Source organism: Ambystoma mexicanum, chromosome 8 (assembly GCF_040938575.1).
Source record: "Ambystoma mexicanum isolate Mex_15411 chromosome 8, UKY_AmexF1_1, whole genome shotgun sequence".
In the NCBI taxonomy this organism is placed as follows: domain Eukaryota; kingdom Metazoa; phylum Chordata; class Amphibia; order Caudata; family Ambystomatidae; genus Ambystoma; species Ambystoma mexicanum.
The window spans coordinates 948,636,760-948,708,848 of record NC_090929.1 but is presented as its reverse complement, the minus strand read 5'-3'; positions in this window follow the sequence as shown (position 1 = coordinate 948,708,848).

The window sequence follows — 72,089 nt, the reverse complement described above, 5'->3', positions numbered from 1 at the left end:
GCTCTTGACAGGCACGCTGTCACCAGTGTCAATCTCGTGCTTACACCATGGTGTAAGGCCTGGCGTTAGTGAAAACAGAGAGGCATACTGCTGGAGCAAAGTCCTGCAGGCCCTCTGCTGCTCGGTTGTCAAATCTGGAGAGAGCCGCACCCCCTCCACTCAGCCATCCTGATGGTTGCTATGCAGCAAATCAGGAAGGGGCTCACTCTCATCCTCTTCTTGCTCTGAAGCCAGCAAGAGACATGAGACTTCTGCTCGCCTTTGGAACGGCTTGAGCCTATTAACATGGAATACCTGAGGGGCTACCCCTGGGATTCCCATGTCGACCAGATAATAAACCTCGCCCATCTTGGAGACTATCCGGAAGGGTCCAGTCCCTTTATCTGCCAATGCCCGAGGCTTGGTAGGCTCCATCACAAGGACCTCCTGTCCCGGAGTCCACTCCACTTGCGATGCTTTAAGGTCATGCCAGTATTTGGTCAATTCCTGGCTGGCCTTGAGATCCGCCGTTGCTTGCCTCATCACCTGTGTCATCCTCCGTCTAAGGCCTAACACATAGTCCCCCACTTGCTTGGTGGGACCGGGAGGGGCGGCTTCCAAGCCTTCTCTGATCAAGGCGAGGGGCCCACTCACGGGATGTCCAAAGAGCAACTCAAAGGGGCTGAAACCAACACCCTCTTGAGGTACCTCTCTGTAAGCAAACAGCAGGCATGGCAGGAGGAGATCCCATTTCCTCCTTAGGGGCTCTTCCAAAGCACCTAGCATGCCCTTGAGAGTTTTATTAAACCTTTCAACCAGACCATTGGTCTGGGGGTGGTAAGAAGTGGAGAACTTGTAGGTTACCCCGCGCTCTTTCCACATGGTTTTCATGTAACTAGACATGAAGTTGGATCCTCGGTCAGAGACAACCTCCTTGGGGAATCCAACTCGGGTGAAAATGCCCAGGAGGGCCCGGGCAACCACCTTGGCAGTAACAGTCCGAAGGAGTATAGCCTCAGGGTACCTGGTGGCATGATCTACCAAAACCAGGATGAACCGATGTCCACCTGACGTGGGAGGGTCAAGGGGACCAACAATGTCGATGCCCACACTCTAAAACGGTGTGCCAACCACTGGCAATGGCTGCAGTGGGGCAATGACACTGCCTCCAGTCTTGCCAGACAACTGACAAGTTGGGCAGGTCCTGCAGTGGGACTCCACTTCTACTCCCATCCGAGGCCAGTAGAAATGGGCAAAGAGCCTCTGCTTAGTCTTCTTGGTACCAAGATGACCAGCCAAGGGCACCTCATGCGCCAACTGCAGTAGGAAGGGCCTGTAAACCTGGGGTACCACCAACCTCTTGAGGGCACCAGGTTCAGGCTTAGTGGGCTCACTAACAAGGAGCTCACCCTGCCAATAAATCCAGAAAGTCCTAGGCACTTCACCTTGTGCCTGGGACAGGGCCTGTTTCCTCAGACCCTCGAGAGAGGGACACTCTCTCTGTCCTTTACAGAAGTCGGCCCGGGAGGGTCCCCCTTCAGCTAACAAGCATTGAAGATCGGGATGATCCCCCGGGTTGAGAACCTCTCCCACAGGAGAGTCTTCTGGCTCTTCTCCCACAGGAGTTGAGACGGGGTTTACCACTGGACTCAGCCCGTCCGGAGGATGGATCCCAATGGGTGCTGTGGGAACAGCAGGAAGAGAAGGGGCTCCCTCTTCAGAGGCGGCCTTCTTGCTCTTCCTTCGTCGTGTCTTAGGCCGCGCCTTCGGCTCGGGTACCTGACTCACAGCCAGACCTGTGTCACCTGTGACCTAGTGACCGCAGCAGCAGTACCATCCGTGATCAATACCAACTCGACTAGATCGTTACCTAACAGAATGTTAGCGGGGACGTTGTCCTGAACCACGACAGGAATCTTTGCTGTCTTGTCTCCAATTACGAGTGTGACTCGGGCTACAGCCGATAATTTGGGAGGCCCACCAGCTAACCTGGTGGTTCTCAGAGGAGCATCTACATAGTCCTCTGGCTTGAGCAGGGTCCTGTCCACCACTGTCATGCTTGCCCCTGTGTCTCTCAAACCAGTAGAAGGCTGGCAATTCAGGAGGACACGTCTCAAAAATCTACGGGTGTTCTGTGGGATAGTCGCCAGTACTTCCGCGTACTGGTCCCAGGCCCCAAGGGACATTAAGGAAATCTCTACGGGAGCACCAAAAGTGATCCCGGTAGAGGAGGGGACGGCTGTGGCCTCCACCTCAGACATGGGGTAAGGGTAGGTCAGGCTGAAAGCCTGTACTCCGAGTGCCTTACCTTTACACTTGGAGTCACCCCTTTTGTGATCCAGAGCCCCACAGTCCCAACAAGTTGCGGGAGTGCGGGGTACGGTACTGGAACCACCGGGAGCCTGCTTTGCAGCAGGTGGACCACTACTCTTATTCCCACCCACAGATGACTTATCCCCACTACATTTTTGGGTTTTAGGAGAGGAGGGTTTAGGTTTATTCGGCTGGGACTACTTTTGGGACTCCTCAGCTTTCTGAGAGGCCCCCTTTTCTTTGTCCTTGTCCTTCCCACTGGAGTCCTTAGGGGACACCCGGTGGGAGACCCACTTGTCAGCCAACCTAGCCAGCTTAAAGGGATCCAAAATGTTCTGGTCAGCAACATACTGACGCAGCTCCGGTGAACAGGCTTCAGAAAAATGCTCAAAAAACAACAGGTGGGATAATTCAACAAAAGTTTTCACCTTGTAACCGTCAATCCACCCCATCATATTCATGTGTGCAGCACTCGCCCAGTCGACCCAAGACACATTCTCTCTTTTCTTAAAATCCCTGAACCTTTTAAGGTAGTGGGTAGGTGTCTTGCCAAACTTGGCAATCAAAGCAGATTTCATACACTCATACTGACCCCGTTCTTCCACACTCAGCTTCAGAATACAGTCATATCCAGTTTGAGGCACTCTGCTTAGCAAACACTTAGCCCAATCTCTTTTGTCAACATCATGAATTGCACAAGCCATTTCAAACGCTTCAATCCATTGGAGGATATCAGAACCCTCCGAAAACACACCAACCAAATCTTTCATAAATTTAGTGGCTGGGGACCTGACACTCTCACTGGGTTTCGCTGAAGTCTCCACTCAAGCTTTCTCTAGCTGGATTCTCTGACATTCAGTGTCCTTGTCTTTGAGTTCAAGATCCCTATTCTTGAGTTCCACTTGTTGCGCCAGCTCCTCTTTCTTAAGCTCAGCATCTATTTCCAACTTGCGATATTCAAAGGCCAATTTCATCCTTAATAACTCAAGTTCCAAGGTATTGCTGGGGTTCGGAACAGAGGCCGCAGGAATGGCAGCATTCCCAGAAACAGATTCAGTAGAAACCCCAGGGGCAGAGTCCTCATTGGTTGCATTCCCCCCCTCATCAAGAGTTTCACCATCGGTCTGGTAGTCCACCAGGGCAGCTATCAGCTCGGCCCTAGACTTATCCACAAAGTCTAACTCCCTGGCTTCACAAGCACTCTGGAGAGCCTCTAAGCTCATCCGAGTCAATTTATCATTTGCAATAGACTCCATTGCTTGTAATGCAGTTATTTTGTACACACCCAAACCTTAATCGAATAAAGTGCAGATATTTTGTAAGTGGCACGGTTATACACTGATTCCTAAAACCATAAGCATCCCACCGCTGCCACCAGTGTAAAGACCGGTGGGGTGTGTCTGTACTCCCGCTCTCTATATGGTAGAGGAGAGGCACAGCAGACCCCAGCCAAGATTCTCTTTTACGGTAGCAATGGACGAGCAATCAAGGCCTAGCTTCTCAGGAGGTGATGCGGGCTGGTTCTTAAGTACAGTGTAGTCCCCGACCCCCCACAAAGGAATGTCCACACACTGTATTACTGAAAACACAGTCTTCATATAATTAATATTCAAAGGTATGTACACGATCACAATAACACACTTTGTACTTGGAAGTCAATAATGATAAATATATACACGTCTAGAGTGGTACCACTAATGTTATCAAATCTCATTAAAGGGCATCAACTGTATGGTTAAAATGTCACACAGATCAATAACGAGTAAACCAGCAATAGAGATAGGCAGGAACTTAAGATGGTTGAAACAAATAGGCAGAATGCTGACCCCTACCACTAGGCACAGTTCTGTGTGGAGATCCCCCCACCTGGGCAACCTGTAAATAAAGATATATAGCACAAGCCCAGTCCATATAATGTTCGATAGTCTTACTTCTTCCTGTTAAGGTTTTACCCCCCCAGTGTACCTGGTGGAGTAGAGTTCTTCGACGATGTACTGACCGATCCTTCTTGAGGGCCTCCCTTTCAGGCGGGAGCCACGGATCGTCGACGGGTGTCGGGGAACTTGGCGTTCGGTGTCGGGGAATCGACGGCCTTTCTTGAGTGCCCTCCCTTTAAGGCGGGAGTCACGGGTCGTCGAACGTCCGACAGTGAACAGGGTGAACTACGGCAGGGAAGTGACAGCTTCGTTCCTAGCGGTGCTCGTCGATGACAGAGCGTCGGCGTCCTGCAAGGAAGAGGCGTGCGGGGCACCTCGGTGACGATAGCTCTGGACCGCAAAGAGATGATGAAGAACTGTGGCCCAGCAAGGGCGTCGAGTCGTCGGCGTCTCTGCGGTCTGTAGGTGGCAGGAAACCCACCGGTGGATACTCCTCGGCGCGTCGACGGTCGGGCCTTCTCCAGCGGGAGACAAGCGGATGCCGATGCAGATGAGAGCGTCCGATGATCAGTTGAAGTTCTTAGGCAAACGGGAGCACGGCGGCTCCGGTCGGCGACGGCGGTCGTCGACAGTGGCGGACAACAGTCCGGGTGCTTCTCCTTGGAGTTCCGCAGCAGTCCCCGTATCGGGTCGGCAGCCTGTCGAAGGTCTGTCTACCAGGGAGCGTTGGCAAAGATCAGCTGTGCACGATGGTCCCTCGTAGCTCGGGAAGAGGGCGCCTTACCAGGTCCTCTCAGGGTCAGTCCTTGGAGGCACAGCAGCTTTCAGATTGTGAAGGAGAGCAGCAGCAATTCTTTTCGTCCAGCCGGGCTTCAAGGTCAAGCGTCAGTTAATCCAGTTACTCGTCGTAGTGGACTTCAGCTTCTGAACACGATTCCTAGCAGTGAGAGGTCGCCAGATATACTGTTGATCTCCCATTCATTCCGCTGGGTCACACTCAAGCATCGAATCACGACTACGGGCATTCATGCAGGCAGGCAGCCAATCAGGCACACGAGGTATTCATGCCATTCACTTCTCTCCAGACACTCACAACAAGTTATGTGTATTGGGACAAGTACCGAGCCATTCAACACTCCAAGCTGCATTCATACCGGTTTCGGGCAGGGTTGTCTCAGTCATTGTGTCAACCACCAGATACTAGACACCCACAACACAGAATGCATATTCGTCACACACTCTATTCACCCAGGTCCCACCCACAGGAGGTACCCACAACATACATCACCGGGAAGGCTCCAGCTAGTCTGACTGGGCCTTCACAACAACACCATATATGGCACTTCCATCCAACAGCCAGTCAGGGGGAAGGGACAGAGTCAGGGCTTCCCAGGACTTTGGAAAAACAAGGAAATGGGTAATAGAAAGCAAGAGGCCACCGGGGCCATCTTGTTTTCCATCAGGAATCAACTGATCCCAATGGCAGGCCCGGGGTATCCCAAAATGGAGGATACTCCGCGCACCTGTCAAATTCAGCATGGAGCTGCCACCAGCCCATACCCTGCTCTGTGGGCCACCCACAGGTGCCCAAAAACATACACTAGGGGCACAGGGTTGTACCCCCACCCATGGGTGCCGTAAGGGTATCCCACGGGTCCGTTCACCAAACCAAAAGAAAGAGAGCTGCACCGCCAGGAGTCCCACATGAACTCCTGCGCGGAAAACACGACAGAACACACGATGAAAAGCAGTAAAGGACAAGGATACGGAGGCCCTGTCCCTCCGATGCATTTCCAGCATCACACTACACACAACCATTACTCAGGCTTTCAAAAGGACAAAGGAACACTTTATTCATGCCAAAGAAAAACAAAAGAGATTCGCCGACCAACACCCGAAAAAGGCCCCTGATTATCAAGTAGGAGACAAAGTTTGGTTAGCCGCTTAATTCGTACCCATCAAGGGAACCCGGACCTTTCATCCCAGATTCTTAGGACCCTATACCATCAAAGCAATTATCAACCCAGCAGCTGTGAAACTGGATTTACCACCTAATCTACACATCCACCTGGTATTCCATGTGTCCCTCCTGAAACCAATGCAACCCGGCACACGGATTGGGACACCACATAAGCCCATACTTGTTGACAGAGAACGAGCATTCGAAGTCAAGGATATCTTGGACTCTAAATACTCTAGGACCAAGCTATATTATCTTGTCTATTGGAAAGGATTTGGACCACAAGATAGATCCTGGGAGCCTAGTGAGTATATTCACGCACCAAGTCTGGCAAACCCATTGGCCAGGTGGAGTCAGGACTCGGGCCTCTAGAGCCTGGCATCCTCTTCAAAAGCCCTCATGGGGCCAGTCCTGGCACCTGTGGCGCCAGGCTCATACACCATGAAAAACAATGTGCTTGGGAATTACTTTATTGTATTGTCAGCCAACATGGAGGCATCCACATAGCTTGGTTCCTAAGAACCAAGCTATGCGGTCTAGTGTTTTGGGTGTGGGAGCCTAGGGACTACTTTACCTAGACTATTTTGTTGGGGCTATATAAACCACACCCAAGCAAGACAACATGCTTTGCGTTTCTTTGCAGCTTGCAACGTGACGCTCACCGTGTCCAGCTATTCCCTCGAACTTCGGAGAAGCAGAACATGCAAGGAGGCAAAAGGAACATCATTAGCAGCAGCATCTTACCTGCAGTCTTCATCTTTAAACCATCGCAGCTACTGAGAACAGCTTCCTCGAATCTGCACGCCTCCCGGACAGACCGACCTGAAAGAGGAAGATAGAGGCAACATTAAAGAAAGCAGTAGAGACATTTACAAATTACGAACTGCTCAAAAGGCTTACCTGGCTGGTCGCCTCTCGGCTGGCACCACTCCGGACATTCCACTCGCGCTGAAGAACACCGCGACCTACAAGGAAGGAAAACACAGGTTAGCAAAGGCAAGACTTCGCAGCGCTGTGCATAGCGCTTACTTACCGCATCATAGCGCTCTTAATGCGCCATCATTTACCAGCGCAGCTCAACCAAGCCAGTTCGCCGTGCTGAAGCTCTGCATACCTAAGGGAGAAAAAAGAGACATTTTAAATAAAGTAAGTCATGCAGGATAGCAACAAAACTAAAGAACAGCAATAAGACCTACCTGAACAATATCAAACGGGCCGGCGTCAGTGAAGTAACTGGACCGCACTCGCCCATGAAAGACAACGCGCCCCTGCAAAGAATGCAGGACGGAGAGCACGCCTAATTCTACCACAAGGTGAGGAGAGGGCGCCAGAGGGACTGAAATCATAAGGGGGTGGAGGGAGGATACTTACCCCAGTCGGTCAGTCTTGAACACAGTCCTCCTGTATTTTCAGGCAGAACCTTCCCCGCAGACCACATCAGGGCAAAGCTGAGAAGCATGGCAGCGAGTAACCCGGCTGGGTGGCGTCCCTGTGGATACCAGGTGAGCATAACATCAAGATCATTAACTTCACTACCAGGACTCTCTTTGAATTCCCTCACTTGACACCTACTTCCTTGTACCGTTGCCAGGCTGGATGGCTGATGATGCAACACAGGGCAAGATTTAAATGTCTTCTCCTGGTTCACAAATCTATCCACAGTAAGGCACCACCGTAGCTATCCTCCTCTTTGCAACTCTATACACCTTCTCGTAATCTCTGCTCTGCCTCCTTGACTACCATTCTGGCTCCAGTCCACATGGATTTGTTCAAAACAAAACTATAAGCCTACCTCCTCGCCTCTGAGTGACCCACTTAACTTACCTCTCACCTGCCTGCTAGCTAACATTTTCCCCTCACCTCTATCTATGTCTCTCTCTTCCTCTGCCTCCATTCTAGCATTTCACCCATCAAGGTCACATCCCGAGCACAGCTGGCCGCACAGCCTACCTGCACTTAAGAATGTCCAATGTTGGTTGTCCTTAATCTATGTATGTCCACTTATGTATTGTCCCTGCTGACTGTTGCATTTACTCCCTTCCACAACCTCGTCAGAATGTAACTCAAACTCACCCCATTGTAAGAAGCTCACTGTTTCCTGTCAAATCTGATTTCTTTTCTATTGGGTGTTCTTTTGTGATCAAAAGAGCATTGTTTCACCTGTATATAAATAAATAAATAAATAAATAAATAAATAAATAAATAAATAAATAAAAATAGAATGCCTGATCAAATACCCTGTCAATGTGCCTGGCTGTGTAGCCCTTTTGCCGGAAGGCTATACGAAGTGCGGCAAACTAGTTGTCCCTTGTTTTCCTGTTGGAACATATACATTGGTATTATAGCCAGTCAGATAGCACAGTGAGCTAAGCACTCTCCTGATATCTATGCGCAGCCTGTTGTGGCAGGTTTGAATCACTGTAGGGTCAACTCAGCCTTTCATCCTTCCCAGGTCGACAATTTGAGTACCATTCTGTAGGATAATAATGGCTTCTGTCATTTCAGTGCTCTGAGACCTATGGATGTGCAGCGCTATATAAGAAATAGATATTATTATTGTTAGATTGTCTGGCTTTAGATAATGGATAACTGGTATTGTTGTAAAAACAGCTGTTCAAATTATGCCATAAAAGGTTTGCCTACTGCAGTGCTATTTCTATGCCCATGGCCATTCCAATCTTTTGTAGGGAATGTCTTGAAGCAGAAATTGTTGTGTGTAAGTATGAACCCAAAGAGATCTGTTAGGGCTCTAATTGGGATGTCTGTCTTGCTGGCTGTGTTTTTCATGAAATTCTTGCATGCAGCTATTCCATCTTCATGTGAATGTTTGGAATAAAGAGAGGTAACATCCTACATGGCCAGTAGTGCATCCACTGGTACATATTCTACTGCTTGAATCTTCCTGAGGAAATGTGTTATCCTTTACAAAGCTGTGTGTGCCCGACACCAGAGGTTTTAGAATCGATTCAATATATCCAGATATGTTATGTTACATGGCATTTATATAGCGCTCTATATATCATTGGTATGATCTCAAAGCGCTGGTAGGTTGAGCGCCCTCGGGAACCACAGTTCTGGTCAGTCGAGAGAGATAGTGTCTTAGGGTGCGTGGGTGCACCAGTTATGTGTGCATCTGATGTAATTGCCAGATGGTAGCTGCATCCTAGCGTTAGGTGTGGTGTTGTGAAGACATCAGTTGAATGTGTGCAGTCTGGAGGTTGAACACCCAGACTGGGTTCTGGTTGCGTTAGGCCTGAAAGATGCTTATTTGAGCAACTAGGCCAGAATGTTATGGGATAGCTGCGTTTTATTAGGGTGATGAGGTGTTCAACAGCTAGGCTGAATTTATTGAGGGTATAGTTGTGTTCTAGTTCTGTGATGGTGTACAGTCGAGAGTAAGCGTAGTGATATTATATGATATGATGGTTTATCTTTAAAGCCCCCGAGACCAGGCACGTGAACATGATGGCAGGCAACACAGCGACGCACGGACATTTAGTGACAGGGGGCTGGGCTTCCAGCAACATGAGGGGGCATTCAGATATATAGCAACAGCATGGGTAACAAGAAGGGTACAAAATGACACATGGGCATGGTGGGCACACACAGTGATGTGAGGGTTGAGTAATACATTGGGATACATAGCGACATCACGGGAACAGGATGGCAGGGAACACAGCGACACATGGACACACAGTGACAGGGGGACACAGCGACGCACGTACATACAGTGACAGGGGGCCGGGCTTGCAGCGATAAGAGGGGACATAGGGCTATACAACAACAGCATGGGGAACAAGAAAGCAGGGTACACAGAAACACAAGTGCACGTTGGGCACAACACAGGGACTAGAGGGTAGGGTAATTCCATCCCGTCCATTCATCCATTCCATCTATTCCATCCATCCATTCCATCCTTCCATTCCATCCATCCATTACATTCCAGCAATTTTGTTCATCCATTCCATCCATCCAATCATTCCATCCATCCATCCATCCATCCATGCCATCCGTTCCATGCATACATTCCATCCATTTAATTCCATCCATCCATTCCATCTATCCGTTCCATCCATTGCATCCATCTATTCCATCCCTCCATTGCATCCATTCCATCCTTCCATTCCATCTATTCCATCCATCCGTTCCATCCATCCGTTCCTTCCATTCCATCCATCCATCCCTTCCATCCTTTCCATTCATCCCTCCCATCTATCCATTTTATCCATTCCATCCATCCATTCCATCCATTCCTATCCATTCTATCCATTCATTCCATCCATGCCATCCATCCCATCCATCCCATCCACCCATTCTATTCCACCCATCCATTCTATCCATCCATTCCACCCATTCCATCCATTCCATCGATCCATCCATTCCATCAATCCACTCTATCATTCTATTCTACCTGTTCCATCCATTCCATCCGTCCATCCCATCCATCCCATCCATCCCATCCATCCCATCCATCATTCCATCATTCAAACAGTCCATTCCACCCATTCCATCTATCCGTTCCACCCATTCCATCCATCCATTCCATCTATCCATTCCATCCCTTCCATCTATCCGTTCCATCCATTCCATCCAACCATTCCAACCATTCCATCCTTCCCTTCCATCTCTTCCAGCCATCTATCCATTCCGTCCATTCCATTGCATCCATTCCATCTATCCATTCCATCCATTCCATCTATCAGTTCCATCCCTTCCATACATTCATCCATTTCATCCATCCATTTCATCCATCCATTCCATTCATTTCATCCATCCATCCATTCCATCATTTCCATCCATTCCATCACTTCCATCTATCCGTTCCATCCATGCCATCCATCCATTCCAACCATTCCATCCATCCCTTCCATCTCTTCCAGCCATCTATCCGTGCCGTCCATTCCATTGCATCCATTCCATCTATCCATTCCATCCATTCCATCTATCCGTTCCATCCCTTCCATCCATTCATCCATTCCATCCATCCATTTCATCCATCCATTCCATTCATTTCATCCATCCATCCATTCCATCATTTCCATCCATTCCATCACTTCCATCTATCCGTTCCATCCATGCCATCCATCCATTCCAACCATTCCATCCATCCCTTGCATCTCTTCCAGCCATCTATCCGTGCCGTCCATTCCATTGCATCCATTCCATCTATCCATTCCATCCATTCCATCTATCCGTTCCATCCATTCATCCATTCCATCCATCCATTTCATCCATCCATTCCATTCATTTCATCCATCCATCCATTCCATCATTTCCATCCATCCATCACTTCCATCCATTTAATCACTTCCATCCATTCCACATACATCCATTCTATAATTTCCATCGAATTCCATCCATCCATTCCATCCATTCTATCCACCTATTCCGTCCAATCCATCCATCCATTCCATCATTTCCATCAATCCATTCCATCCATTCCATTCCATCCATCCATTCCACATAGATCCATGCCATCCCTTCCATCCATTCCACATGCATCCATGCCATCCATTCCACATGCGCCCATTCCATCCCTTCCATCCTGTCCATTCATCCATTCCATCCATTCCCATATATCCCTTCCATCCATCCATTCTATCCATTCCTTCCATTCTATCGATTCCATCCATTCCACCATTCCACATTTCATCCATTTCATCGATTCCATCCATTCTATCGATTTCATCGATTTCATCGATTTCATCCATCCGTTCCATCTATTCCTTCCATCCATTCCATCGCTTCCCTCCAACCATTCCATCCATCCCATCCATTCCATCTATTCCTTCCATTCGATCCATCCATTGTATCCATTCTATCCATCCATTCATTCCATCCATCCATCCAGTCAATCCGTCCATTCTATCTACCCGTTCCATCCACCCATTCCATCAATTCCATCAATTCCATCCATTCCATTCATTCCATCCATTCCATCCATCTATTCTATCAATCCATCCACCCATCCGTCTACCCATTAATTCCATCCATTCCATCCATTCAACCCATTCCATCCATCCATTCCACATACATCCATTCCATCCCCTCCATCCATCCATTCCGTCCATAGATTCGATCCATCCATTCCATACATATATTCCATCCATACGTTCCATCCATTCCATTCATCCAATTCATTCATTCCATCCATGCATCCATCCCAACTAACCATTCCATCCATTCCATTCCATCTATCCATTCCATCTATCCATTCCATCCATTCCATCCGTCCATTCAAGAAAATCATGTATTGTTCATTATTCCAGTCTTTCTTGTAAGAGAGTCAGTTCATAAATGGATGACATTGCAGGGTGAAGTAAGGGCACACAGCAACGTCACGGGGAGGTGTTACGGTCTGGGGCCTGATCTGGGTAGGATCTAAAGAGATCATTGTTCAGTGTTCAGGGATACGGTTGTCTATAGCCCATTCAGTGGGCATATTCATTGAAGACAAGGATGGGAGTCACATTGTGTATTTAGTCATTGGGCAATAGGAAGTTCAGTCGGATCTTTAAGGTTGATGTTGGTGTTATGATAAGAGCCATGTTTTTTGTAGTTTGCAGAACGTCATATAGTCTTTGGTGTGTCAAATGTGTGGTGGAAACGAGTTCCACAGAGTCGGGGCCAATGCTGAGAAAGAGGATCCTCCGTTCCTGGCAGAGTTAGTGGTTGGGATCACTAAAAAGAGGGCAGTGTCTCATCTTAGGGTGTGGGGTGGGAGGTAAGGTTTTAACTTATCTTGCAGATATAGTGGGCCGGTCTTCAGCACTGCACGATGAGTTATGCACAGGGTCTTGAAAGTGTCCCTTCGCCCGACTGGGTGCCAGTGGAGGGTTCGGAGAGCTAGAGAGGTGTGGTCTATTGGACCGAGGGCGAGGAGCAGTTTAGCAGCAGCATTTTGCGCTCTTTGAAGTTTATTAAGCAGATATGCCGGGACCCCGAGGTATAGGGAGTTGGCATAGTCTAGTCTCGACATTACAGTAGACATAACAGCGGCTAGTCTATTCGGGAAGGAGAGGAAGGAAAAATGCGCCTGAGAAGTTTGAGATGGTACGGACAACATTTAGACATGTTGTTGATCTGTCGAGAGAGGGTTAGGCCGGAGCCCATAGTGCTTCCTAGGTCTTTCACTGTGATGGAGGGGATGGGGGTTTGGCCCATGGAAGGGGGCCAAGGGAGTGGACGAGGTAGAAGCTCAGTGTTGCCGCATACCATGGTTTCAGTTTGAGTGGGTTTAAGAGGAGGTGGTTTATAGTCATCCAATGGTTGATATCTAGGAGGCAGGCTGTGAGGTCGGGCTGGGGGTTGGAGTCTGAGTTGTGGATTTTAAGGATGATTTGGGTATCATCAGCATTGTTGTAGCACAAGATGGTTTATAGTCATAATGTCGAAAAAAAAATGTCGACAAACAAAAATGTCGAAAAAATAATTTCGAAAACAATAATGTCGACATCCTATACTTATAATGAAAAAAGTCATTTTTTAGAAAAAAAAATGTCGACAAAAAAATGTCACTTAGAACTATCAACACCTCACCCAACACCCCCCTGCCACCCCCCCACATCCCCCACCACCACCCTCCCACCCCTCATACTCAACACATTCTAATTATATATTTATTTATTTATTTATTTTTTCAATAAATAAATAACCAAAAAGAGTATCATTTACTATTGGGGGGGGGTCCCCCCAACCCCCCTCACCCAACACCCCCCTGCCACCCCCCCACACCCCCCCAACCACCCTCTCACCCCTCATACTCAACACATTCTAATTATATATTTATTTATTTATTTATTTTTTCAATAAATAACCAAAAAGAGTATCATTTACTATTGGGGGGGGTCCCCCCCAACCCCCTCTCACCAAAGACCCCCTGCCACCCCCCCCCACCCCTCATACCCAACACATCTTAGTTATATATATTTATTTATTTATTCATACAATAAATACAAAATTTCGAAAAAATATCGAAAAAATGTCGACATTTTTGTTTGTCGACATTATTTTTTTCGACATTTATTTTTCGAAATTTTGACTGTCGACATTTTGACTGTCGACATTATGACTGCCCACCGCACAAGATATTGTGCAGACGGATGATTCCAGGAAGGGTGGACATATAGAGGTTGAATAGGAGAGCAGATAGACATGTGCCTTGCGGTACTCCAGTATTAACCGAGCGAGCAGCTGAGACAAAAGGGCAGAGGAGAGTTATTTGTTTCCTGTTGTTGAGGAAGGAGGTGATCCATTTCAGAGCAGTGCCACAGATTCCAAGGGAGTGGAGACGGTCAAGGAGGATTGAGTGGTTAATCGTGTCAGAGACTGCAGATAGGTCGAGGAGAATTAGTGCAGAGGATCCTTCAGAGTCTGCAGTGATCTTAAGATCGTCCCAGATTGAGGCCAGAGTGGTTTTGGTTCAATGTCGCGGTCTGAAGCCTGATTGTGTGGGGTCGAGCAGTTTGTTGGATTCAACAAAGGCGTTTAGTTGGCAGTTTGCTAATCGGTCGATGAGTTTTGCAAGTAATCTGGTATTCGAGATGGGTCTGTAGTTTTTGGGGTCAAGAGGGTCAAGAGATCTTTTTGAAGAGGTTTGACATGCACATTTTTGAAGGCATCGGGGAAGATTCCAGAGCTGAGGGAGTCATTTAGAATGGTTCTCACATGTTCTCCTGTGGATGAGAATATTTCTTTAAGGACTGAGGCGGGGCAGGGATCTAAGGGGGTGCCAGATGGTTTGCTAGCAGATAGAAGGTCAAGAGATTTGTCTCTGGAGATCCATCTGAAGGAGTCAAAAATGGGTAAGGTGGGGGTTTTTGTTGGAATGGTCGGTAGTTGGGGGGGGACAGTTTATTGTTAAGGGAAGGCGTCCTGTCCAGAGAGGTGGTGTAGAAGTGGAGGGAGAGAGAGTCGCAGAGCGATTGTGATGGGGCAGATTGGGAAGAGGTGCAAGTGGGTTTGACAAATTCAGATATGATTCTGTGGAGTTCTTTGCTACGCTTTCCACAGTTGAGAATCTGATTGTTGTAGTAGGCCTTTTTGGCTTTCCGGATTTGAGCTTTGTAGTTGCGATGGTGCAAGGAGAAAGTGGGTCTGCTTCGGGTAATGTGTGGATCCAGAGCTGATTAGGTGGCCTGGATTACCTAGTTTGTGGATCTTTGGGGTCTATACAGAAATCTCAAAGATATTTGGGCTTAAAATGCAGAGCTGGCCATTTTAAGACCTGTGAGAAACTGGAGGATATCCTTACACCTACACCCCTTAGATCCTCTTCTCGGTGGCCAGGGAAAGGCCATCGCTTTTGGATCCTGACCCTGGGAGTGGAGAGGCGAGGGAGGATTAGGGTGAGGATATTCGCAGGGGCGACATGGTATCCCCTTTTCCTCTTGAGAACCAACTTCATCCTCCCCCTGCCTTTATAGGCTGTTGCAAAACCATCACCCCTCATTTCCCCTCATTTAAACCATTATAGTACTGGGGCGAGGAAGATGCGACTAAGAGTAGTGAACACTAACTTGTCATTTCACCACTCTAGTATTGAGATGGTTAAGAGGCCTGCAGACTATTGTAAGGGTCAGACATGTCCAGAGTGCTCCCCTAATTGAGCTCAGGCAATTAAGGCAGTGGACTCACACCTGTAACCTGTCAAATTGTTGCAGATACATAAAATGTTAAGTCGACAAGTTTGTGAGAGAGACCAGCAGGAGAGAAGCTGGGCCGAGTCGTGTGGGCCTGATTGAAGAATCCTGTGCCGAATGAGTTGGGTCTTGCAGGAGAGCCAGGACGTCGGCAAGTACCCCCAAGAAACTGTTGAGCCGAGACCAGGGCTGGCTGCGTGGGGGCCACAGAGGTTGAGAGCCTTATTGTTCGGGTGTCAGCAGCAGGAGCTGTGGGCACGGAAAGCGGTTTGCAAACCGCAAATCAGTGGCAGCATTCGCGGGAAGTCGAGTGGAGCTGCAGCAACTCATAGAGAGAAGGCGAAGTGCGAGCGGGACTCGCCATCTGAAGAAACTGTGTTGGCGAAGCAGAAACAGAGTAAACAGCAGCCCGGAGGAGATGCCAGGATCTGGTGAGTCAAAAGGAGAGAGCACTCAAACCGGGGCACTCCTGGGGGCTGTTAGAACACCAAAGTAAATACCAGAAGAACGAAAGAGTATGTGCATGTTACCTTGTACCCAAAACAATGGCTTAGGAGGAATAATATGAGCAAGAAGAACTATAAAACACAGAATGAAAGATCAAAGTCATTGAATACTGAACTAAAAAGAAAACTTGTGACACAAGTATGAACAGATGGTAAGTTTATTTGAAATACACATACAGTATATTAAAAGCCAAGACTGAATTGTATGAAACAAAGTAAAAGGAAGTATGCAATATTGCTGAAAGGTATAAAAGAAAATGTGGCGAAGGAATGAGAAGAGCACCACAAAGTGAACTGTGTGGGGAAACACATTGTGACAAAGCCAAGAGGCTGACAAAGAAGAGAACACATTATGGCAAAGCCAAGAGGCTGACAGGGAAGAAGCCAAGTGAATGTGAACCAGCACACAGATACAGAATAACATGTGTCAGCTAGAAGGCTTAGTGTTTCTGGTTGCATGACCTGTAATGGGTGGACCGTGTGGTCTGACAACTGTGCCTAGACCAGAGATGCCCTACTTGCGAAAACCAACGAACTGTATCCGATAACAAAGGCAAGTGGATGAAAGGGATTGCTGAAGTGAAGCAAAAGAAAGCAATCTGTATGAACTGTCAAGAAAAGCAGAAGGTGTGTAAAGTTGCTCTGGAGCTGGTTTCGAATATTGAGAAATTGAAACTTTATGAACTGTGGTGCTATCTACTTGGGCAAAGGAACCCAGAGACTCTGTGGCTTCTTGGGGAAAGCAACCCTGATATCCCTCTTTTGGAACTGTGTTGTCTACCTAGGGAAGGGAACCCCGAAACTTTGTGCAACTCTCTTGAACTTGGGAAAGGGGAACTGGAAAGTAAGACTGGAGATGGAAGAAGCTCAGAACTTTATTTAGAACACTATCTTTTTATTGCTGACATCCCTACACATTGTTTAGCTTACGTTGTGAGGGCAAGTACAGGTTTTGACACAGACAGACTTTTAAGTTGAAGTTACTGACTCAGACCTTCCTTAATTTCTTTTGGTAGGGAAATCCCACCTTAGCATAGCACAAGTTAGGCCTTCAACCATCCTGACATTTTAGTGAATAAACCATTTTTGTTTGAACTTTGAATCTGTTTTCCGTGTCTTGCTTCATGAGGCCTTCACACACCCTCCTTTTTTTGCTTACTCCCCCCCCACCCCGATATTTACTAATTTGTCTTCAGTAACTTTCATGCAGAATCTTCCAACCAATTTTTAAAAGTGGGACGTGTTGGCATTCAATGTGTCTGATTGCTCCCTTGTTCACAATTGGCAATCATTGGTACTCCTGCTCCTCGTTACTCCCTCATAAGTTAATTTGATTGTTAGATCAGATAAGGTCCATCCATTAAAGAAGCTTAGCCAAATATCATGTGGTTATGCCAAGAAGAAAAGGCCCAAAGCATCCATCGTATAGGGCTCATGGGATCACTTCATATACTAAGTACTGTACTCCTTGTGATCAAAGAGATCAGATCATTGAGTGATCTCATTTTAAGGTAAAGTCGCCTTTACTCACAGCCCTATTCCTTACTTTTGGTAGAAGTGGGCCCAAAAACACTGCAGGAAATTTGGGGAAAATCTTGACCAAAATTATGCTTCAACAGAAGGAAATCATTTCCCAATTGGCTGACTGGTTTTCCAGGTATATACCAGGTACATTATAGGAATCAAAGTCCATGTATTTAAAAAAACTGATTTATGGAAGTAAATGTTAAGGGACAGTAGACAACACCCCAAAGGTCTGCAGACAGGGCCACCCAGGGGCAGAAATGCAGAGACATGACACTTATGCCCTCAAGAGCTCAAATCTGTTGGACTACTCTAATGATCCTTGCCCGAGTTTAGCCTCCATACCTTTTTGGTTGTTACTGGTAATTCTCTTTTCAAAAGCCAAAGTCCTAAATGGGAGTGAAGTCCTGCATAACCCTGGGAGTAATTGACAAGGGGGGTAAAAATAACCCAAATGTAAAGCCATGATGTAATATTTAGGCTACAATCGAAACTTAGTACAACTCAGGATATCTTGCACCAATATAGGGTTTATAAAAAATAAGAATATACAATCAACTTCTAGTGTTCCTTGCTGGGTCCCACTCAAGCCACTCTCCTAGCCATTGATAAATCGCCGCTCCACATTTTCTGGTGCAGTAAGTGTTATTAAGCCAATATGGGCTTGTTCATTTATCTTGCTGCATCTAGCTTTGGTGAAGTGTTTAATGGGGGAACCTGTGCAGGTAGTAATACAGAAGTGGTGCATTTTGGGGGTAAACATAAGGTAATCAATGGAGTAAACTTGGTGGCTAAGGCTAAACTAGATTTTTTGGGATATAGTTGTTTTAACATTAACAGTCTTCAAAGTGTATTCGGAATTTCATCCATCAAACTTATTTCACATCAAAATCTTCAAAGCATAAATACACTCCTAAGTCATAAAACCACATAAGAAAAAATAACATTGCTTGAACTTCACCTTTGTATAACCTTTGTATAAAAGAAAATAGAAGCCAACTCTATCTAGGCAAAAACAATCCATACCATAATATTAATCAATACATAGTCATGAATCTGTTTACAACATTTAATTTAATCTACAAATGTTAAAAACCGATTTCCCTAAGAGAGCAAACTTTTCATAAACATTGTTCTTGTTTTCCAAGAGGCATTCAAAAATATCATTCATCATAAGCTAACATACAATTGCGGGCAATTCTGTTGCTATGATGGCATCCTTCGTCGTACACACATCCTAATTTCTTAACATCAGTAAATAATGCCTGGGTTTAGAATAAAGTAGAGACAATAATAGAAAGTGAGCCATATTTTCTCTGGTTCGCTCGAAGGTAGGACAAGAGCCAGTTATCTTGGGGATTTATAGTCCATTTAGCTGCACATGATCTTCGGTATCCACATCACATCCCAATTCTTATTGATCTCTTCCTGGTTTTTTAAAAAATTCAATCAGTGTCTTATACTTTTTCCTTGCAAGTTTCACTGGCATGTTATTTTAGGGTATTTTTATGGCACTTTTTATGGCACAGATAAGATTCCTTTTCACCAATCTAAATTCATCATCAAACCATCCAGACTTCTTCAGAACAGATTTCTTTTAACTCTTTTGATTCTTTGGTTACAAATGGAGTTACCAAACTGACCACGTTAAGATAACAATTATTTGCTGCTATGCCTGTAGAAGGTGCATTCACAAAATCATCCAATAACCAGTAACAAGGTATTATATAATAGTGGAAAATTTTAAAGCAAATCTAGTCCTGCCCATTTCACCCTGCATTATGCAAGGAGTCAGAAATGAGAGTCAGGCACAGGTTTGCCGTGTTTATTCATTAAAGACTTTTATTGAAAATTAAAGGGGTTGTGAAAAGGCCTCCCTGTCCCTGTTCTTAGAGGATTTCCCAACCTAAACAAAAACTAAGGCCCTGTCTGTGTCAGGATGTCAAAACAAAACTGTGCTATATCCAGCATTCTAGTCTGAACCTCACATTACAAACTTAACTCTAAGGTGAAAAAGAGGAGTTGTCTTTAACCTTGATTGGTTTGGAGAAAGTGTTCATAAAGAAGGTGAAAAAGTCTTTAAATCAAAATGTTTCTTCACGGATACATTTCTTGGTACAAGATGGTAGATCCCTTACACTGGATTCTTCTTTACTCCTTCAGATTTTCATACACTGTAGTTCTTTGGGACCTCTATTGACCAAGTAAAACAATTGCACAACCATCTTTTGTCTTCACAGTCTTTGGGCCTCCCCTGGCCGAGTACAATGCTTGCACTACAGTCATTTAATTTACAACTTTGTTTCTTTTCAAGATTAGTTCTTTGAGCCTCTCTTGGCCAAATACAATCCTGGTGCACAACACTGTTTATTTCCACAACTTTGGTTTCTTTTTAAGATTAGTTCTCTGAACTTTTATTGGCAAAATAAAATGTCAGCACATAAAACTGTTTTGTGTTTATAGTTTCTTTCAAGAACATTTATTTGAGCCTTTCTTGGCCAAGTGCAACACCTGCACATAGAACTTGTTTGTTACAATCCTTCTTTTAATGGCCTTGAATATTCTCCTGCAAGGACTTTGATTTCATATTCATGCAATTACCTGGCGTACTCTCCTGCCAGGACTTTTAGTTCACACACTTGAGATTGCCAGTGTACTCTCCTGCCAGGACTTCTGTTTCGCACACTTGAGGTTGCCTGGTGTACTCTGCTGCCAGGACTTATGTTTCACACCACACACTTGTGAATGCCTTGTATACTTCCCTGAAAAGACCTCTGCTCATATGGGGTTCTCACCCACTCCCAAAGTTGTCTGTATATCATATTGGATCATGTATTCTCTTGATATATTATCTTTCTCTTTCTTTCTTCATATTAGCACTGAGTGCATTTAGATATTTGCAAAGGGTTTATCTACAACTTAAATTACCTTTTAGTATGTCCATTCCTTTTCTCGCTCTCTCTCGCGGTTTTCTTTCCTTCTCTCACCGGTCCCCCGCGGCATTCACCCAACACTTCTGCTGTCCCCTTGGCTGCGGTAAGCAGACTAATCTTCCCCTGCGTCTGCAAATGCACAGGAGGTTTTTCCCTGCTCCTGGTGTTCCTGCAGTGACTCCTGGTTCCACAATTCCAACTTCATTTGGCGGTGACCCGTTCAACCCCACAACAGCGTCTCGTCTCTTCGCTCTGTGCAGAGAGATGTAACTCTGTTTTGCCAGTCACCACAGCAGCTGCCCGTCATCCTAGGTTTGGGCAGCTTAAATTTTCCAGGCACAGGTGTGTGCCGGTAATCACTAGAATACTCACTAGGTTCACAGTCTCTCTTCTTCCACATTGTTCGATCCTTCCTCTTCTTCGTCTCAGTATTTCGTGAATGCTGGGAAAAGAAGTTCATGGTAAATGATAGACTCATGGAATTTGGTTGAGTATTTCCAAAAGGCTTTGATGGTAAATCATCTCTGATAGATTGATAAGTGGAATTGAAAAAGGTGATTCCATCAGCTTGACAAGGTTGGTTCACTGATTTAACAAAAGGGGTTTACCTGTTCTTCATGGGAAAAGGAGTGGAAACATGGCAATAAGCCATAAGGGTCTCAGACACGGGGCGTTTGTTCGCTAGAAGTAATTGGAATACCATGTCTCACTCGATGGGAGTCATGACTTTTCCCCAAAGGTCCTCTCCTCTCCTTTGATCCTCCCTCATATTGGCGCCTGCAGGGTCAGGATCAGGTAGTGGCTGCCGTCCCCTGGCCACATGAGAGAAGGTCACCACTGGGTATTCAGTGATGATTCCACCATATTCATCAGTTTAATTTGACAACAGCATTACACTACAGGCAATCAAATCTACACCATTTTTCTTTATGGTGCATCTATATAGATATATGCTGTTACAATCACTGGTCCTGGTTGCTTCCCAAAGTAGGTTTAATCTCTAGCGCTGAAATCGCATCCCATGAGGTAACATTGGCTAAGCTGGTCTTTTTACAACCCTAAACGTTGGAATTCCCTAGAGATCAACCACTAGTCACCCTTCAGTAGCCATTAGCCCTCCCTTATGCAAAAACATTGCTAACTGCAGGCCTCCCAAGTAATGTCTCAGTGGTTTCTTGACTTGCAAAGATAGAAAACCCCATGTCTCATCTTCTTTTGCTTGTAAACTGTAATTGTATCCATGGGTTCAAATTGAATCTTAAAATCCCCCATTACCAAAGTATGTCTTTGGTTGATATGTATATCAATTCTTGATTGTACATCTAACAGGCTCTCTAACTCCCGTAGTGTCAACAGCCCCAGCCTCAAGCATACTTTAAAGATAAGAATATTCTCTTAGAGGATGAGCTCTGTAGGGTCACTTTAATCCCTAGGATATCCTGCAATGAGGAAATAAGTTCTTCTGATGGTGCATCTGTACTTGATGATTTCCAGATAACTCGTCCGCCACTGGAACTGCCCCTTGCGGATTTAACAGCAGGCTTATAGTTATGTTATGTCAAAGAGCCTTATTTAAATACAGGGTCTAACACCCAGGTCTTCTGGGGAGATATTATGTGTTTACCTCCCTTAAAATCATGCCAACCAGTGCCCTCTAATTTATTATCTATCTTTGCAAAGTTCCATGTCATTAAACATAGTGAACTAAACATTCTTTGTACATACAATATCACCCAACCGAAATTGGTACTCTTCAATCGACCTCGGAAGGATGAAAGGCTGAGTTGGCCTTGCCGGGATTCGAACCTGCGACCTGCAGGTCACGCTCAGATCGCAGCAGCGAGCACTCAACCCGCTCAGCTATCTTAATGGCCTTACAAAGAACAGTGTTAAAAAAACATAATTGCTCATGCTTGCTAAATCAATCCGTGCTCCATATAAAACTCCCATGGAACCCTGCGAGTAACAGGAAAAGAAAGGCCAAGTAGGTAAATGGTTTGCCGTGATGGGTGTCCTGGCAGTTCTGGGAGCGCCTGTTTATCTCTCCCTTTGATCTGCAGGGGGGCCCCTGGAGACATTATGGACACTGCGGATGGGGGAGAGAGGAGGCAAAAAGTGCAGCTTTGAAAGGCTACAGGAGTTTAGTCCAGGGCTTTAAGTGGACCAGGGCCAGCCAGGGCTGGGCCCTGGCTGGCTCCAAAATCTTGTTTTGAGGCGGGGCCCTGGCGGGGCTCACTAGTCTCCCCTGGCAGCCCTGGCCACTACATGACAAGGCAATTGTTCTTGCTCGTGTGCGAGAGATTCAGGCTTCATTAAAAAATGGCTGTCATCCATAATGGTGGCGCCGCACCTGCAAAGCATCCCTTCAAGCAAGAGATGCCTGTGGGCCGGCACCACCATTATGGAGAGAAACGTGAGGCCGCTGGAAGCAGAGGCCTTGTTTTTTAAATCCTGAAGCTCTCGCGCATTCACAGGAGTTTCAGTATTTAGGAAAAAGGCCTCAGTTTCCAGGGGCCTAACACTTTCAGCCTTAATGGTGACGCTATAGGCGAGGCACTGTCCCCTACCAGGAAAGCCATTAGTAAATAAATGCAGAGATCAGCACCCTCCCCTCTGGGGAGAGGGTGCGGGTCTCCACAAAAGGCTGTCTGGCAGGGGTGACAGTAGCCCATTGAGCTGGGGCTTATTAAGGGGGCATGGCCTAACGGGCCAGCTGGCCTCCCCCACCATTAGGCCATGCCCCCTTGAAGAGCCCCGGCTCATTTAGCAGTGCCACTTAAGGCACTGGTTAAATCCTTTATTGCGATCCTGAAAAAAGTGAAATATTTTCATTTTCAGCTAGTCATGCAGTTGAGTACTGTGGTGCTGTCCCTTTATGGACATGTACGTGGCAGAGTGACGTTGCACTCCGCTGCGTGCAGCATAAATAAACAGGGCTTTCCAAGCCATGTCAGAGCAGCCGGGGAGCCCAAACCAAGCACACGTGTATGGGTCACTTTGTGCGGGGTGGGGCGATCACGGGGTGCCGGAACACACTGCGCTACTCACAACAGTGGCGACGGAGCAGGACATCTGCCCGGGCCAGGCGATGAGGGGAGGGAAGTCTTTTGTTTGCACATTTCTTTTCTGATCCTAAATGTCGCAGAGAGGGTGATGACCATGCGGTTTGGCGGCCATCTTGTACAAATGATCGGAAGGTGAGGAGCTGGGTGCAGCGGCGCCCCCAGACATTTTTCATAGGGGTGGCCACACTTGAAGTCTTGGGGTGGCACACCAAAACAAACATACATAAATGAATGGGCCGGTGGGGGGTCCCATGCTTTTATAAGGGTGGCCGTGCCCCCCTTGGCCACTCCTTGGAGGTGCCCCTGGCTGGGGGAGGCCTGCAATCTCTCTGTTCATCCCCTGTGCCCACCCTACTGAATTTTTGGAGCCACTGGAGTGGCTATAGAATCCCTTTGATGGAATCCTTCCTTAACTGAACTGTTTTGAATTGGGATTTTCCTGGGTTCATGCCTGGTGCCTGATTTTTCACATTTTGGTTATTTCCGAGAGAGATGCCTGTGAAGGCATTGTGGCTGTTGCATGGTGGTAGAGGAACTTATCAGCAGTCTGGTGGTGCTGTGCCTGGCCAACAGCATCACACTCATCATCTTTGTGCAGCACCACGTCAGGAAAAGACGAGTGAATGTCCGTGAGTTGGGGCCCCAGTTGTCTTTGAGTGGGGAGCCTGTACACTTGCTGCCATGCAGGATAACAGCCAAGCTCCGGCAGTGCCTTCTGTTCCCCAGGCGCCAATGGGTATGAAGCAGCAAGGGGCGCTGACGCCTATGCCCGAATTCAACGTCTCTGGTGCTCCATTCAGCCTGGGTCCAAGGTGGAAAATGTGGACTGACAGGATGGACATGTACCTCAGAGCTACAGGAGATACCAACGATTATAGCAAGGTGGCGACTCCCTTCTATTCCGCTGGCCCAGCAGTACATGAGGTATTTCAGTATCTGCAGCCTGCTGACACCACCTATGATGCAGCCAAGAATGCTTTGCGGGAGCCCTTTATGCCACTCGCCAATGCGGACTACGAACATTTCATCATGTGCGCTGGCCGCCAGAAGGATGACGAGTCGTTGGACAATGCAGACACAATGATTCGAAACCAGTTGATCCAAGGGTTTTCATCCGGCAAGCTGCGCAGACATGTTCTGCCTGAGCCAGGAATTACACTGCCGCGAATCCTAGAACTTGGCCGCTGCAAGGAAGTGTCTGAGGTGAGAGCTTTGATAATGGTGGCGGCTGTGCACCCGGGAAAGGGGCAGGACATGTGCGCAGTAGGCCATGGCCAAGGTGGCAGAGGGGCGAGATGTACTACTCACTATCAACGTGATAGGGGCACAAGAGCAATGGACTCCTGCGCGAAATGTAGATAGGGCCTCCTACACTTGGCTGAATGCCCAGCACAAGGAAAGTCGTGTGGCCGGTGTGGGGCGGCAGATCACTATGCCCGGATGTGCCGAGCTCCAATGCCAGTAGTGGTCCCGAGAGGGCCTGTTAGAGTGGGGTTCTTTAGACAACAACGCCTGCCCAACGTCACCCAGGTCAATCAAGGGGCCGACGGAGACACTCTAGAGGATGATGAAGAAGGGGAGTAGGAGAAAGTTTTCTTTATCTCGAGTGTTAGCGCTCTGCCACCCAAGAACGGAAGACAGCCACAGTGTTTGGTTAGGGTGAACGAGTCCACTGTCCTAGTGCTAGTTGACAGAGGGGCATCCATCAATGTCATGGCGCAGGGACACTATGAGGCTATGTTACAGACCCCCGAGGCACGGATCTTCACGTTTGGCGGTGAGTGGCCCAACCTGGTAGACGGGGCATTTGTGGCGAGCGTGAAACACAGAGGGTCATCAATCAGGGCCCGTTTCTATGTCATGACAGTCAGCAACAACACCTTGCTGAGCGACGCAGCTGCAGAGGCCCTGGACATAGTGAGTTTTGCCTACTCTGTCTACGTGGAAGATGTGCAGGAGCTGTTTGAGGGCATCGGTCGCATGGCAGGTGATCCGGTGAGGCTCCACATCGATGAATCAATTCAACCAATTGCCTTGAAGCACCGCTGTCATCCGTTCCACCTGAGGGAATTGGTGGATAAAGAACTGGACATCCTGGTGGCCCTTGATATCATTGAGAAGGTGGATGGCCCAACGCCCTGGGTATCTCCCATCGTAACAACCGCATATGTGTGGACATGCATCTCCCAAACAAGGCCATCAAGAGGGAGCGACACATCACCCCCACAATAGACGACATCATTGCAGAGCTACAGGGGGCACGGTTCTTTTCCAAACTTGACTTGAGGGGCGGTTATCATCAGGTGGTGTTGCATCCTGAGTCGCGGTACATAACCACATTTACCACCCACCGTGGCCCCTACCGCTCCAAATGCTTGAGCTTTGTGGTGTCATCGGATGCTGAAGTATTCCAGAACATTTGTGGGGCACTTGCTGACTTGGGGGTGTACTGAATATAAGTGGTGACATCTTGGTGTTCGCGCAGTCTAAGATGGAGCACCTGGGCAGGCTAGCCAGGACACTCGAGCGACTCCAGTCACTGGGGCTCACACTACACAGGGACAAGTGTGAATTCCTAAAAAAGAAGATTGCATTCTTTGGCTTTGTGTTCAAGGAAAGGGGTGTGTCACCGTACCCTCGCAAAGTGAAGGACATTGTCCAGGCACGAGCCCCTGAGAATTTGTCGGAAGTCAGGAGCTTTTTAGGAATGGTCACATACTGTGGGCGCTTTATCGAGAACCTTGCATCTCGTTCAGAACCGCTGCGAGCCCTGACTAAAAAAGATGTTGCCTGGCAGTGGGGGCCCTTGGAGCAAGCTGCTTTTGAAGATGTAAAGGGGGATTTGACAGCAGAGGACACCATGGCCTTTTTCAACCCGTCCTTAAAGTCGGAGATTGTTGTTGATGCCAGCCCATTTGGACTTGGTGCAGTGCTCACACAGACGGATGCCAACAGTGAGGTCCGGACAGTCGCTTATGCCAGCAAGGCACTGTCTGAGACAGAACAAAGATACTTGCAAATTGAAAGAGAAGCCCTGGCGGTCCTGTGGGGATGTCAGCATTTCAGACTCTATGTGTTGGGGAGACCGGTGACGGTGGTCACGGATCACAAGCCCCTGCTGCCCATATTGGCAGGGTCGTCATCCAAACCCCCCGCAAGGACTGAGAGGTGGATGCTGGCACTGCTAGAGTATGGTGTCTCCCTGGTATATCGGCCAGGCAACAACAATGAGGCTGACTATTTGTCAAGACATGCCCATGGGGAACCTGAAGGACAGGAATTTGGGATAAAGACAAAGCACACCTTTTGTCAAGGATGGGTAAGATGTTGATTTGAATTTGGGCAAATAAGGCTGAATTGAGGTGTCTCAAAATTGGACTTCAGGTGCGGGGGAGAGGAGACTCAGCCTTGGCACCTAGGCTGGAGAGTGAGAACCAAACAGAAAAGGTTCCCTAATTAGGGAACCCACGTCCCATGCACACTATCATTGGCCAAAGCCTCTGAGTATTTTTGAAGACAAATGCCCACATTCTTGGCATGAGGGCGATGGAACAGACTTAGGGGCTTAATGAGTAGTTAGGTATAAATTCAATTATGTGTGTAATTAGTGTTTGACAGTATCATTCAAAACATGACAAATATGTTTATCAATGTTCAACACAAAGGGGCTGATTCAGGGAATTTGTGCTCCGAAAAACAGGGATTTGTGCGCCATTCTGCCCGCAAATCCCCATTTGTTAAACAGGGATTTGCGGGCAGAATGGCACTCAAATCCCCGTTTTTCAGTCCACAAATTCCATGAATCAGCGTAAAAATGTATTATACAATTTCAATCAATAAGAATTTCAAAAGTAAGAAGGCCCAAACCGTTTCGAGTAGTTCAACTCTTCATCAGGGGCAAACAATTGCGAATTTCAAAATTTCTAAAAAGAAAGGACAATAGTTGAGCCTATTAATGTTCTTATACTGTAATATAAACAACATTTATGAATGAATAAAATTTGACTTTTCAATGGCATAGAATATATAAATATAAACGTTCCAATTGTATTTGAATATTCCATTGCAAGGAAACAAGCTACCTAAGTTGTATCTGTGTATTGAGCACAAAGAATTTGAAAAATTACCAATATATCAACAGTAGTGACTATGGGCCTCATTACAAGTAAGGCAGTAAGGGGTTAACTGTGCTGGTAAAGGTGCTGGCGCTGTTAACCCCCGCAAGGGGACCAGCATGCTAACAACGGGCCCATCATTAATGGGCCCGTTGTTAGCATGCTCCCAATTCCCATTGAGCCCTATGGGGGCTCAAAAGGGAATGGGGATAGTCCGGGTTCCTGAATGGGGAAATACCGGCCCTCCAAAGTCGGATGGCCCAGTATTTCCCCGTTCAGGGACCACGGACCTGGACCCGAGTTTGGAGGCAGCCATGCCCTTATTAAGGACATGGCTGCCTCCAAACTCGTAATGAGGCCCTATATCTGCAAGTCATCTTTCAAAAGGTAGTCTCACCACCACCTATATTACAAGTCCTCACTTCATAAATTGCAGATATTTTAGAAGGGACATGTTTGAAACCAGTAAAAAGAGCTAATCAATGATCCAACAGCTAGGCCTGTGGGCGTGATGGCTTCTCTAAAGTATTTCTGGTGAAAATAATGTATGTGAAGGAACGGGTTATGAACGTCGTAGTGTAACCATGATAAATAAGTCAATGAAATATCAAAGAAAAGCAGTGATGAGAGCCAATCTTACCCAAAGAGTAGTAGGAGTTTGGAAAAAAAATCCAGTGGCTGCTGAGTTAGAGCAAAAGTTGTCATGTGTCTGATGATGACGTGTTCCTTGCAGTATCAAGTACTCATCTTGACTTAGCCGAATTATAACAATGCTGCATAAGCGTCCCTATTGGAAATAAAAATGAAGAGAAGGGAAGTCATGGGTGAGATCATTGGGAGGCATTCTTACCTCAAAGGGGTCAATGAATGCGCAGTTGAACAGACGCAATAGCAGTCGGTAGAAGGCCGGCTTGTTCACGATTAAAGTATCTTAGGTACCAAATGGTAGAGTTTAAGAACGAATGGACACTCTCATCATTATGATCTAGGGGAAGAGCATAATGGGAAATTTCAGAACGAAGTCCATATGAGAAAAAATGGCTCAAAGGTTCAATACGAAGAAGAAATGTGTAAGGAGACTTACATTAAGAGTCCAAGAATGGCCTGTACAGAAGATGCGAAAATACGGGCAGCTCCCAGTGGTCCAAAATCCCAGTGGCAGTGGTTGCCATTTTGGGATTGTTCCTTGTTTATATAGCAGTAGAAGCCGTGACATCATCACGCGCATGCGCGTTGTGACCTCATCATTGCTGAGGATGATTGTAACTAAATAGTGTGCCAGTAGTTCATTGTATACCGGGCAAAGCAATTTGAGAGAGGACTGAAGCTATAAATCGTGTCTGAGTCTCAAGATAAAATTTTAGGAAGATATTTGTGATTTGAAAAATGAGCCAGTGACGTCACCGTGTGCAGGTGCATTTGACGTCACTTCTCGTATGAAAATAAACAAATAAACTGGGCTAAAGACTCGTGATGAATACAAAAAGAAAAAGAAGATATAAGTACAACAAAAATTCAACAAAAATTTGAAATGTCCTCAGACAAGTTTATCCATTGCAAGGTAGAGAGATTGATCTAGCGGCTAAATTGCCTATAGATGGCATATAAATCAAAAGGAAAGAAAAGCATCAGTGCGGAGGAGGCAGATGAGCACGTCAGGTTGGTGGTTGAAGCCGCTACTCCCAACTCAATGCCGATTCAGGAGCTGAAGCAGGCGGCAGCTGAGGACAAATGTTTCATTCTGTTGAAGGCGGCTCTTCAACAGGGCTCCTGGAAGTCTGTAGTGGAGACTGGCTCTGAGGACCCAGGAGGCGAAGTCGGCTCTAGAACAGTTATGGAGGGTGAAGGACGAGCTGGCATTCGCAGAGTAAGGACTGCTGCTCTGAAGTGACAGAATCGTGGTCCCACAGTGCAAGATCACCTGGGTCATTGAGCTGGCGCACCGAGGGCATCAGGGCACAGCCAAGACAAAGGCCGGCCTGCGACAGGAGGTGTGGTTTCTGGACCTGGATAGGCGGGTCGAGGAATTCATGGCGGCCTGTGTGTGGTGCCAAGCAGCTTCCCCAGAGCAGAGGGAGCCCATCATCGAGAACATGCCGAGGGGGATCAAGACCTGGGAGATTGTTCACGCAGACTTCGGGTCCACAGGGTGGGACACACACTTCTTGGAGGTCGTGGATGAGTGGTCCAGGTATCCAGAGGTTGAGTTCATCGAGTCGGTGGCCTTCGAGAATGTGGCAGTCGCGATGGAGAAGATCTTCGCCACTCACGGCCTGCCGCAGGTGCTCTGCTCGGACAATGGGCCACCCTTCCAGGGAGCTAGTTTTGCCCAGTTAATGAGGAGTATGATGTCCATCACTGCAAAGTCACCCCTCTGTGGCCCTGGGCGAACGGCGAGGCAGAGCGGTTCATGAGAACACTGAACAACGTCTTCCGCATCGCTCAGGGCCCAGGGCATAGCCTACAGAGGGCTCTGTACCAGTTCCTGTGGGAGAACTGGGCCACCCAGCACACATCCACTGGTGTGGCCCCGGCGGAGGCGATGTTCAAGCGGTGTCCCAGGGGTCTTAGGAGAGAGAGCCGGCGGTCATCGACAACGAGCAAGTGAAAAGGGAGAGGAGTATCAGGATGGAGCAGGAACAAGTCAGACGAGGACTCCGCCACAGCACTTCATCCCTGGTGACGAAGTACTTCTAAAGAACAGACATCCTCAAGGTAAGTTGTCCTTGACGTACAAGCCTGGCCCGTTGGACGTGGTGGCGGTGCACTGCTCAATTGTAACAGCCTCAGATGGGACTGCCTCTGTCACTCGCAATGCCAGTTTCTTCAAGAAATTTGGAGAATCCAGGTCAGAGGGGCTGCAGCGAAGGGACGTGAGTGAGGTACCGGACAAGGGCGGTGGCCTGGCCCATCCGCCAAGCTCCCCAGCTCAGGGGAGCTCAAGTGAGGAGGGCCCGATCCGGGAGGCGGGCAGGAGGTATTCGCAGAGAGTTGGTAGGGGGAAGCCTGCCCACCTATGTGACTATGTTTTGGACCCCTGAACTGGTGGGCCCAACCCATGGACTGGAAGGGACTCGTGGGGGGGGTGGTTGTAATTAAAGGGGTCGTTTTCTTTGTGTGCAGTGTGGTGTTCCATTATGTGTGTATTACACCTTCTTTGTTTATTGTTATAAAAAAGGAGGAGTGTGGTGCTGTCCCTTTAAGGACATGCATGCGACAACAGTGAAGTACAGGTACTAATTTTCTCAAAAATAAGAATTGCAGGTAATGAGGACCGGGGAGGACCGGCCCATTTAAAGCACTGATGCGCTCCACGGCCTCTCCATTTAGAATTGCTTATTCACTTAGAAAGGAGTATAACTGGTCCCCACTCACTGACGGGCTGCGACGCAAACTGAAATGTAGCTGTTTCCTCTTCCGGGTGCCAGAGCTGTGTTTTGCCTTGTTCCCCTGCTACAATGTTGTCAAACAATCGTGTAAGTGAAAAGTGGCAGATTTATAGTAAACTTGAAAACGGTCAACACCAGTGCAGCAAAGCGACGCTGTAAGTACAGCTTAAAGTTCGAAGTTACAAAGAGTGGTTTAAACTTGGCTTGTGCTTTGTCCCCACAGAACAAGAGGGTTTGGTCACCCAACCACACTGGCCGCATTGCCTTAATTCTGCTGATGAAAATGCTAATGAGAATATCCGTGGCAGCATTCCCTCTCTGTCCTAAGCAGTCACTGCTGCGGAAGTAACATGGACCTCAGGCTCCCTGCTCCTCCCGAGAGATCAGTCAGGAAACTTATAATTGTTTTACGTCTACCACAGCAACTCGCCGGGGGAAAGCTTCACCGAATGAGAAAAAGCCCCATCGATGGAATTACATTCAGTAGCAAAATTATCCTCTGGCACGATCAGCATTCTGGATGGTTGGTTGTGGATGTTGTTCTGGCTGACAGGGAGAATGCTGTGCCCCGTGGTGTCAAGGGCTGCTTTAATGGCACCCGGCCCTCGCCGTCTTACTACTATTCCTTGTTCACTCATTGGTGGCTGGGGGCATCACGCATGATTGCGACATGATAGACCTTTTTTTCATCTCTTTCTTTTCCTACAGCGTTTTGCCAATTACATTTCTCATTCCAAGATGGCGGCGCCTTGCTTTCTTGAAACTCAATACATCAAGAGACGGGGCATGCGCAAAGATGGGCTGTAACCAGTTCCCACCAGATTCCCGTATTTATCTCAGCAGCCTGATAGAGATCTTGTGATCCAAGTCCCCAAGGGCACCAACCAAGAAAGGTTCCCACGACAACCACAGACTATGTAATAACTCATATTTAAACTCACTGTATTTAAATGCATTTTGTATGGATAGCCTAAAACTATGGCGTGGATTTGGCTCCTAAAGACTCCTGCTGTAAATGCTCCAGAGGGATTTTTGTACATGGTGCTTTTCCCACCTAAAATAGGTCCCCGGGGGTATGGGTGTTTTTATTCTTCTTTTTCTTTTCTTCTTCTCTCTTCTCCATCCTCTTGTGCTCATTTCTTTATTTAGCTTCTAGGTCTATAATTGTATTTAAGGGAGTGGAGGGGGTTGTATCTCTTGTTTTATATGTATTGAATTATTTATGGCGAAGGTGTTTTAGTTGAAGATATTTAGCAATATATTTGTAAGATGGCAAAATGAATAAAGTAGTTTTATACCATGAAAACAAAAAACAAGAATTTCGAGAAGGGTCACTCTTAGCAGATGGAACAGGGTAGAGAGGTTTTAGGACAACCTCAAACGGTTACAAACGGGTCCTCTTCCTCTCTCATATATATTTAATTGCAAAACGGATAGATCTGCTAAAATCCTGAACAGCTCTGAGGGGCTTCTTCACTTCTTCCCAGTATTTTTTTTTCCTGAATGCTTGGCTCCACTTATCTCTCCTAGTGCGGCACTATCCTGAACCAATGTCTGTAATCACAAGAGCGTGCGTGACGTCTTACCCACCAGCTGCTGATGCAGACTTCCTGGCACTAAGACCTTTTCCTAACTTTTCAAAACCTGCTGATCGAAACGTCTCGGAAGTCTGCGTCCACACGCTTTGCCCCGAGTCATAGGCTATTCATTCAGGAAACTCTCCAGTTATTCTCCAAAGGGGTCCTTTCAATGAACTGTGGCAAGAATTTCCAAGAGCTATTAGTGAACTAGGTTTATTCCTTTCTGAACGCCAGAGCATCACAGCCATTTTCCTCTTAATTTCCTGCATTTTCTGGTCCTTAACAGGAGCACTACCAAAAGACTCTGGCTGGCGTGGTCACTCTTTTCTTGCCTGGCATCCAGAATAGGTGGGGGTTTCATACCGGTCATAAATTGAATTTCAACCGAGCATTCCTGTATTATCAGCGAGTGTTGGGAATGGATCTCCCCATTTTTGGGATCATGTTAGAATATAACTTGTTCTACATTGAGTTGATTGTTTGGATTCCTAGAAAACAGAAAAGATACTCATTACCTTAGGCCCATTTCTCATATTAGCACCCAGTGAGGAGAGCGTGGTTTCCTCCCAGCCAATCAGGAGACTCGGAAAGGGAGGCCAACACCTGCCCCCCCCTTTTCCCCACCCCCTTTTCCGCATATTGCTACCAGGTATCAGACTTGTATAGAGTTGTGTGAATGTTAGCATTGGCCACACTTGAACTAAGCTGTGGACATTGGCATGGGCATTGACCGGATGGAGTTATGAATGAAGGCAGGTACCGCCCCTGGACGTAATTGCAAGCGTTGGCATGTGCCACGCTTCAAAGGGGCTGGGAGCTGTAGCATGCATGAGCAACTGAATAAGATGATGAAGGCCGACCAGCCACCACAAATGGATGGAGTAGCCTTGCTGCACACAGACTGGATTGGGAACACTCTCTGGGCCAGATTTGAAGGGATGCACAAACGCCTGCCTACCCCGCATACAGGTAGGTGACACATAGGAAGCCGGTGCCGAACCTGGGAAAGGTTATGAATATGAGTGGATGCCATGTGTGAAAGGACTGTGAGTGTCGGACGGCCCCAGATCTGGACGGAGATGCAGAGATGCTTGCGCACCCACCTAGAGATAATATGGAAGTTTAGCGCCTTGCTTCCAGACAGCAATGCCAATTAACCAATCCACTAACAATTTCACCACTCTGCATACACCTTTCAAACTCTATCCAAACACAACCACAAGCCTACAACACAACAATCCGCACAAACTTCACTACACTGCAACAACAAAACAAACCACACATAGACTGGCACAACATCACACGACGACTACCAACAGTAAAACACCCCAACCCCAGCCAACGGACCCACCGGGCTGAGGCTGCCAACAGCACATCACTGCTCTCTTGCACCTTACTCCCACTAATTCACCCACCCTTCCCTTTTTCAGAGCCGCCAGATCGCCAGAGCCCCAGGGCACCACTCCGGTGGTGATAGTGCGTGGTGCAAATCTCCTTTAACATTAACATATATAATCCTCCCCACCCCTGCCTCGCTTACTTGGCGCTCCCTTGTCCCTCGCTGGTGCCGAGAACGTGCATCCCCATTGTGGCCATGGCCACCATGGAAAGGGAGAAAGGACTACATGGTGCCCATCTTGGATTGTATTTTTTTTTAAAGTTGAAAACCAGTAAAAAAAAAAAAATATTAGCATCCCTGTATGACATGCCAGGATGCTAATAGCAATAAACCCCTTTCTCGGGGTGCATTACCCAGTCAGGTAATGCCCCGGGGCTATCATTAAGGACCTTGCTTCTCTAGGGCCTGTAACTTACGCCGCTGGGCATTACCTGACCGGTAATGTCCCCCCAGCTCAGGGTTTGTTGATACATTTTGCATGTCTTGTATGCCCTCCATAATTCATTTACTCATTGGAAGTCAAAGTTCCCATTTTTCGGCCAAAGAGCCCAACGCACTACCCAATAATTAACTTTTTGCTAGGAGCACCCAATCACACTTGGAGGTACACAGTTAATCAATTTTTCTGTGATCATAGTCAGGCATTTTGCACAGTTTGAAATTCTAACTGTATTGAAGGATTCTACATTACTCATGAGATTTTGCTGAAAGTTGTAAAAGCCAACGGGAAGATAGCTCAGCAGCAACGTGTTCGCCTTGGAAGCAAGACGACACGAAGCAGCACAGGTTCGAACCCCGGGTCTGCACTTATAGACCATTTAAGCGCGTTATAAATACGCAACTAAGACCAAAAAATAAACAATTACGCAACTAAAAAAAAAAACGAATTCCTGTAACAGCGCCTTGATGCCCACGGGCTGTGTGAGCGCTTCGCTTTCAACATGCAAATAAATAAAATAAAATAAACAATACCAATGTTTCCTAGACACAAGTTCTTTAAGAAAGTAGTTCAGCTTGCCGTTAACTCCCTGTAGAGCATTCATCCAATCAATTTTGTGTCTGACCCTTACGTGAGAGTCAGACTAATTAGATGAATACTGCAGTAACTGAATACATAACAATAACCACTCCCTCCTCCTGGTCTGACAGCTTGAAAAGTGAATATTACAATAATGATTTGGTGATTGATATAGCACTTCATGCCAGATTCCTCCAGCTTCCAAGCACTGTTATAATCAGTGTTAGCATTATCACCCACTCCTGGTACTTAATTTATCAACCTCAGTGTTAGGAAAGATTTTCTGTTTGCTGCTGTCCTCCCATAGACATCAATGGGACACTGTTTTTGCTTTCTTTAGACTCCTGTCCTAACTTTGTGGAGTCAAGTAAAGACTTCTGCTTTACTTGCCGTGTTTCTATCCTCTTTCTTATGGGGAAACTGATTAGTCCAGTATCAGAACTCAGAGACTCTAGAGGGCATCATTACAAGGTTGGCAGTCATTTCTTTAGCGTAATTCTAACCAAATTACAAGTTTGGCGGAATTGTCATTGGCGGAATTACCGAGTGGTCATTCTGCCCTTTTTTGGAGGAAACGTTTTAATGCTGAAGGTAAATACTCCACTTTTCTTCCAAAAATCAGTGGAATTACCACTCAGCAATTACACTGATGGTAATCCAACCAAAAATCCCCAACATAACTGGGGTCTAGCACCGCCTTACAACCTCTTGTAATTCCATGGGACTAAGTGGCAGTAAGAGTAATTATTTTTTGGCAGTATTCTGGTGGATTTACTGCTGGAATACAGCCAAACTCGTAATGAGGCTACGTCTCGCTTTGTGAATTCCTTGTAGTGTTACAATTGCACACATCACCTTAAGGTGAAGTGTGGTTAGGATACTCTGTATCCTCATAACTTTTTCCATAATGGTTTTGCTTTGATTACTTTTATAATGTGTGTAGGATGAGCTAGAGGCAGCAAATGTTTATCTAAACAATAGGAAGAATGGAGAAGAGCTGGGCACTACTATCAGTTTTGCTTGCTTCTATATCAGTTAATTCATATGTATTTCTTAATACACTGTTGCTTATATGTGGAGCTACCAGGTTGAGAATAGCCCAATGACACTAGGCAACCATAAAAATTGCCATGGCAACCATAAAAACCAAATGTCCTCACGGGTGTGCGCATTCACAACCCGCTGAACGAGGCAAAGTGTCAGACGCACTATGAAGGTAAGCAGTGCTGACTAGATGTGGTATCTGTACTGAAAGCAATTCAAAGATAGAGTTTCAGGGAATCTCTTTGTTTTTGTATCATGACAGGGAGGTTTTCCCAACATATACGTTTTGTGCAAGGCGAAACAAAGTTCGAAAATAAGCTAAGGTAATACATGGAGAATACTCGCATGGTTTTAAGAACAGTTAAAGCTCATTTGGCTAAGGAAACTAATAGATGCATTGTGCTTTCTTTTTTTACCCTCCATTATGATTTGACAGGTCCTTCATTATGTATTGATTTGGCGCTATGTACTTTTGAAATGAACTCTAATGTAAATTGATTTACTGATTGAAATATATTGATGTTGATTTTGATAAACTTAGCCCTGAAGATGGTGCTAGGCACCGAAATGCATTGGCAGCAGCTTATACTTTAGAGATTTGGGATTTCTTTTCGCCTGAAGCATTGTGTGATTAAAACACAATTTACTTATAAAACACTCTGAGGAACTGTTTGGAATCTTATTGCACCTTTTTGAATGCTGAAACTCTACAGTATTGAGAAAACGAAAAAAATTTGAATATAAGCACAAGCAATACACTCTCTGGAATTAATTAAAAAGTAACAAATTTAGCTTCTGACAGGAAGATAGGAGCGAGCACTGGGTTTTACAGGATGGATTCCACTCTGTTTTTTGGTTGGTCAGCAGATGTTTATCTGCCATGTTTTGTAGTATGTACCTGTGCACTTTTGCATTTACTGCAAAGGGTTACTAAAAGCGCTAAGCACCCTAACATGGTGTGTGCCAAAAAGCGTTTGCTTGTCCTTTGGCCATATTTTTCCTTGGCCTTCTTCCTGCCTACCCAGGTCAGGAAATGTCATATATGGAAAGCCCTGTCCCTGGGAAGCTGCTGTTTTCGCAGGCAAAGGGGCGGTTCATGTGTGAGCCCGGATGTGGGGGTTGGGACGGCCTGGTCCCAGTACACATCTAGATTTAACAAGGGGGGTCCTGGGAGTCTCTCTGCCAGACATTAGTCCTGGTTACGAGAGACTTACCCAGAGTCTTTAGCTCACTATCTTTTCACAGAGAAGAAATATCCCAAACATATCAGTCTTTGTCCTGCCCTGGGGCAGTCCAGCACCGAAATGCGAGGCAATTCTCCTCTGAACAAGAGTACCAACAGAAACCCCAGACACGTGTTTCGGTCTGGTTGGACCTCATCAGTAGGGTGGTTCTGTGCCTCTCTAAGAATAGTGAGCAAGGGGTCCACGTCTGGATTCCCCTAGTAACTTAGGGTGAGACCCAAAGTTACTTAAATGTGCAGATTTAACAAGGGGGGTCCTGGGAGTCTCTCTGCCAGACATTAGTCCTGGTTACGAGAGACTTACCCAGAGTCTTTAGCTCACTATCTTTTCACAGAGAAGAAATATCCCAAACATATCAGTCTTTGTCCTGCCCTGGGGCAGTCCAGCACCGAAATGCGAGGCAATTCTCCTCTGAACAAGAGTACCAACAGAAACCCCAGACACGTGTTTCGGTCTGGTTGGACCTCATCAGTAGGGTGGTTCTGTGCCTCTCTAAGAATAGTGAGCAAGGGGTCCACGTCTGGATTCCCCTAGTAACTTAGGGTGAGACCCAAAGTTACTTAAATGTGCAGATTTAACAAGGGGGGTCCTGGGAGTCTCTCTGCCAGACATTAGTCCTGGTTACGAGAGACTTACCCAGAGTCTTTAGCTCACTATCTTTTCACAGAGAAGAAATATCCCAAACATATCAGTCTTTGTCCTGCCCTGGGGCAGTCCAGCACCGAAATGCGAGGCAATTCTCCTCTGAACAAGAGTACCAACAGAAACCCCAGACACGTGTTTCGGTCTGGTTGGACCTCATCAGTAGGGTGGTTCTGTGCCTCTCTAAGAATAGTGAGCAAGGGGTCCACGTCTGGATTCCCCTAGTAACTTAGGGTGAGACCCAAAGTTACTTAAATGTGCAGATTTAACAAGGGGGGTCCTGGGAGTCTCTCTGCCAGACATTAGTCCTGGTTACGAGAGACTTACCCAGAGTCTTTAGCTCACTATCTTTTCACAGAGAAGAAATATCCCAAACATATCAGTCTTTGTCCTGCCCTGGGGCAGTCCAGCACCGAAATGCGAGGCAATTCTCCTCTGAACAAGAGTACCAACAGAAACCCCAGACACGTGTTTCGGTCTGGTTGGACCTCATCAGTAGGGTGGTTCTGTGCCTCTCTAAGAATAGTGAGCAAGGGGTCCACGTCTGGATTCCCCTAGTAACTTAGGGTGAGACCCAAAGTTACTTAAATGTGCAGATTTAACAAGGGGGGTCCTGGGAGTCTCTCTGCCAGACATTAGTCCTGGTTACGAGAGACTTACCCAGAGTCTTTAGCTCACTATCTTTTCACAGAGAAGAAATATCCCAAACATATCAGTCTTTGTCCTGCCCTGGGGCAGTCCAGCACCGAAATGCGAGGCAATTCTCCTCTGAACAAGAGTACCAACAGAAACCCCAGACACGTGTTTCGGTCTGGTTGGACCTCATCAGTAGGGTGGTTCTGTGCCTCTCTAAGAATAGTGAGCAAGGGGTCCACGTCTGGATTCCCCTAGTAACTTAGGGTGAGACCCAAAGTTACTTAAATGTGCAGATTTAACAAGGGGGGTCCTGGGAGTCTCTCTGCCAGACATTAGTCCTGGTTACGAGAGACTTACCCAGAGTCTTTAGCTCACTATCTTTTCACAGAGAAGAAATATCCCAAACATATCAGTCTTTGTCCTGCCCTGGGGCAGTCCAGCACCGAAATGCGAGGCAATTCTCCTCTGAACAAGAGTACCAACAGAAACCCCAGACACGTGTTTCGGTCTGGTTGGACCTCATCAGTAGGGTGGTTCTGTGCCTCTCTAAGAATAGTGAGCAAGGGGTCCACGTCTGGATTCCCCTAGTAACTTAGGGTGAGACCCAAAGTTACTTAAATGTGCAGATTTAACAAGGGGGGTCCTGGGAGTCTCTCTGCCAGACATTAGTCCTGGTTACGAGAGACTTACCCAGAGTCTTTAGCTCACTATCTTTTCACAGAGAAGAAATATCCCAAACATATCAGTCTTTGTCCTGCCCTGGGGCAGTCCAGCACCGAAATGCGAGGCAATTCTCCTCTGAACAAGAGTACCAACAGAAACCCCAGACACGTGTTTCGGTCTGGTTGGACCTCATCAGTAGGGTGGTTCTGTGCCTCTCTAAGAATAGTGAGCAAGGGGTCCACGTCTGGATTCCCCTAGTAACTTAGGGTGAGACCCAAAGTTACTTAAATGTGCAGATTTAACAAGGGGGGTCATGGGAGTCTCTCTGCCAGACATTAGTCCTGGTTACGAGAGACTTACCCAGAGTCTTTAGCTCACTATCTTTTCACAGAGAAGAAATATCCCAAACATATCAGTCTTTGTCCTGCCCTGGGGCAGTCCAGCACCGAAATGCGAGGCAATTCTCCTCTGAACAAGAGTACCAACAGAAACCCCAGACACGTGTTTCGGTCTGGTTGGACCTCATCAGTAGGGTGGTTCTGTGCCTCTCTAAGAATAGTGAGCAAGGGGTCCACGTCTGGATTCCCCTAGTAACTTAGGGTGAGACCCAAAGTTACTTAAATGTGCAGATTTAACAAGGGGGGTCCTGGGAGTCTCTCTGCCAGACATTAGTCCTGGTTACGAGAGACTTACCCAGAGTCTTTAGCTCACTATCTTTTCACAGAGAAGAAATATCCCAAACATATCAGTCTTTGTCCTGCCCTGGGGCAGTCCAGCACCGAAATGCGAGGCAATTCTCCTCTGAACAAGAGTACCAACAGAAACCCCAGACACGTGTTTCGGTCTGGTTGGACCTCATCAGTAGGGTGGTTCTGTGCCTCTCTAAGAATAGTGAGCAAGGGGTCCACGTCTGGATTCCCCTAGTAACTTAGGGTGAGACCCAAAGTTACTTAAATGTGCAGATTTAACAAGGGGGGTCCTGGGAGTCTCTCTGCCAGACATTAGTCCTGGTTACGAGAGACTTACCCAGAGTCTTTAGCTCACTATCTTTTCACAGAGAAGAAATATCCCAAACATATCAGTCTTTGTCCTGCCCTGGGGCAGTCCAGCACCGAAATGCGAGGCAATTCTCCTCTGAACAAGAGTACCAACAGAAACCCCAGACACGTGTTTCGGTCTGGTTGGACCTCATCAGTAGGGTGGTTCTGTGCCTCTCTAAGAATAGTGAGCAAGGGGTCCACGTCTGGATTCCCCTAGTAACTTAGGGTGAGACCCAAAGTTACTTAAATGTGCAGATTTAACAAGGGGGGTCCTGGGAGTCTCTCTGCCAGACATTAGTCCTGGTTACGAGAGACTTACCCAGAGTCTTTAGCTCACTATCTTTTCACAGAGAAGAAATATCCCAAACATATCAGTCTTTGTCCTGCCCTGGGGCAGTCCAGCACCGAAATGCGAGGCAATTCTCCTCTGAACAAGAGTACCAACAGAAACCCCAGACACGTGTTTCGGTCTGGTTGGACCTCATCAGTAGGGTGGTTCTGTGCCTCTCTAAGAATAGTGAGCAAGGGGTCCACGTCTGGATTCCCCTAGTAACTTAGGGTGAGACCCAAAGTTACTTAAATGTGCAGATTTAACAAGGGGGGTCCTGGGAGTCTCTCTGCCAGACATTAGTCCTGGTTACGAGAGACTTACCCAGAGTCTTTAGCTCACTATCTTTTCACAGAGAAGAAATATCCCAAACATATCAGTCTTTGTCCTGCCCTGGGGCAGTCCAGCACCGAAATGCGAGGCAATTCTCCTCTGAACAAGAGTACCAACAGAAACCCCAGACACGTGTTTCGGTCTGGTTGGACCTCATCAGTAGGGTGGTTCTGTGCCTCTCTAAGAATAGTGAGCAAGGGGTCCACGTCTGGATTCCCCTAGTAACTTAGGGTGAGACCCAAAGTTACTTAAATGTGCAGATTTAACAAGGGGGGTCCTGGGAGTCTCTCTGCCAGACATTAGTCCTGGTTACGAGAGACTTACCCAGAGTCTTTAGCTCACTATCTTTTCACAGAGAAGAAATATCCCAAACATATCAGTCTTTGTCCTGCCCTGGGGCAGTCCAGCACCGAAATGCGAGGCAATTCTCCTCTGAACAAGAGTACCAACAGAAACCCCAGACACGTGTTTCGGTCTGGTTGGACCTCATCAGTAGGGTGGTTCTGTGCCTCTCTAAGAATAGTGAGCAAGGGGTCCACGTCTGGATTCCCCTAGTAACTTAGGGTGAGACCCAAAGTTACTTAAATGTGCAGATTTAACAAGGGGGGTCCTGGGAGTCTCTCTGCCAGACATTAGTCCTGGTTACGAGAGACTTACCCAGAGTCTTTAGCTCACTATCTTTTCACAGAGAAGAAATATCCCAAACATATCAGTCTTTGTCCTGCCCTGGGGCAGTCCAGCACCGAAATGCGAGGCAATTCTCCTCTGAACAAGAGTACCAACAGAAACCCCAGACACGTGTTTCGGTCTGGTTGGACCTCATCAGTAGGGTGGTTCTGTGCCTCTCTAAGAATAGTGAGCAAGGGGTCCACGTCTGGATTCCCCTAGTAACTTAGGGTGAGACCCAAAGTTACTTAAATGTGCAGATTTAACAAGGGGGGTCCTGGGAGTCTCTCTGCCAGACATTAGTCCTGGTTACGAGAGACTTACCCAGAGTCTTTAGCTCACTATCTTTTCACAGAGAAGAAATATCCCAAACATATCAGTCTTTGTCCTGCCCTGGGGCAGTCCAGCACCGAAATGCGAGGCAATTCTCCTCTGAACAAGAGTACCAACAGAAACCCCAGACACGTGTTTCGGTCTGGTTGGACCTCATCAGTAGGGTGGTTCTGTGCCTCTCTAAGAATAGTGAGCAAGGGGTCCACGTCTGGATTCCCCTAGTAACTTAGGGTGAGACCCAAAGTTACTTAAATGTGCAGATTTAACAAGGGGGGTCCTGGGAGTCTCTCTGCCAGACATTAGTCCTGGTTACGAGAGACTTACCCAGAGTCTTTAGCTCACTATCTTTTCACAGAGAAGAAATATCCCAAACATATCAGTCTTTGTCCTGCCCTGGGGCAGTCCAGCACCGAAATGCGAGGCAATTCTCCTCTGAACAAGAGTACCAACAGAAACCCCAGACACGTGTTTCGGTCTGGTTGGACCTCATCAGTAGGGTGGTTCTGTGCCTCTCTAAGAATAGTGAGCAAGGGGTCCACGTCTGGATTCCCCTAGTAACTTAGGGTGAGACCCAAAGTTACTTAAATGTGCAGATTTAACAAGGGGGGTCCTGGGAGTCTCTCTGCCAGACATTAGTCCTGGTTACGAGAGACTTACCCAGAGTCTTTAGCTCACTATCTTTTCACAGAGAAGAAATATCCCAAACATATCAGTCTTTGTCCTGCCCTGGGGCAGTCCAGCACCGAAATGCGAGGCAATTCTCCTCTGAACAAGAGTACCAACAGAAACCCCAGACACGTGTTTCGGTCTGGTTGGACCTCATCAGTAGGGTGGTTCTGTGCCTCTCTAAGAATAGTGAGCAAGGGGTCCACGTCTGGATTCCCCTAGTAACTTAGGGTGAGACCCAAAGTTACTTAAATGTGCAGATTTAACAAGGGGGGTCCTGGGAGTCTCTCTGCCAGACATTAGTCCTGGTTACGAGAGACTTACCCAGAGTCTTTAGCTCACTATCTTTTCACAGAGAAGAAATATCCCAAACATATCAGTCTTTGTCCTGCCCTGGGGCAGTCCAGCACCGAAATGCGAGGCAATTCTCCTCTGAACAAGAGTACCAACAGAAACCCCAGACACGTGTTTCGGTCTGGTTGGACCTCATCAGTAGGGTGGTTCTGTGCCTCTCTAAGAATAGTGAGCAAGGGGTCCACGTCTGGATTCCCCTAGTAACTTAGGGTGAGACCCAAAGTTACTTAAATGTGCAGATTTAACAAGGGGGGTCCTGGGAGTCTCTCTGCCAGACATTAGTCCTGTTTACGAGAGACTTACCCAGAGTCTTTAGCTCACTATCTTTTCACAGAGAAGAAATATCCCAAACATATCAGTCTTTGTCCTGCCCTGGGGCAGTCCAGCACCGAAATGCGAGGCAATTCTCCTCTGAACAAGAGTACCAACAGAAACCCCAGACACGTGTTTCGGTCTGGTTGGACCTCATCAGTAGGGTGGTTCTGTGCCTCTCTAAGAATAGTGAGCAAGGGGTCCACGTCTGGATTCCCCTAGTAACTTAGGGTGAGACCCAAAGTTACTTAAATGTGCAGATTTAACAAGGGGGGTCCTGGGAGTCTCTCTGCCAGACATTAGTCCTGGTTACGAGAGACTTACCCAGAGTCTTTAGCTCACTATCTTTTCACAGAGAAGAAATATCCCAAACATATCAGTCTTTGTCCTGCCCTGGGGCAGTCCAGCACCGAAATGCGAGGCAATTCTCCTCTGAACAAGAGTACCAACAGAAACCCCAGACACGTGTTTCGGTCTGGTTGGACCTCATCAGTAGGGTGGTTCTGTGCCTCTCTAAGAATAGTGAGCAAGGGGTCCACGTCTGGATTCCCCTAGTAACTTAGGGTGAGACCCAAAGTTACTTAAATGTGCAGATTTAACAAGGGGGGTCCTGGGAGTCTCTCTGCCAGACATTAGTCCTGGTTACGAGAGACTTACCCAGAGTCTTTAGCTCACTATCTTTTCACAGAGAAGAAATATCCCAAACATATCAGTCTTTGTCCTGCCCTGGGGCAGTCCAGCACCGAAATGCGAGGCAATTCTCCTCTGAACAAGAGTACCAACAGAAACCCCAGACACGTGTTTCGGTCTGGTTGGACCTCATCAGTAGGGTGGTTCTGTGCCTCTCTAAGAATAGTGAGCAAGGGGTCCACGTCTGGATTCCCCTAGTAACTTAGGGTGAGACCCAAAGTTACTTAAATGTGCAGATTTAACAAGGGGGGTCCTGGGAGTCTCTCTGCCAGACATTAGTCCTGGTTACGAGAGACTTACCCAGAGTCTTTAGCTCACTATCTTTTCACAGAGAAGAAATATCCCAAACATATCAGTCTTTGTCCTGCCCTGGGGCAGTCCAGCACCGAAATGCGAGGCAATTCTCCTCTGAACAAGAGTACCAACAGAAACCCCAGACACGTGTTTCGGTCTGGTTGGACCTCATCAGTAGGGTGGTTCTGTGCCTCTCTAAGAACAGTGAGCAAGGGGTCCACGTCTGGATTCCCCTAGTAACTTAGGGTGAGACCCAAAGTTACTTAAATGTGCAGATTTAACAAGGGGGGTCCTGGGAGTCTCTCTGCCAGACATTAGTCCTGGTTACGAGAGACTTACCCAGAGTCTTTAGCTCACTATCTTTTCACAGAGAAGAAATATCCCAAACATATCAGTCTTTGTCCTGCCCTGGAGCAGTCCAGCACCGAAATGCGAGGCAATTCTCCTCTGAACAAGAGTACCAACAGAAACCCCAGACACGTGTTTCGGTCTGGTTGGACCTCATCAGTAGGGTGGTTCTGTGCCTCTCTAAGAATAGTGAGCAAGGGGTCCACGTCTGGATTCCCCTAGTAACTTAGGGTGAGACCCAAAGTTACTTAAATGTGCAGATTTAACAAGGGGGGTCCTGGGAGTCTCTCTGCCAGACATTAGTCCTGGTTACGAGAGACTTACCCAGAGTCTTTAGCTCACTATCTTTTCACAGAGAAGAAATATCCCAAACATATCAGTCTTTGTCCTGCCCTGGGGCAGTCCAGCACCGAAATGCGAGGCAATTCTCCTCTGAACAAGAGTACCAACAGAAACCCCAGACACGTGTTTCGGTCTGGTTGGACCTCATCAGTAGGGTGGTTCTGTGCCTCTCTAAGAATAGTGAGCAAGGGGTCCACGTCTGGATTCCCCTAGTAACTTAGGGTGAGACCCAAAGTTACTTAAATGTGCAGATTTAACAAGGGGGGTCCTGGGAGTCTCTCTGCCAGACATTAGTCCTGGTTACGAGAGACTTACCCAGAGTCTTTAGCTCACTATCTTTTCACAGAGAAGCAGCTGAATGTCTCCTGAGGGGCAGATGTGGTGGCCAGTAGGTATCCATGATTGTATAGTCATTGCCTGTTTGAATGGTGCAGACTCTTACCATTGGTGGATCTGGGTGAGCTTCCAGTGCAGATCCTGGATAAAAGAGGACTCCTGTAAACAATCTTCAGATCGCTGTTCAAGCCAAATCCTCTACAAAGGAGAGCAGCCTGTTGACAATCCAAGGAAGCTCCCTGCTGCTGACTGACACCAACTCCAGTGAAGTCCCATGAAACCCTGATCTTCTGCCTGATCATAAGAAGTCCCTTGTTGGTGCTTTCACTCCTGAACCAGTGGAAACAAACGTACTGGACCTCTGCTGTAGGATTCATGTCCTCTCAGCCACTGGAGGTGTCCTGGACCAACCATTGGACATACCAGCTCTCTCCTGTACTACCTCACTGCAGCAATCACTGTTCCAAGTGTGACCTTGGAATTTGGAGGGTCTTCAATGTGTACAACAAGAAGCCTGATCCTGCCTTTTCAGCCTTCTTGCGCCAACAGAAGCCATGCAGGACTGCCTCTGCACCCACGTCTCCTGGGCCATCCTTGACTGGATCAAGAACAGAAGACGGTGTCCCCAACGTATTCCGGAATCTCAGCTGCAGTCTCTGTAGAAATTAGGGTCAGGGGGGCTAAGTTAACATACCTGTTCCTTTCCCCCCTATTCTCCAGACGGTTACATGGGCATAAAGTCCTGTCCCTAAACTACTCATTCCAAACTTTGGTCGGTGGAGGCCTGGTCAAGGAACACTTCCTATGCCTATCCTAGTGATTGGGATTGAGTTAATTTACTTACCTGAACTTCTTTACCTTTTTGATTTTGTGATCATAACCACTGGCATCACCCCAATCACTTAATAAACCTACCTGTGAAGTAGAGCCTAGGAACTGTCTTCACTGATTATTGAAGTCTATGCTTCCTTTCTTCTCCTGTTGTAGATGAATGTTTTACAGTGAGTGTGTGACAATATTTTACTGGAGGTGTTATCTGCTTAGTGTACATTTTAAAGTCCTCATAAATAATTGTATATGTCTAACTTCAATTATTGGTGTTGTTCTGTGCGGACTCATCAAATCCCTAGACCACTCTCAAAGCCGTCGCACGACTAAGCCTTGCCGTTACATTACCTTGACTGGGTTTGGCTAGTCCCAGTGTCTCCCTGTTCACCATAAGAGGGTGGCCTTCCGAAATCCACCCTCTAGGCCTGATTTTGCAAATCCATCTTAAAACACAGCAGGATGAAAAGTTGAGCAAACCTAACCAGGGATTTGAACCCATGACCCTGTTACAAACAAGATGCATTTGAGCTAACAGATCAGCACATGCCACATGGCTCTCCTGGTATCCCTTTTTCTCTCTCTCTTTCTCCTTGTGGGACCCGAAGGCTGAAGTGCAGCATGAACACAAACCTCAGTCATTGTATTCTGAGGAGAAGACATCAGCTGTATGTCACCTCACGTGATTCACACTGAACCAATCACAGAGCATATGAAAAGCAAAACATTATTGCCATTGAAAACATTCAGTGTTCGCAGCTATCGTTTGGCTTAATAGTTACCATGCCAGTCTACAGTGTAGCAGACCTGAGTACTATCTCTGGGACGTCTGATTCTTTTAATTGGACAGATGAAAAACACAAGCAATTTTCAAGCCTGTCACATGAACAGATCTAAGACCTGATCGGAAGCCACATTTTAGAGATTCTTGCTGTGTTGGGGTTTACTGAAAGCTGCTAACAAATATACTTTTGTAAAAATGCTTTATTTGTATTTTTTATTGCATCGTATAGTTTGAAACATTCAAACCGTAACACATTTAAAAAGACAAAACTCATCAAATTCAATGTATACATGAATCAATTTAAAACGGTAAAAGTATGAGAGAAAAACATGTCCAATTTCATTCCATTATACTTTTCTTTTAAAAATGCACTAACTTTACTGCAGCAAGAAAATGATATCATGAAATCAGAATTGACTATCAACTATGAATCCATAAAAAGCCTTTCCCATATAAACTACCATGGCTTAATTCTTAAATCCTGCACAAACTTATAAAAATGTTTGTTACGCTTGTCAATCGTAGTTGGACGTACAACTAACAAGTGATGTAACCAGTCTATCACACTTAGAGGATGTATTATGATAGCTTATGTATGACGCTTAGAAGACCTATTGGGGCATCCCGGCTAGTGCGCCTAGAAGACGCGCTCACACGGACAACCTGATCAAACAGTGGCATCAACAACAAAGCTCCATCCGAGCCTCAAGGGCAGTATAAACGCACCACTTCAGTGGTCATCTGCCGCTGCATAGCTACCCACCCGCAGGCATCAGAATACAGCGACAACCTAAGACAAAAATGTGGTCCAGCTGGGCACATACACATAAAGAGTCTCTTACACTCGCGCACTCTCCTGACCGCCTCAGCACCCTTCAACATGCCTGATCTCCTGGGTTGCTTACTGGAGCTGAGCCACTCCACCTAATTCTTTATCTTGGACAAATGCACACACACATTCTAAGTTTTTTCTGAGAATTTTACCATACTCTGGAATTCGGTCCCTGAGGGCGTTCCCACCAAAAGCGCATTGAGACCATGGTAATGGGAAAAGGCACTATATATAGATGATGACTACTACTACTAGTAATGTTTCTGAGCTTACAGCACAATGTCGACATTCAGGACCTTTGATATCCTGCTCCTTCCATATATAGCGATGTGCTGCAGTCGAAGCAGATCTATACGAAAATATTAAATCGAATACATGCAAATTTCCAAGATGGGTATTTACCAAGGTATGTTGCTGGAGAATCCCCTGCCTGATGCTCTTTTGCAAAGTTCTTATATATTTTATAGCAATTTAATGTATCCTCCATATTTTTAACATATTGTACAGGCTTTGTATGATACGTATCTAAATCAATGCCCATCTTGTGACACTGTGCCTACAGATCCTATCCAAGGGATTCTCAATTGTTATACTGTTCACCTTAAGTACTTCATAAATAGTATTAGGAGGCAAACATTTCCAAACAATTTTTGTATTTAATTATATCATTCCTAATTCGTGTCTGATACAGGTCGTGGGAGGCCCAAACCCCCCTCGTCCCCCCATATGATTTTATTTGAGTTGTTAAAGTGCTCACACAGCCGGGGGGCATCGAGGCGCTTTTATCGGAATATGTCAGTTGCGTTTTTATAATGCACTTAACACCCAGAGGTTTCTAAGCACGGACCCGGGGATCGAACCTGTGTTGCTTCGTGTCGTTTTGTTTCCAAGGCAAGCACGTTGCCGCCGAGCTATCCTCCCATGACAAATGCTTTCTAATGCATGAAAGTTGCTTAAAAGATGGTACATTTGGAACCCGTAACAAAACATAGGTATTAACTTTGCCATTAAAATGTGATAGCTACTTTCACAGAGAATCTGCCAACACAATTGTGGAAGTAGTTCAAATGAGGACATATGAACTTTGTTTTACTATATAAATAATCCAGTATTGATGTTTTACTCCTTTGAGTAAAAATCTGAAATTCCAAATACCTCATTTATGTCACTTCCTCTAGGCAGACCTCATTTAATTTCCAGATTTTACTTTTCAATTTTTTCCCAGCTTTAAAAAGGAATATTTTTGATTTAGAATTATTAATAGTGAGGTCATTTTCTTTAGAATACCCTTCGAAAGACTCTATTGGGTATGCAGTGTTTATATCGAAAATGTTATAGTGAAAGAACATATATTGAATATTTTATATCGAAAAATGTTATAGTGAATGCAATTAAAGGGTAAATATTTTTGGGAAACTGTTGGGGTGGGTTTTTAGGGGTTGGAAACAGGGGTTTGGGGGGGCACTGACCCAAACAAAAAGAAAAAAAGTCCATTCACCATAACATTTTTCGTTATAAAAGTTTCGATATATAATCTTTCTTTATATAATATTTCGATATAAAGACATGTAACCCCTCTATTGCTATTTTCAACAACTATTTCAATTTCAATTGGATCTAGATCTCTTTGAGGTAAAATTAGCAGAAAAGTGTTGTTGAAGCAAATCTAACCCTGCATGGATACCTCTGGGCCATGCCAGATCTCAGTCTGCTGAACACTCACAAATAATACAAGTTGTTGAGGGAGGCAGAGAAACAGAAGGAAGCTTTAAAGTAGAATATCAACTGCAACAGAAATATTTAATGAAGGCCTTCTCTATTAGACTTATATACCCTTCAAGAAGCTACCTTGGTTGGTTTTTAAATAGGTGGGCACAGAGGTGTTGCTAGAGGGGCTAGGGGGCTATAGCCTGGGTCTTTTGGTTGTAGCCCCAGATAGAAGCTCAGGGGCTACAACCAAAAGGCTAGTTAGCCCCGAGTGCAGACAGTCTCGACATTAGTGTAGCCCCGGATCTTTTCGAGAAGTAGCCACACCCCTGCGTGGGCATGTGAACCACTCCTTTGATGCAATCATGTGTGTTGTCATATACTGCAGAACGTCTTAAGTGGCATCTAGCACACACTGCTCAGTGGTAAAAAAAAAAGCATGGGGCTTGGAAGTGCTAAAAGCCTACTTTAGTTAGAAATGGAGGGGTAAACATGAAAATGGCAAGTCTGAGAAGGATGCAGAGGAAAAGGGAATGTGCATTCTTATGGGTGAAATACTTGTCATTCAGGAAGACAATATTCTACACTTACAAAAATAGCCCCTGAAAGAAGATGCCTATGGAAATCTGGGGGTGCACCGTTTCCCACATAGAAGGTATTTTGCTTGATGTACCTGTGCAGGGCTGATTTTTTTCCATACCTTTTGTAAGTCACCCTCTTTATTCCATCATTCCTGTTGGCGACTTGTTTCTGCTTTTTTTTAAAGTCTGATCTCCTGGAAACCAAAGCATGTATATATGAACCAGGCAGGTGAGCAGTCCCATAAGACAAGAAAGGGCTGAAGTATTGAGTAGTTCCAGTCAAATGGTCCCTTCGAAAGTCTAGTAAAACTTACTTGTCTTCGCAAGGGAAGCAAGCCACCTTGCATACCATAGTGTCAGAAACTCACTCCTGACACTAATGGATGACTGTCTCCCAGCATCCATGCAGTTTTGGGGATTGCATTTCACATTTGAGGAGCTGTCACTGTGAAATGCAAGAAAAACAGGGGTAGCCAGCCAATCAGGTGGCTAGTAACACAGGCTTGAAGTGCCGGTGTAAGCTCGCCTTCCAAGCAGCCTAACGGCCAGCTCCCCCCGCACCATCTCTCCTGTCCCTTTTTTTACATTTTTCACCCCCCCTGTACCCAAACTTACCTTATTGCGGCTGCAGCTACACTCACCGCCACAGCCGTACCTTCCTCTCTGCTCACAACGGCTGCCATGGAAAGGGAAGAGGGACTCCATACAGATCCCCGCCTTCCCTTGCCATGGTGGCCATGTTGGTAAAGGTTTTTCCTTCCTACAACGGAATGCCATGCGCATCCTGTTGTAGGAAGGAAAGCACTTTTTCGTTAGCACCCCCGGTTGCCGCTTTGGTAACCCAGGGTGCTAATGGCCTTATCACCCGATCCAGCCCGCCAGATCAGGTGTTAACACCTCATTCTAACCCTACTGCTGTAACACTTACAGGTCAGGAAAGACTCTATCATGCAATGCGAATATTTAGAGTGTCTGTAAATTTTAAAGCATGTTCTATTTATTAGTGAATTCAGGGTGGTCCTTTAAATGCCAGAAATGCATCATGATTTGGACAAATGTGCAAAGATCTGTTAAGGGGTGTCTGAATGAATCTAAAATGTGCACTTTCGCATCACTTCCACCCCAAAAAAGTTTTGTGAATCTGTCCCTTACTTGTCAAAGATTATTTGATTGAGTGTTTCCCCTTTTTACTGTTTTTTGTAAAAGAGCATTGGGTTCTTTTATACCCAATATGCCTATTTTTGATGCTTTTTTATTTCTATTCATTATCTTAAAACAATATTTTTTTTCATGATTTCTCCCACTTTCATCACAGGAAATTTTGAGTGATAACCAGTTCACACATCAGTTTGAACCTTAAATTCTAACTATTAACTCCAATTCACAGTAAGGCTTTAATGCTTGCATTCACCAAGCATCTTCAGACTAGTTAAGCATCGAGCAATATATGTGCTTCTTAAAGATGAATGGATAGTATTCAGGGAGGTCTCTAGCCAGACTCTGTTTGTGAAGAGAAGATTTCTGGGCATTAGGCCGGGCAAAAGCCACTTCCACTCTCCCAATGAATTCCTCACACATTTCTCTATTATTTTCTCATTGGGCCTCATTACGAGCATGGCGTTAACCGTGCCTGTATGGCAGGCACGGCTACCGCCATGCTTCCTACCGGCACCAGCACCTGCGATTGGGCAATAACCGGCCCATTATGAGTTGAATGGGCCGGTAATTGCCCATTTGCAGGTGGCGGAATTGCCAGCTCCTGATCCCCATTCTGCCCGCGCAATGGTGCCGGCGCAATTACGAGTTATGCTCGAGGGTGCCGCACAGTCTGCCAGGTAAAACCTGGCTGTCAGGTCCCCGCGCGCATAACTCATAATTCGGCAGGACGGTATGAACGGTGCCGGTGCCTTACCTGCAATGTTCATACCGTCACCGCCAACATCATAATGAGGCCCATTGATTTTTCCAATTTAATTCTGAATTTTGTGTTAATAGCGGGACACGTATTTGAGATACATATGCTTACTTTGCATACCACAGACCTACAGTTCATTTTCAAGAATGTCTTGAACTCTCAATTGGAAATTGCAGGCACTTTAATTAGAAGTGTATTTCAACAATGGGCCTCATTGCGAGTTTGGAGGCAGCCATGCCCTTAATAAGGGCGTGCTGCCTCCAAACTCAGGACCGGGTTCCTTAAATGAGGAATTACCGGGCCATTCCAACCTTGGAGAACCCGGTAATTCTTCATTCAATTTACCCATCCCCATTCCCATTGAGCCCCTATGGGGCTCAATGGGAATGGGGAGAGAGCTAACAACGGGCCCGCTAATATAGGGCCCGTTGTTAGCTCCCTGGTCCCCTCGCGGGACCCGCAAAGGATATCTGGTCTGACCAGACGTCCAGAGCGGGTCCCGCAAGCGGACCTCGTAATAGGGCGGAATGGGATTAACGGCTCCGGCACCTTTACCGGCGCCGTTAAACCCATTTTGCCAGGGTCCTAATGAGGCCCATTGATTATTTGGGTTCAACCGATCTGTGGAAAGCATAGTTGTTGAAAGAAATACAGCAGGACCTTATGGGTACCCCGTACCCTTGAAAGAGCATCAATCTAGCGTGAAATATGCACGTGACCTGTCCAGAATTCCAATCACAAACCTGTGACAACCATTCGTAACTTTATCAGCCAGCATCAAAACTACACTTCTCGCCTAAATTCAAATCCTTCGTGCTCCATTTCCGCAGACACTCTAACAACCACTCCTTCACATCACAGCAAACATTTCCCAATGTCAAAATGTTCCCAAATACCACATGATTGCACCCAAAAGATTACAGAGCTCCCATCATCCAGCGTCATGAGCGCTCCACCCATCTACCTCTTTCCCAGGCCTTTAATGCATAGCATCGGATGTCACTGTGATGAAATTCCTAACCCGTGACACCCTCTCCACTACTGGTTGTTCACCATCCACTGTAAAACTCCTATGCACAAATTAATATATCATCTGTGAAGCAGATGGTATTGGCAGGCTCACCAAATAAACACATAGGAATGTCTACATTGTGTTCATAACACAGTCTTTTGCACGCTATCACACGTAAGACAATGTTAGGGGGCATTGTATCTCAAGTGTGTGTTGCTCAAGCTGCATACCTTTACATACCTCTTACGACGGCTTAGTTGGCTAATGTCTCTGCGCTAGAGATGTGAATTCTTAAGTATGTAACCACGCCTAGTTGCCTCTGGGCTTTGAGCGCAATACAAATAAATAAATAAATGAATAAATAAATAAATAAAACATTTAGGGCTCTGTATCAATTCCAAACTAGTTGACTTTAGATTGTATCTTTATTATGTTCGTCAAATAAATAGTATACATTGTTGATGTATATAGTATTCTGCCTCATTTCGTGAAGAGGTTTTGACTTCGTTTGTTAAGCAGCACTATCAGAGGCTTTGTTGGGCCTGAGAACCAATATGCTGCCTTTAGCAAGGATAGTTAGCAACAGGAGTGGTTGTTTGCCGCTGGATGATACCTGCTTTTGTGATGCAATGACCAAGAAAGATCTGCCGCATATTACCCTGCTTTGTCCAGTTGCATTATCAAGTAGGAAGTAGTTGCTCCCCATCTGAAGATCTACTGGATTTAGGAAGGCTAAGGAACCTTAATGGTTTGTGCTGTCTCTTCTGTATAGTTGCACTGCATTTACCCTACATCAACTAACTGAGTGTACACTATCTGTAAAAGAGAAATTGAAAGTGTCCTAATATAGCAAGTTCTCACTGCTATGACTACTTTTGTTCGGATGCATGTTATAGGACCTCTGCTGCTGGAAGCTGTCATGATTCCATATTGTTGTGTACTCCTAACTTGATGTTTCTTGTTAGTGATCTTATTATTGCATTCAGTTTTTAGTAGTGTGATGTTTTTTCTTTTACTAATTTACTAAGAGATTTTATTCTTTGAAAGAAACATGCATTTGACTTTGTCTATGCTCCTGTCCATACTAATCCTTGTTCTTACCCGTTCTTATCATCCTCTCTTTTTTTCTCCTGGGACCTCCACTCGTCTTCACAACACTCCCACGTCTCCTTTCCTCTCCCCTCCATTTTCACTCCCATTCTCCACACCCCCCACAAACAACAACCTTATTATTCCTCTCACCCTTGTGCTACCCATTCAAACCCTAAATCCTCTACTCATTTCCTGCTAAAGAGCCCCCCCCCACCTCGCACTCCTACTAACCTTAATTTAGACCTCTAGAATGCTCGATTTATTTGCTCCAAAACCTCCTTCCTTTAACTGCCACAACGCCAAACTCTTTGCGATGGACATCACAGAAATATGGAACCCCCTAAAACACTACCACTCTCGATGCCATCTATACTGCCTTAGTTACCTTAACTAACTAAAAAAGCTCTGGTGTTGCTCTGATGATCAGTAAGGCCACGCCATCAGCCCAGCTTTCCCATTTCACTTCACTCCATCCTCCTTTAAGCACATCTCTGTCCAAATTATTCTTCTCATCCCCACAACTATCCTCCTAATTTACCTTGAACTCTCAGCTCTTTGTTCACTCAATTTCTAAAGGTCCACAAACTACAGCTGGACTGCATTCTCTCTGACCATTCCCTTGTCAGTCTACACAACCCGCTCCAACACCCATTAGAACTCGCTTGACCTCATCGTCATGTTGATGCTTCAGCCTCTGCTCACGCCCACCTCTACAGCTTTGTTCCTCCTCCTCCTCTATTACTCCTGCCATTGTCAACCATCACCCAAAGACAAAGTAACCCATATTCCTTTGCCCTCTATCTCAGTCAAGTGAGGACCTCCCTTCAATATGTCGCTCCCTCTTGCTCACTCTATTGCGCCTGCCTTTACTGTGCTCAACATGGCACTAACCTCCTATTTTGATATATCACTATCCAGCCCGCTCATCACCTCCTCTCACCCCCGCCCTCACACATTAACCTCTGACCATTTAACAATTTAGGAAAGAAATGCATCTTTTCTTGCACAAATGGTACAATGCTTGCTCCCTAACTGTCCTCACCATTTAAAAGGAGACTCTCTTTACCCTTAACACAAATCCGTCAACTCTTCCAAATCCTCTGATGAAAGAGATCTTATATCAACTCTCTGCTCTCATCCCTGCAAGTCTATGACTCTCCAGGAATTTCTCATGCCCCCAAATACCACTCCATCTCCTCCTTCCTCTCCTCTGCTGATGACTTGACCTCCTAATTCTCCTTTTAGATCATCAAAATAAGGAGCACCCTCTCCACCCTCCTATCCCTCTTCAATACCTCTGCACCCCGCATCACCCTCTCTTCTCTAGCATACTTTGCTCCTGTGATGAATTGCCATCTGGCAAAGGTCTGGAAGCCTGGCTTTTTTATTTTTTATTAAATAATAGACTGATGCAGTAGGTAATTCCATCTCTAAAACGGCAATCTGCTCTTCAGATTCCACTTTCTAGGCTCCATCCCAAAAGCATATTGTTATCTGTAACCTGCTGCATCAGTATACTGATTTACAGCGCCTGCTCTACCAGTGGCACAGAGCAGGTTCTGAGGTCCCAGATGACCATTTGACAGCTGTAGTGACAGTCTAGTCTCTGCAGTGCAGGAGCTGCATTTAAGATATTCACCTGTGAACCAAAACAATAATGACCGCAAGTAGCCATGAGGGTGGCAGTATAAACTGTAAGAATAAAGCTAGGCCTGGGTTAATGCACAGCGCATTGCCCTACTTATGATCACTGCAGCCACATTAAAATGATATTGCACATGTGTCAGTCCTGTGGGCCCAGTTCAACTGTAGATGGGTCATGTGTATTCCCCCAGACAGGCTGGACTCTGCCCCAATGGCAGGGATGAAGCCTGGTGGGATTTCCTCTCTTAGTTCCTTTGTAAGGTCAGGTAACACCTTTCTCCCAGGGACAGCCACTCCACAGGATGCTGGCATGGGAACAATAATCAAATGAAACACCCATTCACAAAAAGCCAGGCCTCCCAGCAAGGGGCTGTATTTCTTAAGGCCTTTGTTCTTAGAGAGACAGGAAGGGGTGGAGTTAGAGTAGGCAGAATAATTCTGTTCCAGGGAAGGAGACTTCCACCATTTTGAATCTCTCTGCCTCTCTCTTTCCTGTACCCTCCAATTCCTGTAGCACACAGCACTTTGGGTGTGATGTCAGAAGGGCAAAGTCCACTCATTTCAAGAGCAGGGATTGGAATCATAAAGCTGGCTAGCATTAGTCCAATCACCTGCGGGCTTTCGCCTTTAAATTAAGGGGTCCCACACCACTTCTTGGGAATCATCTTGAAGCATCCTTGGATCATCACTTGAGAAGATTTTGTTGGACCCTGCTGGGAGCGCAGTCCTTTCCAGAGTCCTCCAGTTGTGAGGTGAAGGCATGTTTTCCAAGGAAGAGGAGAGCTGTGTTGCCTAACCATCCCCAGGGGCCATTGGGGGTGATCTGCTGCCAGAACAGCACCTGCATCTCTGCCAGTCACAGTGGTACTCAGGACCTCACATTGTTTAGGTACCGCTGCAGTTGTGTGCCAGACTCGCCCGTGTTTGGGAGCATGAGAAAAACACTCATCTTGTCTCTGAGACCATGGATTGGGACTCTCAGCCCCCTGAAAGTCAAGCCAGCTGGGATCCTAGTGTTTAGCACTGTTGAACTGCTTGAAGACTGTTTCAAGAACTGTTCAACACATTTGAACCAGCAAGGCCCTCCCTTGCTGCCTTTTGTTCTCTCCCGATCTTCACACAGCACCAAGACGTCTGGTTCAGTGCTGTTGGGCCACCAAGAACTGCAAAGAAGGTACTATTGACTGCTAACTGCCCCCTTGGTCTATTGTTGGGCCAAAGAGACTGGTTAAGTCACTTTGAACCCCTTTTGCCCACAAGTCCATATCATTTAAGAAGTGTGTTGCTTTTTGTTTCCTTTCACCCCTCATTCATTACCCAGGCTGCTGCATCTACTATCTTTGCCTATTCTGGGTTCTATCAAGTATATATTTTTATAGAACCTTGATTGGACATTCCTTTATTTTGGACTGCTATACTTCACTGTTTTGGTTGCTACTGAATCACATTCACACGCCTTAAGGGTGTAGCCTTCCCTCATCTCACGTTACCACAAAAGGCGAAGGAGGTATGTCTCTTGGCTGTGCCTATTTTACCTAAATTATTCTGTTGGCTCTTGGTTTGTAGAAGTGGGAGGGCTGAGTGGGTGTTTCTGCCTCTACTCAACCTTGTACCCCTGCAAAGCAGAAATCAATTTGTCACATCTCCCACTTTGCCAACTGAGCTAACACCTTTCCTCCACTCTACAAACCATAGTGCACTCCCACTGATTCTTTCACACACGAAAACGGCCAGAATGCCTGATCCACTCGCCTGCTTTCACCACTCTTCCCTCTGCAATCTCCATCTGTAACTGGCATCAACTCTGAAGTGCATCCTTTCAAAACTATCTTTAACATATCCTACTGCTCACCTTAACAATCCCTCTTTTTACTGGCCTATCTCTCTTCTGCCTGTCCGCTCCAAAATCCTTGAGACAGAGTTGTCTTCAACCATATTGTCAACTTCCTTGGGGAACATGAACTCTCTCACTTTTGCAATCTGCATTTTATAGTAAATACTCCACATAAAGTGCTCTCAGCCATGTTTTCAACATTACTGTGACATCCCAGCACTCCCATCTGTCATACACACGCATCCCACTTGATCTCTATGCCACCTTTGACATTGCTGATCACCCCTCTCTCCTGCAAACACTTTCCTCCCTTAGTTTCCAAGATACCATACTTGACTGATTGACCCCCTATTTCTCTGACCACTCCATCGCCATCTGCCATCTAGCACCTTCTCTCCCAACCCACTTCCAGTGGACGTACATCAAGATTTGAGTTGCAGGCCCATTCCCCTTCCCCTTCTACACTTGCTTCCTGAGTACTCTCACTTCACTCCTTTGCTGATAATGTACAAATCGTCTTCAGCATCCCTTCTTCACCCCTTCACCCCTTACCTCTTCCAGTAAATCACCAGAAACCTCTGGAATCCAGCACTGGGTGGCCCTACTTTCCTTTGATAAAGCCATCCAAGATGGAGGTAATTTTTCTAATGTCCTCTGCCCACCCCCCATCTCTTTCATCGCCCATCTCCTTTCCTCTCAACTTTCACATTCCTTCCACTAAGGCTCACAATCCTGGGGGTCCTTTTTGATAATTAACTTACACTCAAACACTTCATCACTGCCACTGCAAACGTGGCCAGGATCAACTGTATAAATATTAGGAAAATCCTTGTGTATTTCACCCAACACTTTGTCAAAACTTACATCTCCTCCCTGGTCCTCAGTAATTTAAGTTACTGTTCCTGGGCATTCTCCTCTACAACATACCTCAATGCTCTTCCACCACCACGTTTCATCACCAGACAAGAAGGCTAACATTGCAAAATCACTCCCTTTTCAAGTTTCTCCTCATTGGCCCTCATTAAGAGCATGCCAGTTTGGAAATAAGTGCTGGTAACAACGGTTACCGGCACCTTTTCCAGACCGGTGTACTCTGAGTCTGCCGGTAGGGGCAGTGAACAACCGGCATGCCTGAACTGCCGGTAGTTCAGGCCCCTAACGACAGAAAAATCACTGAAGCACCTGCACCGTTAACAATGGTGCCAGTGCTTCAGTGTTCCAATTCCCATGGAGTCCTATTGGACTCCATGGGAATAGGAACTTACCGTTCCGCCACCGCCTGCAATGTCCCGGTGTTACCGAGATATCGGGCAGCGGAAACGGTAAGCGGAGGTTGCGGCCTACCCCCAACCTCCTAATGAAAGCCATTGTCTTCAAATCCATCCATGGCCTTACCTCACACTAACATGAATACTCCATCCCTTTACTTTTCATGTAGGGCATGATCAGAGCATGATCTACTGTGGCAATAAGACCCGAGGCGGCGGGCCAATACCGCCCCAGGTAATGCCCCCGGGGCCGTAGTTACAGGCCCGAGCGTAGCGAGGGCTTTAACGAAGCCCCGGGGGCATTACCGTGGGCGGTATAGGCCCGCAGCCGAGGGTCTTATTGCCATTAGCACCCCGGCCCATAAGACCGGGGTGCTAATGGCATTTTTTGTTCTGTTTCGCTTGTTTCGAAACAGAAAAAAAAAAAAATGGTCGCCGGGAAAGGGAAAACGTCCGTTTTCCCTTTCCATGGCGGCCATCGGAAGCGGACGCGCGTTCGCTCCCAAGACCAGAAGAAAAAAGAAGGTAAGTGGAGTTGGGAGGGCGGAAGGGAGGGGGACGGGGGAAGGAAAAAAAGGAAAAAAAAAAAAAAGTACTGCGGTCTCCGCCGGGGGACGATGGAAGCCTCCAACCGTGTGGAGGCTTGGAGCGGGGATGGCCCTGCTCCGAGTCTCCACACGGCTGGAGGTTTCCATTGTACCCCGCCGGAGATCACAGGATAGAAGGTAAGTCGGGTGGGGTGGGAGGTGGAAGGAGGGAGGAAAAAAAAATTCTTACCTGAGTCCCCGGCGGGGGACAAAGGAAGCCTCCAGCCATGGGGAGGCTCGGAGCGGGGATTGCCCCGCTTTGAGCCTCCTCATTGGCTGAGGGGCTGCCACGCCCCTCGCCGGGAACAGAGTAGACGGCACGCACGGCGTAAAAGGGAATACAGTGTGGTATGGCTCGCAAATGAGCCAATCACCACGCAGTATTCCTGTTGCGCCGCGCATGCCGGGGGCTAATGCCTATTGACTGTAATGGTTCAACAATAACACTATAAAACTAGGATATTATTTCTTCATTCTCAACACACAGATTGTCACTGTTACAAGAAACCAGGCCTATGCACGTTATTAGTGCTTGTTCAATTCTGTTACTGAAATTGTCATCACTTTTGCTTCCTGTAGGTGATTCCATGTCAATATCCTCATTTCTTTCCAGAGCCTTCCCATGGCATATGACTCTCAGCCTCCCCCAGATGCACCCATGGAACACTTGATCCACCTTTGTCCTTTCTCTACTCTATGTGACTGTGTAAGCAGTGCACGACATGATAATGATTTGTTATTTATATAGCGCTTTCACCAAATCCCTGTACATAGAACACGTTTAAATACAATTATCACCCACCTGAAGATTGTACTCATTTATCGACCTTGCAAGGATGAAAGGCTAAATTGGCCTTGTCGGGGTTCGTACCTGTAACCTACAGATCACACACAGATCACAGCAGCGAACACTCAACCAAATGAGCTATCTTACTAAGTCATGCTATCATTATCATAGGCTCTTGAAGGGCAAGCCTCTTGTGATTCTGCTGAAAGTAGAGTCTCTCTCTCTCTCGCTCTCTTCTCTCTCTCTCTCTCTCTCTCTCTCTCTCTCTTCATCCCGCTCTCTCTATTTCAATTTCTCTCTCCCTCTCTCTTTGGGCCTCATTACACGGAAGGCGGTAATGGTTAACGGCCACCGTTAATGGTAACGGTGACCGTTAACCATTACCGCCTTACTACGAGGTCCCTTAGCGGGTTGGTGCTTTAACGCCTGCTTTTTGCAGGCGTTAAAAACCAACCCGCTAAGGGACCTCAGAGCTAATTACGGCACCGCAAAATTGCGGTGCCGTAATTAGCGCCTTCCCCATTCCCATAGAGCCCTATGGGGCAGAAATGGGAATGGGGAAGGGCAATGGCGGAAGGGGGATTTACCGCCCCACCAACCTTGGAATGGGGCGGTAAAACCCCTTTCCGCCAAGGCGGTGCCGGTATTTTACCGGCATGAGCCCTCACCGCCTTCCGTGTAATGAGGCCCTTTGTCTTTCAACATGATGATACATTGCCGTTATTAATACAGTTTAACAAGTCATTCTCCTTTTTGTCCATAAGAGGGCGCCATGGTCCTTTGTTATTAGTACTCTTTTATGCGAGCTACTACAGAGGCAATGGGCAGAACTATTGTGATATAAGAATTGTGGCTACGGTGGTGGCGACACAGTAGAGCTGGGACTAAAACTGGTCCTGGGCACCAAAAACAAATGCCCAGCCTTTGTGGATAGCAATTCGATATGTTTCACGACAAACCCAGTAGCAAGTGGTTTGGGTTAAGAGGGGCATTTTTGGAAAAATGCCTAGGAAATTGCGTTTTTTTAGAGAACATTAGGTTTGGAACATCTGTTTAAAAGTAACAGCTACACAGTCATTTAAATGACGCACATGGGCTCAGAGAACCATCCCACGATGTTGTCAGGCAAGGTTTTTACATGTCCCCCCACGCCCTGCCTCGGAGGTGGGAGGCCCAGGGGCATAAGATGGGAGGTGGGATTGTAGTGGGTCCTGACATGGGTAGCACCTGCCAGGTGCTTGCCCATTAGCATGCAGGTGTACAGGGTGGGCCACCAGGCCCCAGTAACAAAAGGGACACAGACTTCTGGCCACCCAAACTGCAGGAAGGTGACAGGGGCAAGTGACAGCACGGCAGTCCCTGCCCCTGACACCCACAACAAAGGCCCCGCACCCATCCGGACGGATGGGGGACAAAGGGCCTTTGATACTTCAAAGGGGGCTACCTGCCCTCTGGCCAATTTTGGCCTCTATCTGAGTAGGGAAGGCAGCCCCCAGTCATCTTTCCCCTGTCCCCAGCATGTGCAGGAGCAGTGCCATTGCCGCCCTCACAGCAAGAGAAAGGCGAATAACCTTCAAAAACCTCCCTCCCTCCCGCTAAGTAGACATACTATCGACTTGTGAATAGTGGCTTAATAGGACAGGCACCAATTAAAAAACATTAAATTAACGGAATAGAGTAGGCAACAATTAAAAGGTATAAGTGCACAAGAACGCTCAAAGAAATAAGTTATTGTATGCCTCACTGGAATTAATTAAATAACCAAACCACATGGGCAGGCTGCCAAACTTAAGGTAAAACTTTGATGAAAACTGAAGCCCAGTAATCCACCTCTAAGGAGAAAAAGGCATAAATAACCAAAAGTCAAACGCCCCACAAAGCAGAAAAAATGTGAAGACAAGGTAAATTGGCCGGGGTGATGAAGCCAGTTGGTAAGTATCAACTAGCTACTAACGCTCGCAAGAGGCAAAATTAAAAGAAAAACTTCAAGAAAATGAAGGAAACAGACCAAGAAACTGGAAATATCCACAATGCCTCTCAAGGGGCCAATCCTAAAATAGGAATACATTTCTGATATATTCCTCAAAACGAGGAAAAATGCATAAAACCAGGGAAAAGGCAATATGCCTCTCCAGAATGCATGGAAAAATAATCACGCCCCTCAAGGGGACAATCCCAAAAAGGGACGATATACCAGAAAGAAGGATAACGATGCCATCACCAAAAAGGTGTAAAACTCAAAAAAGGAAAAGAGAAAGGCAAAATGCCTCATCAGGGGAAGAAATTAAAAGACATTTTGAAAGAAGATGAATGCCATTGGGGAAGCAATGGAGTCATCTTGTAAATAAAGACTGCTGTCATGAATGTCAATAGAAAGCAATGAAGATAAACCGGACACAGTTCACACGCTGGGTCCACAGAATGTCACAAGCTTTTGTACGATCGCGGAAGGGATCAGCCTCGAGTTGGCCCTACGTGGGAGTAGGTTCCCCACTCACCTGATCCCTTGTTCCCCAAAATATTTGTGTTGTGTTATCATTATGTTTTTGTTGGTTGGTTTTCTTTGCACCATAGCTCATGATACAATAAAGCTTGTGGCCAAAGTTTTTCCACCTTATCTTATTGTCAGGCCTCCTCATTATGGTAGTATCATTAATGTCACCTGTCACACCCTGCGTTGTTCCCCCGCACAAAAAACACTTCCAGGCTTATACGGTTCGTAGAGAAGGGATGTATTTACAATAAGGCCAACTAGGCCCTGGCCTAGGGCTGCAGAGTACCACAGGAGCTGCACTTTATACCAGTTTATTTTCAATTTACTTGTCATTCTGTTAACTTAAAGTTAATTTTGTGTCTCAGAGTGTCGCTCAGTGGTCGAAGTGTACAAAAAGAAGTAGTGGACTATGTTCCCTGCTGGCCTGACACGCTCCCCAAAAACCCATTGTCACAACGCCTCCCACACTCCATACAGACCCATAAACAAATGTGCCTGCTGTGTTATGGGAACGTTTGGTGCAGTGCACTGTAAGGAACTCATGGTAACAACAAGTAAGACAGACACACGTGATCACAGTTCAAGGGTGTTTATTGAACAATGAATGCTGTATGCAGGTGGGAAAAACGCCTAATCTAAACCTATTTCTAGGATGAGAGCAGGCGTCAACCATCAAATGAAAAATAAGGCAGTCCGAGTGGCGTGTCAAAATAAAATGGGCCTATACTAAGAAACCTATTGCCAAACCTCACAACTAATGCATAAAGCGTGTGGGATAGTTCCCAAGAAAAGAAAGAAGTGTTCTCTAATATGTCAGGATGCAGTAGCCTGTGTCTCCCTTCGCCATGTTTTGGACCCATGGAAAGATGGGAGCTTGGAGCACAGTACAGTCTCAGGCTTCTCCCGCACAAGATGACAGTTCTAATGACCGTTCTCCAGACACACTCTGGAGCTTTCAGCTATCAGGGCCATTGATGGCCAAGTCTCGTTTCACTTGAAAATCTATTGCCTTCGAAGACCTGATGTGTTCAAATAACAAAACAAATACATGGGCTTTTGGTGAAGACTTTCACCCCAGGATTCCCCCCTTTTGGCCGCAAATCTAAGGGACGTTTTTTTAATGATATCAAGACCCCGGATAGCCATGTTTTCTCGCTTTCGAGGGCCTCTTTGATTCCAAAATAAAGTTCCTTTAACAAATAAAAGTTTGTTTCCAATGTTCACTGAGTGATGGGTTCACGGCTGGGTCCCCCTCTTCTGGGGGCTGACCCTTCTCAATTGCTGCTATAGTTTCATGCAGGGTGATGGCTTCTACCCTGGGTCCTCGTCTTCTGGGTGCTGACCCTTCTCACCTATCTCACTTCCCAAATTATATGACAGTTCTTTTCTGAAAGAGCTAATAGTTAATAGCTACACCCCTGGATCTCCCTCGGTTGGGCGTTGATCCCTCTTTCACAAATCTTAATGTCTTTTTAAATAGTTCCAATGGACATCCCTCCGCTGGATTAACTTTTGTCAACAAACTGTTTCTTAGGTCTTAAGACTTGCCCCCTTTTCATCAGCATCCCTCCGCTGGATTCACTCTTGACAACTTCACATTCGCTTCCAGTTACGGGATTTACTTCCCTTGCTTCCTCATATGGCAGAATTTGTATCCCTTGTTTTCACACTGATATAGAGCAAAGTCTTTTGGGGATTTGACTAGACCTCCTGTATAACCACTTTGACCTCTTTCGGTAACTCGCCTACGGCCTTCTGGTACCCAGAGTTTCGCTCAGGTGGGGATCAACCAGAGTCTCTTGAATTAGCACCCAGGCGGTGCCGATTTTCCCTCTGCAACTGGTCTCCCCTTAAGACTTCTTACAGTTCTTTACACAGTTCATTAAACTTGGTTAAAGCATACCACTTTGTGCTTCTCATTCAACAAAGCCATGTTCTTATCAGTTCTCCCCTCGACTCACCGTCTGTGATGAACTGCTTGGCTTTTGGCTTTCCTGGAGTCAGGGCTAGTACCACGGGCGCGGAAGCCTCCCTTAGATTTGCTTATCGGCATAAGCTTGCCCGGTGTACCAGTCTTAGGCTCTCTTCCACAAAGGTTTTGCAAGCTTGGGATGAAAAGGGCAAGGTCACTTCTCTCCTCACCACCCTCTCGATTCCTGCCGCCTTTCTCCTTCGCTTGAACTGCCATGCCTGCTTAGCCGTCTCATCGTTCTGTCGTACTGTGCTGTCTGGCTATTTTATCACTCCTGCAAACAATGTCATCAAAAATGGCATCCGTAATGTGGGACTTCACTAAAGCTGACTGATAGCATGGAATAGCAGCTGGCTTGGTGGCCCACTAATCCGTTTTGCAGAAGTTGAAGTTTGAACATTGTGTGCAGCCGTGGTTTTTTTTTTTGTTAGGTTGTGGGAATAGATTTTCAGGTTTTATGTTTTGTCTGTCTTGGGGTTGTTATGAATTAGAGCATGCTTCGCCCACAATTTTGTTCACCGTAGGAAGGGAAACGTAATTGTCTGACTGACCTTTGCATCCGGAATTTGAATTTTGGAATTGCTCCAGAGCAGTATTTCATGACTGGCAATCTTTTAAGGGGAATAAATGTACATTTATTTAGCCGAGCTAGAGAAACAGTTTTTTTCTTGAAGATGCTTGTGGTATTTTTTTTCTTTGGAACTCCGCAGAGACTTGGACATTCAAGCCGACGACTGTATCTGCTGGTTTAGAGAAGTCTTGGAACTTGTTTTTTGAAACTCAATTGAGTGTCGTGAGGTTTGTAATTAAAACTGCAGAATGAGCACATTTTTTGATGATTTGAAAGCAATAAGAAATCGGCTTAGAGATATGCTTGACGGCTGGGATGTATCACAGGCACCAACCATAAGGATTGCAGAAGTGAATAGTGCAGTAGCAGTAACAGAAATGACAGAGAGGAGTCCATATGTTGGTGATTTGCAAGCAGTAATATATTCTCTCAGAAATGTAATTAAAGACTGGGAAAATGTCCAAGCAGTATCAGACCCATTGAAAAATGTTTCAACAGCAGTGATGGGCAGGAACATAGTTCCTTGTCACGCCCCTGCGAAGACCATGGTCACTGTGGCATAGATGGTCTATTAGACGGATTGCGGCCATCTTTACTACCAAGATGGCCGCCGCTACAGAGGGTGTGGGTCTAGACGTACACCATGGCCGCGCGGTGGAAGGACCGCCCCCCGACGCCGGAGCCGGTTCATCTGATCCTGCGGACAACGCGCGGATGCGTTGCTACTCCTCTACAACAACGCTTCGTGAGTTCGATACTAGGATCTATTGCTTACCAGAGTGTGTGTCATTCCTTCTGTGTAACTCTACCCCTTTTTACTCACCTGTTTTCAGACCTGAATCCTTCTCTCAACTTTTGCACAACATCTAAGACTCGAGCGGATTTCCTCAGCCCCATTCGTTACGAGCTGAACCTCACTGATCGGTTCGCTAGTGAGACTCCCTCCCTGGCGTGCGGTACGTGAAGATAGATATTCAGTCCCTAGTATACCCGGGGATAGATATAGATCAGAATTGACACCTAACCTTGTTTTACCTATGCAGAAGCAGGGAAAAGCAGGGTACGATCTGCAGCATTGAGATATGAGAACAATTCTCTTCCTGGGACGCCCCCGAGGTTACTCCTGTCCGCGTCTCATCGGGAGACCTGCAATCTAGCTTGATAAGTGGTTTCCCCATTTCAATCAGGTACTCCTCATTTCCTCTACCCATATTCTGCCTTCTAATATCCTTGCCTCAACTTACCACTTTCCTCTGTCTTTATTCAGACGGCTCACCTTCAGCGGATATTCTGGGTACCAAGAACCTCGCCAGACAGACAACATCTATCCAGGGGCCATCAACACAGGGTTTTCTTCCCCAGAGGGTTTCCCTGGAGTCCTTCCCCTCCTTAATCTTTGTATTTGAGGCGGAGGAAGGGTCTCAGGGAGGCACTCATTTTCTACCCCTGTTGGAAACCATTTCCGAAGAAGGAAGCGTAGGAGAGATAACGACTGGTGTTTCTCTAAGGTAACCCTTTGGTCATTTCAATTCTCGTAATTAATCTAAATTATTACAGTTAGCAACGCCCAAAAGAAAAAGAAAATACTGGGTCTTCCCAGGTGCTGAACGGTTGCCTTAAAGAACTCGATAGTTCTAGGAGATACCATGGACGCAGCCCAACAGCAGCAATTAGTTTCTGCTGTCCAGTCTTTGACTGCGGAAGTGCAGGCATTAAAGCAGGAAAATGCATTTTTGAGACAACAGGTTGGAAGGGTACCTAGTTGTTCAGAATTACCTCCCGGTCCTATTCCAGGGGGTTTATATGATGGGAATCCCCACAAACTTAAAGCCTTTATCGAAGCATGTACTGTCCAGTTTTCATTTAAAACGGCCTTCTTTCAGAATGATCGTGACAAGGTGGGACATATGATAGCTAACTTGACTGGACCGGCATTGGCATGGGCTACACCTCTGGTTGTGACAAACAACGCTCTGCTTGACTCCTATCCCGCCTTTCTGAACAGTCTTAGGTCCATGTTTAGCAGACAAGAGATCACTGTTTCTTCCCAAGAGCAATTATTAGACTTCAAACAGGGATCACAGGATCTACTGTCATATATCACCTCTTTTAAACAGCTTGCTGCTGGAACCTCTTGGGCTGATGATGCTCTGATAACACTATTTCGTAGGGGTTTGAATGAGGAACTTAAAGACGAGGTGTCTAGGGTGTCTCGACCTCCCAACCTAGCGGAAATGATTACATTAGTGATGCAAATGTACTACCGTGTACAGGAAAGGCTCAGAGAGCGACGTCGAAACCGTTCTGTGAGACCATTTACTATGCACCCTTCTAGTCCTATGAAAACCCCAATTGATGAACCTATGCAAATAGGGATCACAAGAGGAAGAGGTAGACTCACCTTGGAAGAACGTAATCGACGGAGGGCTAAGGGCTTGTGTATGTATTGTGGGTCCAAGGACCACCCAGTACAGGATTGCCCCCTCACCCCTACCAAACGACAGGGAAACGCTTCCTCCCAACCGCTTGGGGAACCGCGGCTAGGGAGCCAATAACAGGTTCCTCATCCATGTCAGTAACTTCTCAAGTCACAGACACTCCCGATCCTCCCATGATTGCCATACAGGTTTCATTGGAATGGGGCACTTCCGAGCCAATATTGGTTCCTGCATTGATTGATTGCGGAGCCGCGGGAAATTTTGTAGACACCCATTGGAAGAATGACAAGAATATACCATGCTCCCTTAAAACCATTGCTGTTCCAGTAGAATCTGTTGATGGAAGTCCACTGACTTCCGGTCCTATCCGGGAACAAACAAGACCTATTCAAATGAAGATTGCTTCTCATCAAGAGACTATCGTATTCGATGTCATTCGCACTGCACATTATCCCTTGATATTGGGATTACCGTGGCTCAGAGCCCATAATCCATACATCAATTGGAAGGCCGGCACAATTTTTCTAGGATCGGAACATTGCCTTACTCACTGCCTTTCTGGTGGAGCGTTGGGGTTTTGTTCTACACACTCCGTCCAAGAAAGGAATTGCACTACTTCGGTGTTACATAACATCCAGGAAATACCTCCTGACTACCAAGAATTTCAAGTAGTATTTTCCAATTCTGAGTTCGCCGAATTACCTCCCCATCGTAGAGATGATTGCGCCCTAGAGCTAGATCCGGGTGTTCCAATCCCCTTTGGGCGCATGTATATACTTTCAACACGCGAACGGGAAGTCCTAAAAGAGTATCTCCAGAAGAATTTACATAACGGCCTCATTCAGGAATCCACTTCTCCTGCCGGCGCCTCACTGTTCTTTATCCCCAAGAAGGATTCGACAGAACTCAGACCATGTGTAGACTATCGGGGTTTGAACAAGATCACCACTCCGGATCGCTACCCGATGCCACTAATCCCAGATATTCTAGAGGCAGTAAAGGGTGCCAAGATATTTACCAAGCTAGACCTACGCGGAGCTTACCATCTTATCCGAATCCGCGCAGGGGATGAATGGAAAACCGCCTTTCGTACTCCCTTGGGCCACTATGAATACAAAGTGATGCCATTCGGACTTTCCAATGCACCAGCTGTTTTCCAACGTTTTATGGATCACATATTCTCGGATATCCTTCTACATACCGTTATAGTCTATTTGGACGACATACTGGTCTTCTCAGTTTCCATATCGGACCATATCCGACATGTGAAGGAAGTATTACAGAGACTGGAGGAGAATCATCTTTTTTGCAAACTAGACAAATGTGAATTCCACAAGGACAGAGTGGCTTATCTGGGTTATATACTATCCACCGAAGGAGTTGCCATGGATCCCAGAAAGGTCTCTGCTATAACGGAATGGCCAGTTCCACAGTGTGTTAAAGACCTGCAGAGATTCTTAGGTTTCGCCAACTTTTATAGGCGTTTCATTCCCCACTATTCAGAGAAGATTCTCCCTATGACGGCTCTCCTTAAGAAAAATGCAAAGTTCTTTTGGTCAGACAAGGCTCAAATAGCCTTTGAGAGTCTCAAGGAAGATTTCACCAAGGAACCTATACTCCTGACCCCAGACCAAAACAAGAAGTTCATTGTAGAATCGGATGCCTCGCATCATGCTGTAGGTGCAGTACTACTGCAAGAAAATGAACAAGGAGAGGAGTGCCCTGTGGCCTATCTATCTAAGACACTCTCACCTTCAGAGATCAATTACTCGGTCCTCGAAAAGGAATTATTAGCTATTAAGAGAGCCTTTGAGGAGTGGCGCCATCTGTTACTAGGGGCCAAATTTGCCATCGAAGTACGGACCGATCACAGCAATCTCCGAGCCTTACAATACTCTCAAACCCGAAATAGTCGCCAAGCTCGTTGGGCCCATTTTTTTTCGCCCTATGATATCATCTTCTCCTTCATACCGGGAAGAGTTAACCTCAAGGCAGATGCATTATCCAGAAAGGATTACAACTCTACCACTCCTTTCCGTTCCGAACCCTTGTTTCCCAAAGCCAGATTTTTGCAGGAAATCACCACCTTTCTTCAACTGGTAGCTATGGATACCTCTCGATTTATACAGGCCAATCCACGGTTTGCCGCTCTCTGGAGGCTTAACTCCTCTCAAGGAAGCCTCTATAGAAACAAACAGTTATTCATTCCCTCCGAAGAATTAAGAAGAGTGGTACTTCAACTCTGTCATGATTCTCCGATGGCAGGACATCGCGGTATGACTAATACCAAGGATTTGATTCAACGCCATTTCTGGTGGCCAAAGATGAGCAGAGATATCAGAGACTATGTGTCGGCATGTGCCATGTGTTTACAAACAAAGACCCCTCGGTCGGGCCCAGTGGGTCTTCTATCATTGATGCCGATTCCTGATCGACCTTGGCAGATAATTTCGACAGATTTTATAGTCGAACTCCCTATCTCAGATGGTTGTACGGTAATCATGGTTACAATCGACTACTTTACGAAGATGGCACACTTTATTCCTCTACCTTGCATTCCCACTGCAGCCCAGATGGCGAAAGTTTTCCTTTCACGCATCTTCACGCTCCATGGGCTTCCAGAAACTATCATCTCCGATCGTGGTTCCCAATATACTTCACGTTATTGGCAACAGATATGTAAAAGTCTCAAGATCTCCCGAGCATTGAGTTCTGGCTTCCATCCTCAAACCAACGGCCAGACGGAACGACTGAACCAGACATTGGAGGGCTATTTGCGCTTCTACATCTCAGCTTCACAGGACAACTGGGTTTCTCTATTACCATTGGCGGAGTTTGCCTATAATAATTCCCGTCATTCCGCTCTGGGTTCCAGTCCTTTTTTTTGCTCATATGGATTTCACCCTTCTTGTTTTCCTACTGGCCTTCCTTCTTCGTCACGATTTCCAGATGTGGATAACCTACTTCAAGCTATCCAGTCAGGTCATTTGGCGGCCAAATCCTCGCTACTTGAAGCTCAGGATAGAGTCAAACGGTTTGCAGACAAACACCGTTCTCCAGCACCCTCCCTGAAGGCGGGTGATTTGGTATGGCTGGCCTCTCGTTTCTTACCACGGCATCTGGTCCCATCCAAACTGTCTCCTAAATATTTCGGACCTTTTCCCATTCTGCGGAAGTTGGGTTCCTCTGCTTTCAAACTCAGGCTTCCTCCTTCTTGGTCCCGGATTCATCCCGTGTTTCATGTGTCCCAACTAAAGAAGGATGTGTGTGATCGATTTTCAAGATTGAAGAATACTCACCCTCCTCCGGTGTCTACCCCGTCGGGTCCTGAATATGAGGTGGCGGATATTTGTGACTCTCGCATCTTTCGAGGTCGCCTTCAGTTTTTGGTTGATTGGCAGGGTTATTCTCCTGCTGACCGTTCCTGGGAACCTGCATCTGCAGTGCATGCACCAGCTCTTATTCGCCGATTCTTCCGTAACCATCCGGGAAAGCCGGGGGCCCCTGCCCTTCGGAGGGGGCATACTGTCACGCCCCTGCGAAGACCATGGTCACTGTGGCATAGATGGTCTATTAGACGGATTGCGGCCATCTTTACTACCAAGATGGCCGCCGCTACAGAGGGTGTGGGTCTAGACGTACACCATGGCCGCGCGGTGGAAGGACCGCCCCCCGACGCCGGAGCCGGTTCATCTGATCCTGCGGACAACGCGCGGATGCGTTGCTACTCCTCTACAACAACGCTTCGTGAGTTCGATACTAGGATCTATTGCTTACCAGAGTGTGTGTCATTCCTTCTGTGTAACTCTACCCCTTTTTACTCACCTGTTTTCAGACCTGAATCCTTCTCTCAACTTTTGCACAACATCTAAGACTCGAGCGGATTTCCTCAGCCCCATTCGTTTCGAGCTGAACCTCACTGATCGGTTCGCTAGTGAGACTCCCTCCCTGGCGTGCGGTATGTGAAGATAGATATTCAGTCCCTAGTATACCCGGGGATAGATATAGATCAGAATTGACACCTAACCTTGTTTTACCTATGCAGAAGCAGGGAAAAGCAGGGTACGATCTGCAGCATTGAGATATGAGAACAATTCTCTTCCTGGGACGCCCCCGAGGTTACTCCTGTCCGCGTCTCATCGGGAGACCTGCAATCTAGCTTGATAAGTGGTTTCC